The sequence below is a fragment of the Myotis daubentonii genome, chromosome 1, assembly GCF_963259705.1.
Source record: "Myotis daubentonii chromosome 1, mMyoDau2.1, whole genome shotgun sequence".
NCBI classification, from domain to species: Eukaryota; Metazoa; Chordata; class Mammalia; order Chiroptera; family Vespertilionidae; genus Myotis; species Myotis daubentonii.
The window spans coordinates 30,009,629-30,060,316 of NC_081840.1; the positions used below are offsets into that span (position 1 = coordinate 30,009,629).

Sequence of the window (50,688 nt, forward strand, 5' to 3'; positions counted from 1 at the left end):
TGGGTTAGACGGTCGGAGTCCGAGCTTGAGATCTGCCACCAACAGCTTAATGACCAGGGGCTGGGTCACTTAACCTCTCTGGGCCTGTGAGAGCCTCTGTCCAGGCACTGGCATGCCTCCAGCATCCATTTCCCCATTTGATTATAAGGCCTCCCTCAGGGGTCCTTGTGGGAACTAATTGAGACCATGTACTTCAATATGAAGCCTTTAGAGCCATTCAGTTGCCAGAGCAGACAGCCTGGATGGAATCCCAGCTCTGTCACTTGCTGTTTGTGGGACCCTAAGCAATTTATTTAACTTGCTTCACCTCAATCTCTTCTCTGCAGAATGGACCTCTCATAAGGTTCCTGCAAGGTTTAAAGAGTTAATGCCCGAGACAGAGTAAGCAGTACATAATGTTATAATTACTAGTAATAGCATGTAATCTTTACATTCCCATACCTCAGTTGGCTTTTCCTGTTTTCTAGCTGTCTCTCCCATGGTGATGGAATGAATTTCACGCAGGCCTCTGACTTTCTTCAGAAGTTCGCAACAGGACAAGCCATATGGTTGGTGCTATATTTGAAGGTGTTTAAACCCAGTAAGACAGCTAACTCCTGGTCACTGAAGAGAGAACCTCCCAGCTCTTGGTTCATTGCTGTTGAGGTAAGAACATCCAAACCTGCAGAGAATTTTTATAAAATTTTATTTGAGCCAAACAGGATATACCTGGAAGCAAGATCTCAGCAGACTGAGAAAAATACTTCCTAGATGGCAGTTTGCAGCTTCTATATTGCATCTGGAATTAAGGAGGGATCATAGGAATGTTACATGGAGGTGGAAGAAAGCAAGTCAGGGATTGGATTACAGGATAGTTAACAAGATTACACGCTCTCTTGAGGGTCATTTTTGAAAAAAATTATATATATATATATTTCAGAGAGGACGGGAGAGGGAAAGACAGAAACATCAATGGTACGATAGAATCATCAATTGGCTGCCTCCTGCATGCCCCACACTGGGCATGTGCCTTGACCAAGAATGGAACCATGACCTCCTGGTTCATAGGTTGATGCTCAACCACTGAGCCACACCATCCAGGTGACTGAGGAGGGGAGATCTTCATAGAGACATTAAAAAGGTGTGTTAACCTAGATGCACAGAAACAATGGACATGGCAAAGATAAACCTCTTACTAAAGAAGTTATATGCCTGGTGCATGACGACCCACCAAGACTTGCCCAGTTAGGAATCCATGATCAAATCACCCTGTGAGGTCACTTTCTGTAGAACCCCTTTGTCATCCACACTGCACAGTGGCTGTATCATGGGCAAGATGTTCTCCCAGAAATGCTCAACACGAGTCTGGAGTCTGGAGTAAAGACACTTGTGTACGTGTCTACTTTGTGATTTGAAACGCAGGCAGAGCCTGGGCAGCAGGGAGAGAGGAGGAGAGGAAGGTGCTCCCACACAGTACACATCTGCTCTTCATTTCGGAGACTGATGAGAGCGCAGTGTGCTTGCTCCTGTATTTCAATAAAGTTGCCCCAGTGGCACGTTGCCTTATAACCTGCAGACAAACCGCACTAATTCAGACCAGCTGGACTTTGTAAAATGTCAGCATTTTAGACTATTTCATTCAATTCAAAATATTTTCTAATTTCCCTTGTGATTTCTACTTTGACCCATAGGCTATTTAGAAATGTGTTGTTTAATTTCCAAACATGAAGGGATTTCCAGATATCTTTGTTTTTCATTCATATGGATTTTCAGTTTAATTCCATTGTATCTAGAAAACACAATTTCATTTCAATTCTTTTAAGTTTGCTAAGGTTTATGTTATGGTCCAGATTATAGTGGGGCATATTTTGTGTGTCTTTGAAAAAAATGGGTATCTACTGGTGAGTCAATTAGGTAAAGTTAGTTAATAGTGCTATTTGGGTCTTCTCTGTTGTTACTATTTTCCTGACAGCTTTGTCTATGTGTTTTATCTTGCTACAGCTGGATGAATGTTGAAATTTCCAACTGTAATAATGAATTTCTCTTTCAGTTCTTATTTCTCCTTACATTTCTATCAGTTTTTATCTTAGATATTTTGAAGCTCTGTTATTAGGTATATATACATTTAGAATTGCTATGTCTTGTTAATAAAAATTTTTCTTTTATTATTATATAATGTATTTCTTTATCCCTAATATTCCTTGGTTTTGAATTCTATTCTGGCGTTATTTTTATTATTATTATTAGCACAATTTATGCTTCTAGTTTTATTTATCTCCATGATTTATCTCCATCCTCTTGTTTTTAATTTGTACTTATTAACTTTTTTTAGAGAGACAGAGCAAGGGAGGCAGGGGGGATGGGGAGAGAGAGATAGAAACATTGACTTGTTGTTCACTTATTTATGCATTCATTTGTTGATTCTTGTATGTGTCCTGACTGGGGATCAAACTCGTAACCTTGACTTAACAAGTCAACACTCTAACCAACTGAGCTACTAGGGCAGGGCTCTATCCTTTTACTCTTAATTTATTTGTGTCTTTATATTTAAAGTGTTCTTTAATAGGCAGTATATAGTTGGGTCTAGCTTTTTTATTAAATCTGATCACCTCTGCCTTTCACTACTAGGAGCAGTTTAGACTATTTAAATTTAACATAATTATTGATATGTTGCATTTAAATCTAGATTCTTGCTAGTTGTTTTCCATTTGTCACATCTTTTCTTTGTTCATTTTTTCTCTTTTCCTGTATTCTATTGAATTAATTTAGTATTTTTTATTATTCCATTTTAACTTTACTTAAATGTTTTAATTGAAAGTATTCTGATACACACTGAAACCTTCTAACATACCGATTCTTTTAATGTATTGTCAACTAGAGATATATATTTTTTAATTTATTTTTTTAGAGAAGAGAGGAAGGGAGAGGGAGAGAGAGAAAGAAGCATCGATGTGAGAGCAAACATCGATCGGCTGTCTCCTGTAGGCCTCCTAGTAGGGATTGGGCCCAAAACCTGGTCATGTGCCCTGACTAGGGTATAGTGCACAATCTTTAAAATACAAAAGACCTCACCCTGGCCAGTGTGGCTCAGTTGGCTGGGTATAGTCCCATGCACCGAAAGGTTGCCGGTTTGATTCCTGATCAGGGCACATGCCCGATCCCCAGTAGGGAGCACGCAGGACGCAGCAAATTGATGTTTCAGTCTCACATCGATGTTTTTCTCTATGCCCTTCTCCCTTCCTCTCTCTCTAAAATGCAATAAAAAATCTTTAAAAAATAAAAAATAAAGAGCATGGACTTTGGAGTCAACCAAACCTGCATTTGAAATTAGGTTCTGCCCCTAACTGTGACCTTTGTTAATTAATCTCTACAGGATTCAATTTCCCCATTTGTAACATTGGGCTGATCATGACTACTTTTGAGAGTGCAATGAGAAGCAAATGAAAAAATTACTACAGTATCTAGAATAGGTCCAGAACATAACTGTTTCTTTAATGTTACGTCTTTTCATTTTGCTTGCTGGCTTTCTACATAGTTCTGTTTCTAAAAGAGCTTTTGGCACTACCAAGGAGGCACATGACTGGCCTACTTACCACCATCTGTACCTACCTTCCTTTCAGAGCCTGGCAGGCTGTTTAAATTAACTTAGAATAAAAACAAAACATTGACTTAGATAAACTCTTTTTTTCCTTCCTTCCTTCCTTCTTTTTTTTATGTATAATCTTTCTCAGTGGAGATGGGCCAAATATAAAATCTAGGGGGCAATAAAATCACCAGGGACTAACACATCAACCCTACTGAAAGTCTTTCTAATGCAGTCATTATTTTAATCGGGTTAAATGACCCCCTTCCTCTAACAACTCCTTGCTTGTTCGTTTATTTATCATATTTCCCTGAAGGTACTGCAGAGGAAACTTCCGTTTGTTCAGCGCTGATGATCCCACACGCTGAATCAACGAGGTGTGGGGTTTTTGGCATCTGTGAAACCAGACACCAGAGAAGAGAAGGGGGGAGAGTAGTTGTTGGCCAGAGGTCAGGGGCAGGGCCGCTGGGCCAGCTCGTCCGGGCTCATTTTAGAGACTGACACAGGCATGTGATGAGGGTGCGGTGTCTCGTGACGGGCACCAACGATTGCTGCTGGGGCCTCGGGTGGCACGGAGCGAGAATGGACAAAGGACGATCTGTTGGCTGCTTTGAAAAAAGCCTTGACCTAGTGCCATAGGGAAGCACTGAACACTCCTCACTCAGCTGCTTCTCCCCAGCGCGGCCCTGAAAGTCGAGACGTCCCATCAGGGGTGCCGAGGCCGTTCGCTATGCCCAGAGTTGGTGCCCAGGAACACACAGGCAGCTCTGTCCCCTCGGGATCCCGAGCCTGCTGGGCAGGGGTGGCTTGGTCAATGGTGCCAGCGCTGCCTTCCCTGTAAACCCGGGGGTGGGGGTGATTTATAACAGAATTCTGCTTCTTATTATTTAGAAAAACAGAGAGAACAGTTCTGCTGCCAAAAGAGAGATTAAAAGAGAGCCCTTAACCGCCGCTGGGCCGGAATCTGCAGGGACACTGCGTCCTCCTCCCGGCCGCCCTTGTTCTCTCCGCTCACCGTTTCTCCTCCTTGTTCCTGTCGTGGAAACCGTCAGGGCAGCATTCAGGGGTGGGATCCCTTGAACTCTCCCACAGCACTTGTGGAGTATTGCACACGTCCAGCACTTTGGAACAGAGACATAAAGTGGGATGGGTGCCCCCTTCTCACATATGTCTGTGATTTGGGCGGTAAGACCAGAATCCCTAGACACAGGATGGGAGGAAAGAGTCCTTTCTATTCCATTGCTCACAGATAGGACATCTTGTTCTGGCATTTACTGTTTTACTATTTAGATGATGTTTAAGAATTATTAAAAATAGATAGATACCCCCCCCACACACACACACACACACACATAGGATTCTTACTGAGTTGTCAGTGGTGCTTTTGAAATCTCTCTGTAAGGCAGAGGTGCAGTTTAAACCCACGGCTTCTGACTTCTTGTTGCCTCCAATATTGCTTCATGTTCGCGTTTGCCTAGCGATGTCACAGCTCCATGCCAACACGCCTAGGCAAAATCATAATGCTAACAATAACATAAACCCCTCAAACATTATTGGAGCCTCTACTCTAAGCTAGCTGCTTTCGTATGCAATCTCTCATTTCATCCTTACCAGGGTCCTCTGAACTGGGCCTATGAAGTCGTTGGCCAGAAAAACTGAGCGCCAGTGAGCAGCCACCCAGAGTAACGTAGCTCGTAAGCGGCAGAGCTGGAATTGGAGCCCAGGCCTAGAACGGGACTCTAAATCCAGTGCCCGTTCAACACTTCCTGCTACATAAGGAGGTGCATTACTTCCCTAAGACAACTATGCAGTGTGGGATTTTTCCTCTTGGGGAAGATGGAGTCCCTATAGCTGACAGGACTCTCTTGCCCACATGGAGCGTGGGAGAGGAGCTGGGAGAGACCACCTCGTTCCTTCCCACAATTGCCTACAATAGACATCGAGCTGGGATAGGGCTCTGGCAGCGCCAGGAAGTCACCCAACACTGTCAGCTCCTGGAATCAACAGCCCCATCCCTCACTGTGCCTCCTCTTCCCTATACCACCATGCTCCTCACTCCGCCACACTGACGCCAGGCCCTGGACCCGGCAGAGTCACTCCCTACTCTCAGCTTCGCCTCAAGGAACGCTCTGCCTTCCCCACTTTCTTCCAGGGTGATGGACGCGTCTGGGCTTCTGTGAGCTCTTGGTGATTCCCAGGCAAAAATCATCAACCAGGCTCTATGCTTCCATGTCAAATTGCACCTGAAATGTGTCATCTGTCACATGATAGTAAAATGAGCTATTTTTGTTTCTTATTTTTCTTGTTACGCCTTGAGGCCACTAAAGGCAGGGGACAAGAGTTATTTGTCTTTCTGAGGGCCTAGCAGGAGTACTCAATAACTGTCAGTTGAATTGAGTGGAATTTATTTGAATCCAATGAAATGAGCACACTGACACAAAATTCAGGAATGAATCTATTCCATGGTGAGTTATGAAAATTGTTTGACAATATCTCTGTAATATCAAATGGCGAAGGAGCAAATATTCTCATCAGCCACATCCAGGCTCACAATCCATGTGATTGCATGTACATACTGTGTGCAGGGCAGCCACAGCTGGGCGCACAAGATTTATAATTTTCCGACATATAAATGTGATAGGATGAGGCAATTTTGAAATTATGACTACAATGTTGTGTGAGATAGTTAGCATACACATCGTGTGTTATTGAAAGAGTTGACTCCAATTAGAACTACAAATTGAACCATAAATTTGAGAGTCTTTTAAATGTCTAGGAATAGACCCAAGATCCCACCCAGGAGCCCATTCCAGAAGTTTTACCATCTTTAGTGATCAGCCAATAACCACACACTTCTTGGGGCTTTGCACACGTCATCACATACTCTCCTCCCCATAACCTTATGAGGCAGACAGCATTGACCTCTCACTTATATGGGGACAGGGGAATCAGTTTGAGGGTAAGTAACCCACACAAGGCCTCACAGGGCGTAAGTGGGGGAGCTGGGATTAACCCGAGGCAATCTGCTCCGGAGTCCACGTTCTGTACTCCAGGCACTGCACACTAAGTGCCCGGGACACGAGCCTGCCCCAAGCAAACACATCTTTAGACCTAGCTTAATCTGAATTATTACCTACTTACCTCTTGATTTCCAGTTGTGTCCTCTACAGAAGAGAAAAAAAAAGATATTCAGCGCTGTCATCACACCATGAATCTTTGAAGACAGTTGTTTCTGAGGTGTGTTTTTTTCTCTGCAGTTTAAGTAATCCCAATTAGGGCCCTGACCAGGTAGCTCAGTTTGTTAGAGCATCGTCCCAATACACCAAGGCTGAGGGTTTGGTCCCCAGTCAGAATCAATTAGTACACAAATAAGTGGAGCAAGAAATCTCTCTCTCTCTCTCTCTCTCTCTCTCTCTCTCTCTCTCTCTCTCTCTCTCTCTCTCTCCTCCCCCCTCCTCCCTTCGTCTCTCTCTCTCTCTCAAGTCAATTAAAAAATAATAATTCCAATTAGTTAAAATTTCCCCCCCAGATATTCCTCCCATCTCATAAGCCACCCGCATTTTTCAGGGCACAGTTTATTTTTCCAGATAGAGTTCGCAAATGATGACGGCCCATTCTGGACAGGCATGTTCTCCAGTGAAGGCCTGCCCAACACCATATGTGGGAAAAGTATTCAGGAGTTTTATTTATCTTTCCCTCATTAACGTTCCAGCATCGTGTTCTTGTGTTTTCCCAATCATTTCTCTATTGCTGACTAATTGTGTACTGTCACACAGTTGCTCTTATGAGTCATTTCTCATCTTGTATTTGTGGTATAAATCATCTTTTAAAAATTTGTCAAGGCCAATCTGAAAGGGTCACATTGAGTTTAGTTCTCACAGAGGGGGCTGTTAGCAGCTCCACCTAATCTGGTACCATCCATCAAACACAAGATGCTTATTTTCAACTCTAGCATGTGGGCCACTGAGGAGAGCATTAATATAAACCTCCTTACCTGTAAATACAGTTTTCTGGCTTCCAGATAGCCCGGGAGTGGGGAGCTGAGTTCACATTTTAATCCTCCCCAAGAACTGCAGTTGACTATCTGAGCTCTATGGCGACTTATGAAGAAACAATCAAGATTCGTTCCCAAATCTGAAGAAATACTGATGTTTGGCCACTGCCCAGTTCCTGGAGAACAACCAAAATGGAATTGATTCTAAATATAGGAGGGACAGCAATGTTCTTTGGAAGCAAAAGCTTGGCCTGGATATCTGGAATCTACTGAGAGGGCTCTGCCCCCCATCTTGCTTCTAGACTGGCGTGCCTTTTAGTTATTGCTAAACAGAAAATTTGCAATCTGGTAGCAAGCCAGGGCAACTATAAACTGAAGTATTGGAAGTCCTTAAGCACAGGTTTTTATATCGTTTATTTTATATCTGGTGTCCTAGAAAGGAGAAGATGGGCCTTTTTAAAAAACAGGAGTTTTGTGGCTTTTTGTTTGCTTTTATATTTCTAGGGTGAACCAATGCATTGCTTACACCAATAAATTCCAGACCTGGCCAATGATCAGAACCACCTGGAGGGTTTGGAAAATCCATACGGTCAAACTCTCCCTAAACTCCTGCATCTTCATCTTGTAGGTGGTATTGACACATGGGGGCAAGGCATCTCTATTTTTTAAAACCTCTCTAAATTGGTTACATCATTTATGGTTAAATCCATGGAATGGGACACCAAGCAGCCGCTTGTCAGGGGAAGTAAATCTACATGTGCTAACATGGGAGGATCTCACACTAGCCATACAGAATGTGTAGTAAGTTCCCATTTGTGAAGAAGTTGTCATAAATACAGTGGAACCTTGATTCTTGGACTTAATTCATTCCAGAAGGCTGTTTGAGAAGTGATTTGTTTGAAAACCAAAACACTTTCTCCCGTTAGAAATAATGTAAATTGAATTAATCCATTCCAGACCCCAAAATGATTCCTTGTTTTAACCTTTCTTATATACAGTACATGTCTAATGCACTATTTAATCTATAAATAAACACTTTAAAACATATATTTTTTAAAATTAATTTCATGAACATAGGGGTGCATATATCCTTTCTGATTGATGTTTCTAGTTTCTTGGGAAATATTCCTAGAAGTGGATCATTGGGTCAAATGGGAGTTCCAGTTTTGGTTTTTTGAGGAAACTCCATACTGTTCTCCACAGTGGCTGCATCAGTCTGCATGAGGGTTCCTTTTTCTCTGCATCCTCGCCAGCACTTGTCGTTTGTTGATAATAGTCATTCTGACAGATGTGAGATGGTACCGCATTGTCATTTTGATTGCACCTCTGAGATGATTAGTGACTTTGAACATGTTTTCATATGTCTCTTGGCCTTCCTTTTGTCCTTTTTCAAAAAGTATCTTTTTAGGTCTGTTGACCATTTTTTGATTGGGTTGTTTCTCTTCCTTTTGTTAAGTTGTATGAGTTCCCTGTAAATGTTGGAGATTAAACCCTTTTCAGTGATAACATTGGCAAATATGTTCTCCCATGCAATGGGCTTTCTTGTTGTTTTATTGATGGTTTCTTTTGCTGTGCAGAAGCTTTTTAAAAATATATATATTTTATTGATTTTTTATAGAGAGGAAAGGAGAGGGATAGAGAGTTAGAAACATCGACTAGCTGCCTCCTGCACACCCCCCACTGGGGATGTGCCCACAACCAAGGTGCATGCCCTTGACTGGAATCGAACCCAGGACCTTTCAGTCCACAGGCTGATGCTCTATCCACTGAGCCAAACCAATCAGGGCTGTGCAGAAGCTTTTTATTTTGGTGTAGTACCATTTGTTTATTTTCTCTTTAGTTTCCAATGCCCCAGGAGCTGTATTGGTGAAGAAATTGCTTCAGCATATGTCTGGGATTTTGCTGCCTATGGATTCCTCTAATATTTTTATGGTTTCCCATCTTACATTCAAGTCCTTTATCCATTTTGAGTTTATTTTTGTGTATGGTGTAAGTTGGTGGACTAGTTTTCATTTTTTGTATCTGTCCAATTTTCCCAACACCATTTATTGAAGAGACTGTCTTCTCTCCATTGTATGCTCTTGCCTCCTTTGTTAAATATTAATTGAGCATAATGGTTTGGGTCAATTTCTGGGTTCTCTATTCTATTTCATTGGCCTATATGTCTGTTCTTGTGCCAGTACCAGGCAGTTTTGAGAACAGTGGCTTTGTACTACAGTTTGATATCTGGTATTGAGATCCCTCTTACTTTGTTCTTCTTTCTCAGGATTGCTGTGGCTATTTGTTTTGTTTTTTTATTCCAGATGAATTTTTAGAGAGTTTGTTCTAGGTCTGTGAAATATGCCATTGATATTTTAATGGTAAGTGCACTGAATTATAGATTGCTTTGGGTAATATGGACATTTTAATGATGTTGGTTCTACCAATCATGAACATGGTATGTTCTTCCATCTGTTTGTGTCTTCCTCTATCTCTTTTTTCAGTGTCCTGTAGTTTTCCGAGTACAGATCTTTTATGTCCTTAGTTAAGTTTATTCCTAGGTATTTTATTTTTTTGGTGCAATGGTAAATGGGATTGTTTTCTTTTTTAAATCTCCCTTTCTCTTACCTCCACTTATATATGTATACTGTATACATTTAGATGCATCATGAAAGGCACCCGATAATCAGAAAGAATGTCACCTTTAGTACCAGAGCACCTGTGCCTAATCCCTCAAGATGACAGATTATAGGGGAGAGGGTCTGAGGGGAGGGACTAGAAAGAATGAGCAGTGTCTAATTGCCAACTGACATGAAGTATTTCAACATTTTTACAACTGAGTGAGGCTTAGTCCCACATTCTCATGCATCAAACTATTCTGGAATGTTTCCTAAGAACCTGACACTAGTGGCCTATCAATAAACATTCAATGATTTAAGCAGAAAGAGAGTTTACTGAGAGTATATGGGGTAGAAACGCCAGGAAGGCTTAGGAAATAGATAAGAATAAAGGGAGAACTGGACAACCAGCCATAACCAAAGACTAGGCCACACCACTGACCCCATCCTGTGAGGCCCCTGCTGCCACCACCTCTGGTCACTGGAGGTTGGTGCTGGCACCACTGACATGAGCGGATTTGGAATGGCATTTAGTGCATTGTCTCATGACTATTTAGACATTCATATGCCTCTCCCACTGGACTGTGAGCCACGTGGGCACAGGAACAGCATCTTATTAATGTAGTGGTTTTCGTAAGAGCCACATAAAAGCAAGGAATTGAAAACATATATCAGAATCCAGGCTCCTCTGGACCCACAAACAATTGGTGTTCATCTGCATTTCCCCTAGGATCCCTTGATCACGCCGTGGATCATCAAGCATTAAAATTAATAGCACCTGATCTCCGAGCCCACTTCCCCTCTGTAGAACTTTTGTGCCCAGTTCATCTGCTTTCCCCCATCCGCCCAGGCCACAAGAGGCATTAGAGACTGGGAAGCTGTGAAGATGAAGGATAATAGCATGCTAACAATAATCACAATACAAAGAAAGTAGATTGTCTTTGTTTATTTAGGGATTATATACTATCCACTCACAGAAAAAGATCTAATATAATCTATACTAATAATAGAGAAATACACAAATTATCCCTTACAGCGTTACAGCGTCACGTCATGACCAGATCAGCAGGCTGCGTCCCCGCCCTCTGCTCAGGCAGCTGCAAGGCCTGGGTAGGATAGGATATGATAGGAGGGGATAAGAAAGGAGAGGGAGAGGAAGGCAGGCCTGCATGCAGACAGGCCAAGAGGAGAAACAGAAATACAGAAAGGGAACAAGAAAAAGACACAGGAATGGAAAAGGGAAGGAAATGTGGGGCTGCACATGGGAGGGGGTGGTGACCGCGGGTGGTTGGGGGGGGAGCAGGTGCGCCCAGCGAGGAAAGAAAAGTTTATAAATGATGAGTCAGTAGGAAAAAGTGTTACATAAAGGAGAGAGAAAAATTGTGCGTGAGAGAGAAGCCAATAAGGAAGTCAAATGCAATTGTGTGTGAAGGGGATAAGATTAAAAAAAAAAAAATAGGCGCAACCAGGCTGGCAGGGGAGGGCAGTTAGGGGGATCAGGCAGGCAGGCAGAGTGGTTAGAGCAGGCAGGCAGGTGAGCAGTTAGGAGCCAGAGGTCCCAGATTGTGAGAGGGATGTCCAACTGCCAGTTGGACATCCCCTGAAGGCTCCAGGATTGGAGAAGGTGCAGGTTGGGCTTAGAGACCTCCCCCCTGCACAAATTTTGTGCACCAGGCTGTGGGAAACCGCCTATTGTCTTCACTAGCAGAGAGGTGTGGACAAGGAACCCGGAAGGCTGGTGACCCTTGAAGCCCTAGCAAAGGTCAGAGCTGTGCACCCAGTTAGTCCAGACAATGGTAGCTGAAGCAACTTCCCCACCAGATAGTCATGTAAATCCTTTTGATGATAAGATAGTCTGTGTGTTACTGGAACTTGCCTGCCTAAGGGCTATCCTATGGGTATATCCCAAACCAATAAAAGGTTGGCGAGGCCTGAGCACCAGTGGAAGTCCTTCACCTTGAGTTGGTCTTACCCGCCTGGCCCCCCAATATTTCCAAATTATCTCTTGTCTCATCTCTTTCATTTGTGTGTGGCTCCTCTTCCAGATCCTGAACCCTGAACCATGCGGGACGTGGAGGGAAACATTTACAACACCAGGCCTCTAGTTCACAATAAAAGGAAAGAGATATATATATATATATATATATATATATATATATATATATATATATATATAGCTAATATGCAAAGTATCCCCTCAGGAGTTCAACTGGAAGACAGGGAGTTTGATCGCTCACTATGACACACGCTGACCATGGCTGCACGGAATGAAGGAAGGCCCTGCTGGCAGCCGGAAAGCTCTGTAGGCCCTGATTGCTGGCCAGGCCTAGGGACCCTACCCGTCCACAAATTTCATGCACTGGACCCCTAATGTGGCTATAAAAGTGCAACATGAGGGATTCTTGTGGGAATGAAATTATTGTGGCTGACTCATCCCTACTTGGATGACTATTGGCATTTCTAACTTAACAGTCTAAAACAGAACTCAGCTAAAGATGTTGACTGGATTAATATAAAATCCTGGTTGTGAAACTGTGCTATAATTTTGCAAGATGTTACCACTGGGAGAAAATGGGTAAAGGGTTTGCAGGATTTCTCTGTGTTCTTTCTTTCCACTGCATGCCAATCTGCCATTGTTTCAAAAAAAAAAAAAAATTTAAAAAAAAGTATTAAAAAAACACAAAGCTGTAAAAATAGAAGATGAAAACCTGAGAGACCAAAGCTCCACGTTCTCATGATAGAGCATTAAATGTACTTCTGTGCTTCCTTGCAGCCAACGAAAAAGAGGACCATGATCGGTCATATATTCGTGTTCTGTGATTAAAGTAATTACAGTAAATTTTAAGAGTCAGTATTTCCCGTGGAAGTCAATTCTAAAAGAGAAAATACCTTCATCTTAAAATGTAACCCATAGGACACAAAACTTCTACAGAGGAAAACGTGAGCTCAAAGATCAGGTGCTATTAATTTTAATGCTTGATGATCCACGACTTGGTTGAGGGATCCTAGGAGGAAAAAACAATACAACTTTCATGGCTGTACTTATAAGTGGAGCAGATGACCACCCCCAAAAATGTGGTTTCCAGAAAACCAAAAAAAACTTCACAACACAGCTATATCTTTCCCATGTGGTGTCTGAGGGCCCACCGTTAGGAATGCACTTATTTGGGCTATGCTTTTTGCTATCTGGAATTCTACTGAAATTTCAGAGACTGAGCCTGGTTCAAATGATGCACACAGAGGGGGCCTCTTGGTATCTAAGAGACGCAGAAGAACATCTAAGAGAACATGGAAAAACTATGACACTCAGGAGAGAAAGAGTGCCATACCCTCTGCTTTCCCTCTGGTATCTGCAGATGCCTTTCCCCATTAAGGGCAATCCCCAACCTGTGCTTCTGGTCCCAGCCCTCAAGCTCTCAGCTCCTACAAGTATCCCTGCTCACCCCACCCACTCACTCCTAGATCCCTGCATACAAGCTCTATTCGAGTAACTCCTGTCTCTAAAAAGCCCAAAACCAAAACAACCCAACCTAGTAGACCCTTGACCCTACATCACCCACTAGCTACTGCCTTGGACTGATCTCCCAGCCTCCATTGTTCAATCCCCCAACCCCACTTTCCACATAGTAGCCAGAGTAATCCTTTCAAACATAAATTAGATCATGTCACACCTAAAACCCTCCATCTGAATCCAGTCACAATTAGATAAAATCTCAACATTTTGCCACCACCTACAAAGCACAAACCATCTGGCCTTCTTTTAAAAAATTTTTATTTTATTTATTTATTTATTTTTCTTTTATTTCAGAGAGAAAGAGAGAGGGAGCAAGAGATAGAAATATCAGTGATAAGAGAGAATCTTTGATTGGCTGCTTCTGCATGCCCCACACTAGGGATCAAGCCTACAACCTAGACAACTGGGAATTGAACTTGCCGGGGTCCAACCCCAGCAGGTCCAGGGGTTCCCAAAGGTGTGGACGGAGTCGGCGAAGAAGGAATGACACGGAGACAGCGTTCAGTTGATCAGCAGCCTAGCCAAGATCTCTAGCCCGGATCTCCAGAGAGGTTCTGCTTCGGATCTCCAGCGAGGTTCTGTAGCCATGTTCCCTCGCTAGGTTCTCCAGCCAGGTTCAGTGTCCAGGTTCCAGTCAGGTTCTCCTGCCAATCTCTGTAGTCAGGTTCAGTCCAGGATCCCTTGCCATGTTCTCCCGCTAGGCTCTGTCTCTAGGCTCCGAGGCCAGTCCCTCTCCAGGATCCTCCGGCATGGTCTCTCCAGCGAAGTTCTTCTGTCTCTAGAGAACGTTCTGTGTAGGTTCTGTGCCTAGGCTCTGTCTCTCTTGGTCCTGTCTTCCAAGCCCTGTGTCCTTAGTTCTGTGTCTGAAGTTCTGTCTTATAAGTTCTGTTCTAAGTTCTGTGTTCTGAGTTCTGTGTCTTGCTGTCTTGTTACATCTGTATTTATACCAGTTCATTTTAATCCTGTCAATCTCTATTACAAAGGTTAGGGCGTTTCTTATCTCCATTCCAGGGAGTAAAGATTATGTAGCTTAAGCATGATTGTTTGTAGTGATTAACTACCCGCCTGCCACTTAGTTAAGGAGTTTCATCCCCTCCCTGACTTCAGGGAAAAATTCCTACCTGGGGAAACAACCTTTCTCAGAGAGGTGACCTTGGCTAAAACACAGCGCCAAGAAGGTGAGCAAACATATTAAGAACCGTATGACATATATGCCAGGTCCCTTGAAACAGCAAGCATGGACCGGCTCCCGGCATGAACTGTGACCTACTGGCTCATAGGTTGACACTTAACCACCAAGCCACGCCAACCAGGCATCTGGCCCCTCTTAATTTCCTCTTATTCCCCCCTCTGCAAGGAGGGGCTCCAGCCATGTGTCTGACTGCATTGTCATGGGGTATTCTCAGGGCCCAGTGCAACAGGTACACAATAAATATTAGTTTGTAAATCAATAAACCAATGATTTAGTAAGATAAACTTACAATTCTGGACTGGTAACCACAGCTCTGTACCTCAGGGTTCTGACTTGAAAAGCCAGCAACTATAACCACCACTCTTCCTGGTTTTCTCTGAGAACTAGTAGAAAAAAGTTTTCCTAGTTCTGAAAACCCACCCAATTGCTCTTTAATGGGTACGTGTTGTAGTGTGAGTCTTGTGATGACATTTAAGGCTCCTCCTCGCTTTATTCTTCGTGAGCAATGACTTAGACTCGTGTCCTCAAGCAAACGCTCGTTTTGGCCTTGTAGGGCTGCATCACTGCGTAATTATCAGCTCAGGATAAAGGGTTTCTGTGCAGGAAGACGGGCATGTGGGGGAAGAGAAGGTAATTATTCCCAAATTAAGCAACAGTGTTTGGGGAGGAACCAGCATATTATTCATAGTCAGTGGGCCCAGAGAAGCCACGCAAAAGCACACACTCTCCTGAAGCAGGAATTGTGCCGTAAACCCTCTGCAGGACCCATCTGAGGCCAGACAGCCCTGCTGCTGGCACAGCCTGACCTTGAGTCCAGCTGTCTCAGCATGCAGTGGATTTACTGCATTTTGTTACTGTTTTCTTTCTCTTGCAGGCATATCCTGTTTGTTTGACATTCTCACGCATGCTCTGGTCTGTGCTTGTTGCAAAGCAAAAGGATTAGAGAAGAGGGTGTGATACTCACCAGTCAACCTGCAGCCATATCCGATAGTTTATGGAGAGTTGATAGCTGCTCATTTTTTCTCACCTTCCTTTCGATTGCCTGCCTTTTATTCCCCCTTTTGTAAATATTTACGTTTGTGCCTCTAAAGGGGTGGGGGTACAAAACAATAACATTATTACATCTAACAAATTTACCAATAATTCTTTATTATCAAATATCCACTTAGTAGTAAATTTTCCTAATATTACCTATGTACATGCAAATATATACATATATATATATATATATATATATATATATATATATATATATATGAATTCTTGAACACAGGATTGAACTGCATGAGTCCACTTATACCTGTATTTTTCTCAATAAATACATAGTCAGCCTTCGATATTCCTGGGTTTCGCATTAGTGGATCCAACAGACCTCAAATCAAAAACAGTATTTTCTATCCATAGTTGGGATTGTGGATGCAGAGTTATATGGGGATTTTTGACTGCAAGGAGGTCAGTGCTGTTCAAGGGTCAAATGTATATATCAGGATCCAAGTAAGGTCCACACATTGCATTTGACTGATACGTCTTTTAAGTTTCTTTCTTAACCTGAAGGTTTCCCTTCCCTGTTCCTACCCCCTTATTTTTTGAAGAGTAGGATAATTTTTTTCTTCAGAGTTCTCCCCATTTTGAAATTTCTGATTGAATCCCTGTAGTATTACGTAACATGTTCCTTCTTCCCTGAATTGCCTACAAATCCAATGTTAGATTTAGAATCTCGATCTGATTTGGGTGTCATTGCTTTTTCCAGGAACACATCGTTGGTGTATATTTCCACTGGGGGCACATTATGACTAGATGTCTCTTGCTGCCACCAATGAGCAATACCTAGACCCATTATTCCATTAAGGTTTTGCTAGATGGTAATATCCTAACTCTATTTTTCCTTCTCCATTTATTTATTTTTTAGTATAAAGATAATAAAAAATATAATTTCCCTGAGGAAATCATGTCTGAATTTGTACACACACACTTGTGACTCAGAATGTATAATGATTAAATGGAAAAAATGACAAATTGATTTGAAAATACATAATTACTATGGGATAATTAAATACATCCTCAGGAAATGACAAAACACCATAACATTTCTTAGCATAAGAGTGGTTGGGACCTTCTACATTTATTACCTGGCATATTTCTACATACAGAAATTTTCCTTCATCAACTATTTGGAAGTGTAAAGTAGAACAAGCATTCGATTCCATTTTTCACTACCATAGAATGGGCAAAGACTCAAAGAAATGATAACGCCCAGGTGAGGAGGCGAGCAGTCTCACACACAGGTGGAGGTGGTGTGCCTTGGGGCCAGCCTTCTGGGAGGAAACTGGGCAATGGTAAGCTCTTGAGAATGAGTGTGCTCTGTGGCCCAGGCATATTATTTGCGGGGCTTTATCCTAAGAAAATGACCAGTGGTATGAGTGACAATATGTGTGTGACAAGAAAGTAGAGATTGGGCAAGGACACTGTGATATATTCATACCCTAAATACCACAGAGCAGTTAAAATCATGTTTCAGATGAAGGAGAATGTTCACAACATATTACTATGTGAAGGAGAGAGGCTGTAAACAAGGATACGCGCATGACCCCATTTTTGTTTGGATGAATATGCACACGAATGACTGAAAGAAGGCTCACAAAACATTAACAATTATAAGTTAGCCTGGTGGTGAGATTGCGCTTTTTTTTCTTCTTCTTCTTTGTACTTTCCTAAGGGTTTTTTACACTTAACAAGGATTACTATATTCAGCTTTTCTGTAACCTGTTTTTCTCATAGAAACCTTTGCAATTTCTTCAAAGAATGACAAAGCAATAAAAGAAAGAGAAATATAGAGTATATTAACAGGAAAATAAGCAAAGGATATGAATACGAAACATAAATTGAGAAACTTCGAAACTGTCTTCTAAGGTGGCTGCATCGTTTTGATTCTCACCAGTTATGAGTTCCTGTTGCTCAGCATCCTCACCAGCATTTCGTATTGTCAGTTGTTGTTGTTTTTTTTTAAATAAGTATGTAATTACTTATCTCATGCTTTTAAAACTTGCATTCCCTGATTACAAAGAATGTTGAGCATTTTTATATGCATATTTGTTATGTGTGTATCTTCTTTGGTAAGGTGTCTGTTCATATCGTTTGCCCATTTTCCATTGGATTGTTTGTTTTTTATTGTTGAATGTTAAGAGTACTTTTTATATTTTTTCATACAAGTTTTCTATCAGCTATGTTTTGCAAATATTTTCTCCAGCCTGTAGCTTATCTTTTCATTCTCTTAATTGCTGAATATTCTAAATAAAAAGAAAACCCCCCTAGTGAGCTTTAATGATGCACCTACTTAAAAACCATCAAAGGGTTCCCATTTAAGGCTGTTGATTTAGGAGTTACAAATAGGGACTCCCTCTGAAGAGAACTAGAATCAGGCCGAGATACGTGTTTGGGCTTCACCCCATCCATGCCCTTCGCTGATGCCTTTGTGCAAGGCACGAATCGAACAATCAAATTGCAGCAAGCCTCATGGATCTATAAATCCTTACTGCATTTATAGAAGCTTCCAGGACAGGGCTCTTGCCTATTCTCCAGCCACATGTCCTCCTCCCATCCTTCCTCTCTGCATCACAAAGGCCTTATCCGCAACCTGAGGGAGCTTTGTTTCCAGCCGCAAGATTGCCATGTTTCCTCTGCCAGTGTGGCAGGCTGGCTTTTAGGGTGGACCCCAAAGACCCTCACTCCTGCTATTCTCAGCCTTGTGTGGTCCCCTCCCCTGGAGGTGTGCTTGTGACTTGCTTCTAATGAATAGGACAGAGCAAAAGTGATGGCGTCAGTTCTAACATTAGGTTGTGACTGTAACTTCTGTCTTGCTTGCACTCTCTCTCTCCCTCTCGTGTTCCTTCACTCTAATGAAACCAGCCGACATGTTATAAGCTCCTTACGGAGAGGCTCCTATGGAAGGAACTGAGGGAGGCCTCAGGCCAACAGCCTGCAAGGAACTTAATCCTGCCAACAGCCACTTCAGTCATGTTGGAAGCAGATCAACCCCAATGGAGCCTTTAGATGACTTCAGACTGAGTTGACACTTTGAAAGCTTTTGAGAGATGATGAGTCAGAGGATTCAGCTAAGCTGTACCCAGATACCTGATCCCTAGAAACTGTGAGATAACAAATAAATGTTACTGTTTTAAACCACTGTGTTTTGGGGTTATTTGTTATGCAGCAATAGATAGCTAATGCAGTCAGGAATACTCCCCTACTCACTTTCCACCTCTTTAATTGCTGTGTGTCTTCAAGTCTCAGATTTCAATGTCACTTCCTCAGGGATGACTTTCCCTTTTTCTGACAACCCCCCACATATGAGCAAGTCTTTGGTTATATACTCTCACAGCATTCTCTTCTCTTCTGCCACACTCATCACCACTACAATTCATTATCTGAATATTTGTTTCCTATTTGTCTTCCCCCAAGACTTGTCCATTCCAAGTCAGAGCTGACTATATTTTTTCCACACTAAGTTCCCAGCACCAGACATGGTATATAGCACAGAGTGGGGATATAGTAATTGTAGAGTGAAATAATGAATAAACAAATGAAGGCATTAATAAATGAGGCACACCAAAGTCTTGCCGTTTAGAAAGGAGTCAGAGACAGCCCAGTGCCCTAGTAAAGACAGCATAAAATCTCACAATTTCCAGGCTCTATTTGTTAAGATAGCAAAAACAAGAAACAAAAATGAAACCATGTCAACATGTTGTAGATAAAAATGTGTCATGACAGAGTGCCTTATGACCAAATTCTCTACATAAATAAAAACTCCAGCAAGGGTTAACTTATAATCCAGGATTTTGATGAAAACTTAGCAGTTTTAACAGGAGTAACAGAAACTAACCTGGATAGTAAAGGATGAGAGAGTGAAGACAGAGTAGGTTTAACAGACGCTGCCCCACATGACCAATAGGCTGGAGCTGGTGTTCCTCTGCTCCAGGCGTTAAATCTGGGAAAGGTATCCAGTTTTTTCTATGAAATGAATGAATTTTTAGCTAAATGCTGAAAGAAGGCTTTTAAAGTTGTGGCACAGAAAGGTAAATTTGGTCCAGTTGTTTTACTTGGCTAAACTCCCACAGGACTTTTAAAAGGATAACATTATATAATCAGCAGCTCTGTATTCCACCTAGTGAACTGGTTTCACTAGAGATGCCTAATCTTCACTGCCTCCCAAACAGCACCCCTCCTCTCCCTCAGCTGAACCTCCCAGCCTGTTCTTCCACCACACCCTTTCACATACATCATGCCCGTGCTGTTCCTCGGCCACAGGGCACACTCGTCCATCTCTGCCTCTGCATGCATTCCTCCTTGGCGTGGAAGCCCCTCGTTAGTGCCACCTGCTCCTTGCAACACCAGATTCCAACCAGAACACTCGTGGTCCCCCCGGAAGTGACTGCTCTTCTGCTCTGTCCTCTCAGGGCACCAGTGTTGACCTCTTTTCTGGCCTCTGTCATCTCCAATATTGTTTTGTGAACAGGTACGGATTTTACTCATCCTTTCTACTACCCAGACCTGGAGGATATGGTCTCCATCTTGATGATCTGCTCTCTCTACATAACCCAACACAAGGCTTTGAATGGCACATGGGCTTAATCCCTATTTGTTGTTAAATGAATAAATAAATTAATGAGACATATATGTTAAAAGGCTTTTAAATGAATCAGATATACCTTTTATTTTAATGCCAGTAATAATATAGCCATACAAAGAGATTTAATGTTTAAAATATTTAATTTGCCTTTTTATAAAATTTTTTACAAACATACCAAAGACACTTTGTCATAAAGCAAAAATGAACTTAGAAATTAACAAAAAGAATATTTCTTCACTAGTCCACTAGAACACTGGCTAAATGTCCTGATATGTTACTCTAGTCACATAGAAGCCAGGGAGGTAAATAAATGACAAAGCAAACTTAATTACAGAAACGGAATGTACCAGATTATTTAGGGAATGTTGTTGTAGAAGACAGTGTTTTCGTGACCAAGTCCAGTGAATCCCGAATCCTTACGTTATTTTTTTCTATCAGGAAAGACTGTCTCCTGGGCGATTTCATGTTTTCTTCTGGTTCAAGGGGGAGAAGAGTATGGGGGTTGAACAGACATCGAGGCTGCCCCAAGATGCCAACTCTGTGAAAAGAATTATTGGTATAGCTGAAGCAGTAAGGCCAAAGACTAAGGTGTATGGCTGTGTGTGTGTGTGTGTGTGTGTACACCAACCGTGGGCAAACTACGGCCCGCGGCCGGATCCGGCCCGTTTGAAATGAATAAAACTAAAAAAAAAAGACCGTACCCTTTTATGTAATGATGTTTACTTTGAATTTATATTAGTTCACACAAACACCCCATCCATGCTTTTGTTCTGCCCTCTGGTCCAGTTTAAGAACCCATTGTGGCCCTCGAGTCAAAAGGTTTGCCCACCCCTGGTGTACACAGAGCTTTTCTTTTTCTTTTCTTTTTTATTCCGTTTCCCTGAACCACTGCGGTCTTAAATATGGGTCAAAAACTCAGCCCCAAACCAGATTTTGTACGGGTCCTTCCCACATTTCCCAAAGATGAGTCTTCTAATGGAAAAACCTCAGCCTTTAAAGTCTGCTACTCATGTGTCCAAACTAGAACTAGCTAATGTTCTAGCAACCTTTTCTAGTCTAGATGGGTGTTCCAAGAGCTACCTGGAGAGGAAACAGGGGGAAAGGAGCAGGGGTGGGCAGGAAGATGGTGCTTTCATCTGTGCTCAGCTTTCTGGCAGAGGCATGGTGTCTGAGGCCCTGTCCCTCCTGGCCCAACCTAGGAAATGATACACGGGCCCTCTCTTCTCTTTCCGTGTGCCCTTACATTGGCATGGACACAGACTCCAGCCTTTCCATGTGCTTTTTCATCTGGGCTGGGGATCTCGCGCCGACTTGATTCTTTCTCTCAAAGACATTCTGAGCTTTTTCTCTGAGAGACGGCAGCAGAGTAGACATGACTGGAGAGCGCATGTGAATGGCTGTTTTAATTGCTGGGCGTTTTGCCATCATTCTCCTATGAGGATAAAGGTGACATTTAGTTCATATCATCCTATTTTCTAGAAATATTCTTGAGCTTAGGAATGTCAGAAGGCCATACCTGAACTCTACAAATGTCATGCGTTTCTTTTCCCCTCCTGATTCTTCATCCTCACGCTTCCTTCGTGGAATATTGAACATATTGGTACGAAAGAGCCTCCCTATTTCTTCCTCAATCTCTTGGAAATGTTGACGTCGGAAAACAATCCAAGCTACATATGCACAGAAAGTAAAAAAGGACTACAACGGAAAACAGGCAAGAATCACAACCCACAGCTATGATACGAAAAACTCCCACCTGTCTATATAAAACTGCTAAGTAGATGTAAAACTAGACGATCCAATTTTTCAACAGTCCTAAAAAGCTGTGGGAAATTATACATGTACTTTGTAGAAGGAAAATCAGGCCAAAAATATATAGTTTGTTAGCATCCTTTTGAAAAAGGGCGTTCACTATAAATAAGCACCTGGAAAATGGCTATTAGTTACTGCTAAACTTCATATTTCACAGCCAAGAGAAAAGCCCCCGAACATAAATGACTCACCTCAAAGAATTTCCAGTCTTTTTGTGTATTTGATATCTTCTCCCTGGAATATAACAGATCACAACTCTAGGTTGAGAGGAAAGTTCAAATATTCAGTGATCTACGCAAACCCTTATCTTCAAAAGGTCCCTTTGCAGGATCAATACCTGTGGCCCCAAGACTATTTAGGCACATAAATGCTAGCAAGATGCATCGGTAACGAGTCCCAATGTGTTTTTCTCCAACTTCTTAGGTTACGTAGATAAAAACCCCTGGAGTGTTCTATCAAAGGTTCATTACTATAAATTCAGGATAAATAAGCCAAGAAATGTATTCTTCCAAATGCTACGGGTGATGAGTGTTGGGGAGGTGAGGGGAGTGAAAAGATGATGAAGAAGCAACATGAGGTGTTAGTAGGAACAGAAATAAAGCAACTAGAGGGTAAGTCTAAAATGAAAAAGGAAAAAATTATAAACAATGGTTATGGTGATGGGGTGCAAAAAGAAGTGGAAATATATCATTATGCCATGCAAATGTAATCTATGCCATGCGATCAATAGCCTGGGGACAGTAGTGTGCTCTTCCTTCTGAATGAGGCACTAGTGACTAATGGGCAGGGAGCACGTACAGTGTGGAGGTGATGGACAAAGGGACGATTGACATCCCAGGATGGAGCAGGATGGTATGAGATTTCATCACAATACTCAGAACAGAGTGCGACTTAACTTATGAATTGTTTATTTCTTGAATTTTCCATTTAATATTTTCAGACCACAGTTGACTATGGGTAATGAAAACCTCAGAAAGTAAAACTACAGGTAAACCAATGTATGAACAAACAAACAAAAAAACAAAGAAAATGAGCCTGACCTGAAAATATATCAATAAAAACAACAATAAACCCAAGTCCTATTTGAGGAAACCCTCACAGCTGGTGGCAGAAGAAGATTTGACTTTGGGTGGTGGGCGGTGCAATATACAGATCTTGTAACATAGAAACCCACACCTGAAACCTATATGTTCATGTCACCCCAATAAATTTAAATAAATAAATGAATGAATAAATAAGCGTAGCTAAAGCAAAAAAAATAATTTAAAACATTTTAATATATTTTTATTGATTTCAGAGAGACGAAGGAAGAGGGAGAGATAGAAACCTCAATGATGAGAGAAAATCATCCATTGGCTGCCTCCTGCACACACCCTACTGGGCATCGAGGCTGAAATCCTGGCATGTGTTCTGACTGGGAATACAACTTTGACCTCCTAGTTCATGGGTGGATACTGAGCGACACCCGCCAGGCAAGACGCTTTTACATTTTAATTACTGTAGTGTATGAACTGTCATCCTTAGGTAAAAATTGCCTTCCCACAAACAGGATCACCTCACTAGCTTGTACCCACAACTGTTGTTGCATCAAAACAAAACAGGGGACACACCCAATACACCCATCAAACACTGGCCCATCACTCGGTCTCCCTCACAAGGCAGCCAAGTGGCCTTTGTGTGGCAGCAGGAAGCCTTCCTGGTTGAGAGCAAGATTCCATTAATCTGATATATGCTGAGAGAAAAGAATTTTTTTTTTTGTTAATCCTCATCTGAGGATATTTTTTCCATTAATTTCTTTTAGAGAAGGGAAAGGGGAAGAAAAGGAGAGGAAGGGGAGCAAGAGAGAAACACTAACATGAGAGAGATACATCGATTGACAAACCTGCAACCAAGGTACATTCCCTTGGCTGGGAATCAAACCCAAGACCCTTTGGTCCGCAGGTTGATGCTCTAACTGGAGCAAACCAGTCAGGACTGAGAGAAAAGATATTTAAACCCAAGAACTTGAGCAGTAGGGAGAAACCAAGATGGCGGCATAGGTAAACACCAGAGTTTGCTGCCTTGAACAACCACTTCAAAAATACAACTAAAAGACGGAACGGACATCATCCAGAACCACAGGAAGGCTGGCTGAGTGGAAATTCTACAACTAGAAGGAAAGAGAAAAGCATACCGAGACTCAGAGGAGGCACAGTGCGGAAGTAAAATACTAAGGTGTGGAGGTGCATGCAGAGCAGGCTGGCGGCTGAGGGTGCAGTTGTCGTTTTCAATCGGGAGGGAGTCTCAGGCTCTGAGCTCCAGTTCTGGGTGAGTCTCTGCGGACCCAGACTCATACGGGAGAAGCGAGACTGTCTGGCATCAGTCGGAACTCGAGGGCAGCTTTCTCTCGGAGGGGCTTGCAGCGATTGCCGAGACACTGAGAAGCAGCAGGGCCTCTGAGAGCAGCCATAACTGCTGGCCCCGCTCTGTTGATCCCGTGGGACCCGCCCTGCCCAAGCCCTGCAGGGAGGCTTTTGCTGGAAAGCCTCAGGCAGAGGCTAGATTAGCACTTCCCTAGAGATCTAGGAGCCAGTGTACCCAGAGGTCAGAGTGGGACCATCCAGTTTGCAGCTCCGTGGAACCATAAAGGACACACTCAAGGGGCAGACTCAGTGAGCACCAAAGCCCCATTGAAGCAAGGGTGTCTCCAGCACAGAAGTTCTCCCTCTGCAGACACAGCTGATTCTCACAGCCAATTGGCCTAGAGGTCAATTCCTCCCAGTGATACCTACAACAATCAATGCTTAACTACAACAAGACTGTGCACAAAGACCACAAGGGGGTGCACCAAGAGTGTCCTCCTCAGGTAATTGGGGAGGCTGAACCACTGGGCCCTAGAGGACACTTAGCACAGAAAACCACTTTATCAACACAGAGAAGCATAAAAAATGCAGAGACAAAGAAACAGGACACAAATGACAGAAATGGAGGAAAGCAAACTACTGGATATAGAGTTCAAAACCACACTTTTAAGGTTTTTCAAGAATTTTCTAGAAACTGCCGATAAATTTAATGAGACCTACAAGAAATCTAATGAGACCCTTGAGGTTGTGATAAAAGACCAACTAGAAATTAAGCATACACTGACTGAAATAAAGAATATTATACAGACTCCCAACAGCAGACTAGAGGATCGCAAGAATCAAGTCAACGATTTGAAATACGAAGAAGCAAAAAACACCCAACCGGAAAAGCAAAATGAAAAAAGAATCCGAAAATATGAAGATAGTGTAAGGAGCCTCTGGGACAGCTTCAAGTTTACCAACATCCAAATTATAGGAGTGCCAGAAGAAGAGAGAGAGCAAGATATTGAAAACCTATTTGAAGAAATAATGACAGAAAACTTCCCCTACCTGGTGAAAGAAATAGATTTACAAGTCCAGGAAGCACAAAGAACCCCAAACAAAAGGAATCCAAAGAGGACCACACAAAGACAGATCATAATTAAAATGCCAAGAGCAAAAGACAAAGAGAGAATCTTAAAAGCAGCAAGAAAAAGAAAGTCAGTTACCTACAAGGGAGTACCCATACGACTGTCAGCTGATTTCTCAACAGAAACTATGCAGGCCAGAAGGGAGTGGCAAGAAATATTCAAAGTGATGAATGCCAAGAACCTACAACCAAGATTACTTTATCCAGCAAAGCTATCATTCAGAATTGAAGGTCAGATAAAGAGCTTCACAGAAAAAGCTAAAGGAGTTCATCACCACCAAACCAGTATTATATGAAATGCTGAAAGGTATCCTTTAAGAAGAGGAAGAAGAAGAAAAAGGTAAAGATACAAATTATGAACAACAAATACACATCTATCAACAAGTGAATCTGAAAATCAATAAATAATCTGATGAACAGAATGAACTGGTGATTATAATAGAATCAGGGGCATAGAAAGGGAGTGGACTGACTATTCTTGGGGGGGTGGGATGCGGGAAGAGACTGGGCAAAAATCGTGCACCTATGGATGAGGACAGTGGGTGGGGAGTGAGGGTGGAGGGCAGGGTGGGAGCTGGGTAGAAGGGAGTTATGGGGGGAAAAAAGAGGAACAGATGTAATAATCTGAACAATAAAGATTTAATAATAATAAAAAAATTTAAAAAAAAACCCAAGCAGTAGATGGTTGTTAAAATATCAGCAAAGATTCTGGGATTCTTCCCATACTTTCTTGGCTTTCTCAAAAGAAATATCACATGTTTTGGGGACAGAGCCTCAGCTGAGCTCAATTATTCTGTACAACAAAAAAAGGAACCTTTCTCCAGGGCACCGAAAGTCAAATTTAAGAGTCTCGAGCATGAGGATATACAAACAAATGAAGATGGAATGAAATCCTAGGTGTGCACTTACTTCCCGCAGCACATGTGATGCTTATCGGGCATTCCCAAGCCCAGGACAAGGACACAGTACTTCTGCGCCAAGTATTTCTGTGCCGCTTCTAACTTACTTGAAACCAGCTCCATCTCTTTTTTCTCCACAAGGCCCCTGAAAAGAAAAACGATAATTTGGATTAATTTTGGAAAATGCCTATATTAATTATTGAAAGCCAGAAGTATAAACTATTTTGAAGGAAATACAAGTGAGTCCACATATCCTTTCATCTGTTTTATTCAAGCTGTGGCAGAGGTCCTCAAAGTCCTTTGATATTTATCATTGTCACCATCATCTCAAGTTTATGGTGAATTTTCACGTTTTTAAAATATATTTTTATTTATTTCAGAGAGGAGAGATAGAGAGAGGGAGAGAGAAAGAGAGAGAAACATCAATAATGAGAGAGAATCATTGATCAGCTCCCTTCTACACACCCCACACTGGGGATCGAGCCTGCAACGCAGGCGTGTGCCCTGACAGGGAGTCAAACCGTGACCTCCTAGTTCATAGGTCAATTTTCAACCATTGAACCATGTCAGCTAGTTTCACTTTTTTATAGATTCTTTATACTTTATGCCGCATAACCTTAATTTTATATACAGGCAGTCCTAATTTATTACCCATCTTGGTTTCTGAGGCAGCTAGCAGCCCACTTCCCTGCTGTTTTGCTAAAACTCCCACCTGAGCTTCCCCTGGGTTCCTGATGTTACTACTAAGGGCTGGGGCTCAATGGGTGCCTATTCGCACCTCTGTGTTTGCTAAGCAGGCATCCATGGACTACTACTCTCGACACTTTGGCATTAATTACAATTACCTTTCTTCCCCTTGAAAACATACCCCAGTTTGAACTGAATTGCAAATGAACTTTAAGACAGCCTGTTCTTAGGTTACACCAGCGGATCTCAACCTGTGGTTCGCAACTCCTTTGGCGGTCGAAGGACCCTTTCACAGAGGTCGCCTAAGACCATCCCGCATATCAGATATTTACATTACAATTCATAACAGTAGCAACATTACAGTTATGAAGTAGCAACGAAAATAATTTTATGGTTGGGTCACAACATGAGGAACTGTATTTAAAGGGCCACAAGGTTGAGAACCACTGGGTTATAGCATGTCTGAAGCCTAATTTTAGAAGTTTTTGCAATGGATGGACCTTCAGAACATTATGCTAAATAAATAAGTCAGTCAGAAACAGCTAAGAACCATATAATTTCACTTATACCTGGGATATAAAATTGAAACTCATGAACATAAACAGCAGTAAGGTGGTTGCCAGAGGGGTGGGGGTGGGGGGAGAAGGGGGACCTAAAATAAGGTGACAGGAGAAGACTTGACTTTGGGTGGTGGACACACAGTGCAATATACAGATCTTGTAACACAGAAACCCACACCTGAAACCTATATGTTCATGTTGTCTACTGTCACCCCAATCAACTTAATAAATAAATAAAATAAAATAAAATAAAATGTTTTTGCAGTATAGAAGGGAACAATATTGCCCACAATACATTCCAATGACTGCTATGGAAAAGGCGTCACTAACTTTTTTCTTTAAAAAAAATGTTTTTAATTGATTTCAGAGAGGAAGGAAGAGGGAAAGAGAGAAACATCAATGATGAGAGAGAATCATCTATTGGCTGCCTCCTGCATGGCCCCTATTAGAGATTGAGCCTGAAACCGGGCATGTGCCCTGACCGGGACCTCTTGGTTCATGGGTGGATGCTCAACCATTGAGCCATACCAGCCGGGCAGCATTTTTCTTGCCTTTTAATTTTCAGAAAGATTTAAACCAAAGAAATGCACTCTAAACAACAGGGAAAAATTATTGCCTCTTCTGACGTTAACCACTAGGCTAACTACATGAGGATATGCTGTGGGGGGGGGGGTTGAGAATAATAAGGATAGTTCCAAGCACAAATCATTATCATATGTGATGAGAAGGCTTGTGAGTGGCTGAAAAAAAATAAGTTTCTGGAATAGAAAAATTGGGTTCCAACTTTAAATGCCCAAATTTCACATAACCCAATACATATCCCCGCAAGCACCCCGATGGCCATCACTGGCCTGCCTCCCTGTGTCCTTTATTCTTTTGTTGTGGTAAACAAAACAAAGCAAAGTTGAGAAAAACCTTGAGACTTTTAGGCCAATGGTTCTCAAGTTTTAATATATGTAAGAATCACCTGAGGTTACTTACTAAAAGTGCAGATTCCCAATGCCACCCCCTCTCAAAGACTCTGGTTCAGTAGGTCGGGGTAGGGTAGAACCTGGCATTTAAAACAAGCCCAGGTATAATTCTCTGGAAAAAAATTGATAATAATTTCAAGTGCCATACAATTGATCATAAACTTTGATCCAATAATCTCTCCCAGAATTTTTTTTAATCTTCCAAAATTAGGAAAAAATCTAATGCATAAAGATATTCAATACAATCATTATTTACCTTTTATCTATCAAAAAACCTAGAAGTTCCAAAAATATATATAGCCAGGTACTTAATATAGCATTTAACTTAATGTATGAATCCTGTGGGATTTAAGCCAAGCACCAAAGTCTATACCCTTAACCGCTTATACTATACTGTCTCTTAATAGGTAAATCAATAAGTCAATAACATACATTGAATTGATGGAATGTTATGCCACCATTAAAAATTGTAATTATGGCCCAGCCAGAGTGGCTCAGTGGTTGAGCATCCACCCATGAACCAGGGGGTCACTGGTTTGCTTCCCAGTCAGGGCACATGCCCAGGTTTCAGGCTCAATCTCCAGTAGGGGGCATGGAGGAGGCAGCCAATTGATGATTCTCTCTCTTCATTGATGTTTATATATCTCCTTCCTTCTCCCTTTCTTGCTGAAATCAATAATAATGTATTTTTTAAATTATAATTATAAAGACTGTAATAACAAAAAAGACTTGTGACATGATGTTTAAGATCGCATACATTAAAATAACTGCATACATAAGTGTGCCTTTGTTCAGAAACTGTATGTCTGACAGAGGAGTAGAGGTACAGTAACCATTGAACCAAAGAGGTATCTTAAGACTAAAAAATGAAGCAGGCAAGTCCATCCACTATAATATAATTTACTATAGGCTAAGTTACTTACAAGGGGCAAAATTGGGGCAGACAGGCAATCCAGTGGTCTAGGTCTGCATAGCAAACCTCTGCCACCAGACAGCTATTACAGCTGAACTCCGAATGACTGACAAGACAACGAATGTAGTATAAGCCAGGAACCATATCTCCTGGTGGATACTTGCTTAGAATTGATGCCAACACCTAGTTTGATATGTATCTGGGTGGCTATGCCATTCTGGCCATTTACTGACAGGAATCTTATAATTACACTAGAGGCCTGGTGCACAAAAATTTGTGCACTCGGGGGGGGGGGGGCGTTCCTCAGCCTGGCCTATGCCCTCTTGCAGTCTGGGACCCCTTGGAGGATGTCCACCTGCTGGCTTAGGCCCACTCCCTGGGGGATCGGGCCCAAGCTGGCAGTCAGACATCCCTCTGGCAGCCCGGCAGCCCTCAGGGGATGTCCACTTACCAGCAGGGAGCAGACCTAAGCTGCAGTCGGACATCCTTAGTGCTGCTGAGGAGGTGAGAGAGGCTCCCACCACCACCGCTGTACTGGCAGCCATCAGCCTGGCTTGTGGCTGAGCAGAGCTCCCCCTGTGGGAGTGCACTGACTACCAGGGGACAGCTCCTGCATTGAGCATCTAACCCCCTGGTGGTCAGTGTGTGTCATAGTGACCAGTCATTCCCAGTCGTTCTGCTGTTAGAGTCAGTTTGCATATTACCCTTTTATTATATAGGATAGAGGCCTGGTGCATGGGTGGGGGTGCCGCTGGGGTGCCTGGCCAGCCTGGGTGAGGGGCTGATGGCTGTTTGCAGGCTGGCCACACCCCCTTTAGGGTGGAGGGGTCCCCACTGGGGTTCCTGGCCAGTCTGGGTGAGGCGCTGAGGGCTGTTTTCAGGCTGGCCAAGACCCCCGGGCGACGGAAGCTCCCAGCCTCTCCTTTTTTTCTTTTTCTTTTTTTATTCTGGGATTTATTTACCTTCTATAATTGAAACTTTGTAGCCTTGACAGGAGCTCAGAGCCGGCCAGGGCAGGTGGGAGGGAAGCTTGGCTTCCTCCATCATTGGGGCAACCAAGCCTCCTGCTTGCTCCAGCTCCGTGGCTGCCATCTTGGTTGGGTTAATTTGCATATAGTCACTCTGATTGGCTGGTGGGCATGGCTTAAGGCATAGTGAAGGTACAGTCAATTTGCATGTTTGTCTTTTATTAGTGTAGACTGTGTAAGTTTACAGGACACAGCTAATCCTTAACTGAGGCTTTGCTGCTGGTGGAGACTAGTTAGGTCAGAGTTTTCAGCATGGAAACTTGAAGAGAAACAAAAGCAGGGATACAGAGATGGAGTCAGTTTTGTTCACATCAACATCTACAGACTGTAATTCCTGATTATAAATCGTTGAACTGTGGGAAAGTGAGCAGAGGTGATTGGTAGCAGGTGGTGGGCACTACGCGCAGTGGTTTGGGCACAGACTTTGGAGTTAGACAGACCTGGGTTCTAATGTCAGGGCCAGCAACTGCAGGGTATGCCATCTCCAGCCCACTGTTTAGCCTCTCTGAGCCTTAGTTTCTTCTTCTGTAAAGTGGGGATAAGGCTTCTTCTGCTGGAAATAGGGGTTTAATCATCTAAAACCAACAAATGTATCTTTGCTATCCTCCCACCTCCCGCTCTGCTCTTCTCACAGTTTGTAGGCCTTCCTCCCGAGTGCCAAGCACTGGGTTAGGTTAATATGCATTATTACTCTGTGAGGCAGGTACTATTATTATCTCTATGTTATACCTCACTAGTTCGATTAAAATCAATTTTTTCCTTAAAGTTATTTATGTTCACATATCTCAATGCAATCTATATTTATTTCTATTATAATAAGTAAACCAACAGACTACTGGAAGCCTGAAAATGAAGTTACCATAATTTTGTTTAGAACCACACCATAGAGTCAATGATTTTAAGTCTTATTTATTTATTTAAGAGTATGTTTATTAAAGCTGGGGACAGTAAAACAGAGGAAAATCTTAAGCTAGAAGAGGCAAGATCATAGCAACAGGAGGAGCCTAGCGGAGCTGCCCTGACCCTTTGGAAACATGAGGAAGGTCGAGCCTAGGCGAGGCTGCCTTGGACTTTTGGAAGGAAAGTCACGGAGGCGAAAGAAGTGAGCCAGCTGGGCTGTATGGACTCGGGAAACAAGTTATAGAGGCAAAAGAAGGGCCCTTGGAGACAGGTTCAGGGGGTCAGTCCTGGTGAGCTGTCACTGCCTGCTGCTCCCCTGCTTATATGTCTCCTGAGAACCCTTGGGCTTAGGAGAAAGAAAGCAAAAATACACGCCTGAGAAAGGAAGGTTGGGGGAGGGCACGGGCGTGCTCAAAAGAGAATGCACTTGTTTTTTTCTTTATCATCTGTAACCGATTCCTTCTAAGAAAGCCTACCTTATACCACTGTGTTCTAATAAGTTTTAAAATAACTATGAAAACTTTCTTCTGTTATCTCCTTCCATAAATTAAGAAATGAAACAAATATCTCTGCTAGATTAACAATATTCCTCAGAATTAGGAGAGAAAACACCTTACAACATATAAGCTAACACGCCACCAAAGTCCAATGAGTTTCTTTTTGGGACTAATAAGACTCCTCAACCATTCTGAGCTCACAGTCGGCTTGAGCCCCTTTGCTTGCTCCCACAGCAGCACTTTATGATCTCTGGATGCCCTGCTCTGAAATGCAGACCTGAAATAACGTGGATGTTGCATATTATGGTGGCTTAAATGGAGCAGCAGTGTGTGAATTATTTATTTGGTTCTTTACAAAACTGCTGTCCAGATATATTTATCTATCCATAAAATCAGACTGCTTGGCTGTATACAAGGATTTTGCATTTTGAAAACATTCTGCAGCAGGAGGTTAATGACTCTACCAGCATTCCTAACAGCTAAATCACTGGGTTGGTTCCACATGTACTGGCAAAGGGCAGGCTGGGCACTTGGAAAGTTCCATGGCTTTTGAAAGGTCACCAAGCCTGAGAGGCATTGTTCTGCTCTGGATTTTGAGTTCCAGATTCTTTCCCTGTGTGTTGCTCTGAGTCACCTTTGTCTAAAGCAGTTAAATTCTTCACAAGCAGCCTAAGAAATTTTGTGGGGTTTCTTTTCCTGTGATATGAAATACTATTTTGGTTAAATCTGTTAAACTTTTTAATGCTTAGTTTTTTACTAGACACTTACAAACCTTTTAGCGAGAACTTTGTAAGCACAAAAAAGCATACAAACAATATCTATGTCTTTACTGTCCAATATGGTATCCATGAAGCTACATGGGGCTAGAGAAAACTTACTGTGGTTAATCTAAATTGAGATATGTTGTAAGTATAAAATAGATAACAAATTTCAAAGACTTACCAAAAAAAAGTAAATTATTTCACCAATAACTACCTAATGTTGACTGTATATTATAATGATACTATTTTTGGGTCATTGGTTTCAAAAAATATATTAAAATTAATTTCACTTGTATGTTTTTACATTTAAAAAATATGGCTATTAGAGCCCTAGCCAGTTTAGCTCAGTGGATAGAGTGTCGGGCCTGGGGACTGAAGGGTCCCGGGTTCAATTCCGGTCAAGGGCACATTCAATTCTGGATTGTGGGCTTGCTCACCAGTGGGGGGCATGCAGGAGGCAGCTGACCAATGATTCTCTCTCATCATTGATGTTTCTATCTCTCTCTCCCTCTCTCTTCCTCTCTAAAATCAATAAAAATTTTTATTTATTTAAAAATATAAAAATATGGCTACTAGAAACTTTTAATTACATATATGGCTCTAACTATATTCCTATTGGGCAGTGCTGGTCTATATTATTTGAATTTTATTTATTTTTTTTACCAGAATACCCATCTGAGTTATTCAGTGAACTTTAAAAACTGGTGAACTCCTCCCATGTAAAATGTTTTTGTTTACTACAAAGATTTAAAATTTTCCATTATCTCTTCACCACAGACAAAAGTTCATTTTAATACTGGTAAAAACTCTAAAGCACATTACAAAATCCCACTTACACCATATAGCTTTTGGGCTTCTTTTCCAGTGAGCTTTTTTCCAAGTAATGAGATAAATAGTACAACAATGCCATGAGGAAATGATCAAGATTCTTATTCCTTTGGGAGAAGAAAATAAAAGATATTAACACTAACATATTTCAAACCTAAGTTTCTCAAAAACATATATGAATGCAGCATAATAAGTAGAAATACATGTCATCATATCTATCATACAATTAATTTCCCATTTAAAATTCTATTAACTGTAAGAAATCTATTGAAGGTGTAAGAAATCTGATTTTTTCAAACAAGACTTTTTGGAAGGTCAGACATGAAATTATAATTCTGCTAATTGATAACTTAAATTGATGTTTTCCTTTTCAATTATTTTTAAATTTTAAAAAGTTTTTATTATACAAATAATATTTTCCCATTATTTAAAAAAGATACACAAATGTAGCAAGTAAAAAGTTCTCTCCTCTCCTCTTACCCCTCTGTCACCATCCTATTCAAGTTTGTTATGAATCCTTCCCTAACTTCCTACAACGAGCATGTCAAACTCAAAGGCTAACATGGGCCAAATAAACAAGGTTTAAGTTTATGTGGGCTGCAAAAAAACCAAAAGCTTCAATTTTCATAGAAACGTAGGTTTATTTCTATAGAGACATGCTCAATACAAAGGGCTGAAATAAATGAGTAATCGTTAACATAAAATAATACAACATTTTAATAAAAATTAATATTTTCCTTGAACAGTAACTTAATAATTGCACAAATTAATAAACGTAACGCAAATAAACCTATTTTTCTTGTTCTCCGAAAGCGAAATATTTCCTGTTGCGCACACCAAACAAGTCAGTCCAAGACTAATGACGTGGCAATCAGCTGCCAAAATACTTGCTGCTAGTATTAGTGGGGAGAAATGGTGAGCCTGCACATACAGCGCATAAGGGAAATGAATGCAACACGATTATAGTAATCAGTCATTAGCGAACATTGTAGTTATTAGTAATTATGTATAACAGGATAGTGTAAAAATTAAGTTACAAAATTTTTATTAAAATGTTTCTTACATACCATTATATTGGCTGGGCTGCAAAAATATTCAATGTGGGCTGCATACGGCCTGTGGGCCATGAGTTTGACATGCTTGTTCTAAAGCATAAACAATCACATATATACCAATACAAATACATATGCCTAAATATGCCTTAATATTTTTATAACAGGATAATGCTATATACACAAATTTTTACAACTTGTTTTTGTCACTCGCATCTGTGTAGCAAGGACCTCTTTCCATAATTCTATGTATAGATTTTCCTCGCTCTTTTACTTTAAATTTAATCTTTATTGTTGAAAGTATTACATATGCCTCCCTTCTCCCCCATTAGCCCCTTCTAGCCCACCCCCATCCTCACTCTTTTAAACAGCTGAATAAAGTATTCTACGTCTCATAATTTATGTAATTAGCTCTCTATTGATAGATATTTAGACATGCCCTGGGTGGGTTGCTCAGTTAGCTGGAATGTCATTTCATACACCAAAATGGTTGTGGGTTCCATTCCCAGTCAGGGCACATAGCTAGGTTGTGGGTTCAATGCCTGGTCAGGGCATGTATGAGAGGCAAGCAATCAATGTTTCTCTCTCACACTGATGTTTCTCTTTCTCTCTCCCTTCCTCTCTCTCTAGAAATCAAAGAGAAAGCACATCCTTTGGGGGGGATTAAAAATATATATATTACAGACATTACTGCAGTGATTTTCCAAGTAACCATATCTCTGGGTAACTAGATAGGTAAAATTGCTAGGGCATACTATATATGCATATTAAAGTTTCACAAGTCTTGCTCTCCAAAAAGATTGCACTGATTTACAATCCTTTCTCATTTTCTTTTATACTAGAAGTCGCTGTTTTCTTTCTAAATAGTCTTACAAGACTTTTACTGCCTCCTTTCTAACCCCAAATGGGCATGTTTTCCTTAACTGTATCTTGAGAGCAGGATGAAGGTGAGCATTGCAAACTTTTCACAGGATATTAATAACTACCTGTCTTGGGTTGGGCCCTCCCGGAAACCAACCCTGAGACAGAAAGATCTGAGAGTAAGTAGTTTACTTGGGCAGAGATCTCAGGAAACATCAGCATATTCATCTACCGATATGCTCTCCGCATCCCTTGCCCTGGGACTTTATTGAGGGCTCCTGTGACTTCTGGCGTCCTCTCTTTGGCCTGGTTCCTGAGAGGATGGCATGCATAGAGCTAGCCCCATGGCCTTTCTCCAAAAATCAGATTTGTCATCATTTATCAGATATAATTACTTTACAATAAAGGATAAAAGGTCTAAAATGTCTCACAAGCATTACATACCTCATAAATGCTGAAAAAGAACAGAGACGTTGCATCTCATTCTCTTGTAACAAAAGCAAAGCAACAACTAAAAAAAAGAAAGAAAGAAAAAAGATGGACAATTGAAAGAAGAACAAAGAGCTGCCTTAGAGGTTCACACCAGATAAGACATAAGGATGAGGAAGCAGTTACTCACATTTAACATCATTCAGTGTAACGTTGCCCTTCTGACCTCGTTTCTCTAAGGCTTGAGGTGACTTAGCCTCTCTTGAAGCAAGTCTTTTATCTGTCAACCTGTTTTAGAATATAACAGTCTCTAGTAGTGCTTTGAAAGGTTTTAGTTGATTTTAATCTATCCTGAGGTACATGAGGCTTTTACTATAAAGTAACAAGAGCTTAAGTCTCATGCTTGGGTTTTGTTTAAGGTAAGATCATTTTCAGATTTTAAAAAAGCTAAAAATTGCCCAGCCGATGTGGCTCAATGGTTGAGGGTCAACCCATGAACCAGGAGGTCACAGTTCGATTCCTGGTCAGGCACATGCCAGGTTGCAGGCTCCATCGCCAGTAGGGAGCATGCAGGAGGCAGCCAATCAATGATTCTCATTATTGCTGTTTCTATCTCTCCCTCCCTTCCTCTCTCTGAAATCAATAAAAATATTTTTTTAAATAAAATAAAAAACTAAAAATTTGCCAATAGGCAAATTATCACAGGGATACATTTATAGGGATTTGTAACTCCCACCATAACTATGAAATAGAGCATGCTCTTTACTTGCTGGGTATTTGCGTTTCAGTGTAGAAGGGGAATCATATTTTCTTCAGGTTTGTAAAGGTCTAACCCATTCTGCTGAGAGGTGCTATCATGGTTGGGAAATTAAGATACCTGTCTGAAGCATCAATTTCAGCAAAGTGAACTGCTTTGCCTCTCCTTCCTTTTTCCTTGGGTTCTAAACTTGCAGGTGTAAAACTGTGATAGAAATGAGAAAATTAGGAACTTACCCTTTTCCCAGGGAAAAAAATAATCATATCATGACCATAGCTTATGTAATCTTAGGACTAGGATATGTTATGAGTGGGCCTAAAGGGAATTTGAGGCACAGCAGTACTCTACTTAAGCATTTACATACGGAATAATCATCTAGAAAAATATTAAAATTTCAATCTTTATATTCAGCCTCTACGTATCTGCAGCTTCAAAATACTGTAATGCACAAAACATTTTCATATGAAAATGTAGTAACTTCACAAGAAACGAAGCTCATGATAAGTCTGGAAGAATGTTTTAATTTATTGAGTACCCTTTTCTTAGTCTCATCCCTACAATTCAAAGTTTCTTGCCTTACTAGTTTGCTTGAGATAATTTGAGGCTAGAGAGCCCTAAAGTCAGAAATTTTGAAAGAGTACATTTGGGACTATCATGTAGATCAAGCCCATGAACTAAGTCAAACAAACTCAGAATTATAAAATCAAAACTTTGGAGTTAGAGGACATTGAAAAGGTCATCTAGTACATGGCTGGCACTGATGGAGCGGTCAGAGAAGCTGACCCAAGTCTTATGGTTTGAAATGTGTGGCAGGAAGCGCCTGCCCTTAGCCAATAGTCAGCATTTACTGCTAAATCTCTAGTCATTCTCTGATCTCTGGACATGCCTTCCCCACTTCTCACTTGTCCCGAGTGGCTTGTCACCTGACCGAAGTCATTCTCTAGCTCTCCGATGAAATAGATTTCTCTGTGAGGGCCCTGCCTAGCTCTAAAGGCAGCCTCTGCTCTCAGTGCCGTTGGAATCACTAAAAAAATCACTAGTAAGAATTCGTTTTCGTCCTTTGAACTGTACCTCTGATTGACTCCTAAACCACAGTCTGAGGTAGTTCTGTACCCTCCTACGGCCTCCGCACACAGCCTCCCCCTCAGCCTGACAACCCATTTAGAATCTGGTCCTTTCACAACTGCATTTTGTTTGTGTGTTTTCCTAATATTACACAATAATCATGTTGTTTCCCTTTGCCCTGAAATAAATGAGAAAAAAAATCATATTTTCCCTGTAGAACCCGCCCCTAAAATGCAGAGGGCTCTTGGCTTCCATAGGAGCTAGAGCTCGTCAGTGATGAGTTAGTAGTCTTCTCTTAGGCCATAATGACAAACAAGAGCAGTTCGAGGCTTCTGGAGGTGTAGTCTCCTCTGTTGAATGTCCTCAGAGGAGTCAATGACTTTGGCAAAGACTTGTACAGGCTGCTGGTTCTCTCCCAGCTGGGAGTAGGGGCACTTGAGACAAGAGGGATAGGAGTGCTGACACTGTGTCAGAGAGAAGCATGCCTCACGGGCCAGCCTAGATGTGGCCTGTGAATGAAGGTATTCCCTCTTTAACAAATAAGAAACGGGCATGCATGCTGACGAATTATGCAACGCCGTCATCTATTCCTCACGAGGCATAATTATTTCATTTTATAGGTGAGAGACTGATATTAGCAGGACTAAGTAATTTGACAAATGATACTACTCACCTAGTAAGCAGGAGAGCTAGGAACTGAACCCAGGTCTCCCTGCAAACCACTCTTTACTGTCTCTTCCTTGACTGCCTGTTAAGAAATAAAGACCACTCTTTCCCTGCCTGTTTCTGTGTGTCCATTTCTTGCATGGAGGCTATGGGTATCCTGTTGTATTCTGATAGGTATCTCCCTCAGGGTACAATCTGAAAAGGTAAGGCAAGATCTGCCTGTGAAGAGGGTGCTAGGTCTTCTCTGAAGGGTAAGATTTCCAGTGTCATTCATCCAGGAAAGAGGCCAGGAAATGCAAAGTGGGGAAGAGGATGGGGACCCTCTTCTGATTTGAACTTGAGAATACCTAGAAGTCTGCAAACTCTTGTTGGCTAGCAGGTGTAAAAGGTGGCCTGCCCATGTGGAAGGAAGCTAACACCAGATAGAATGTGAATGCCCCTTAGATCAAGCTGTTACTTTGCAAAGCAAATTATCTGGATTCACGAAACTCCAAATTTTCCTCCTCGCTTCTGGCTGCTCTTTTTTAAGTCTCCGAAAGCCTCCTTTCCCAGTTATGTCCCCTGAATGAGGGCCTATCTCAGGGTTCCATTTGGTTACTCCCTTCAATTCCTCTGAGTAATTTCATCTACTCAATACCAATAACTCACAAATTTATATTTACAGTTCAGATCTTTCTGCAGACATATAACCTGATACATCTGCCTATTGCACACCTTTGCTTGGGCATCCTACAGACACCTCAAGCTCAGTATGTCCGAACTGAACTCATTCCCCTTTAACTTGTATTCACTATTGCTACTTCCCCCATCTCAGCAAAGTGCCACCCCTGCCCAGGTGTCCAAGGCAGAAAATGTGTCATCCTTAATTCCTCTATCACTCTTAAGCCCTCACAGTCCACTAATCATGCAATTCTTCAATATCTTTTCAATTTCTCTACTTCCCTCTCTTCCCTCTGCTACCATCTTAATTTTAGCCAGCATCATCTATCAACTAAGTTTCTGCAATTGCTTTTTTTTTTTTTTAATCCTCACCTGAGGATTTTTTTAAAAATTGACTTTTAGAGAGAATGAAAGGGAGAGAGACATCTATATGAGAGAGACACATGGATTGGTTGCCTCCCACATGACCCCTAACTGTAGAGCTGAGGATCCTGCAACCCAGGTACGTGCCCTTGACCAGGAATGGAACCCAAGAACCTTTGGTGCTCAAACCGGTGCTCTGACCACTGAGCACACCAGTCAGGGCAATTGCTTCCTTTTCTAATTTTTTTTTTAATTTTTAAAATGTTTCTACTGATTTTATTGAGGAAGGGAGAGGGAGAGAGAAACAGATGTGAAACATCAATTGGTTGCCTCCTGTACAAGCCCTGACTGGAGATGAAACCCGAAACCTGGACATGTGCCCTGACCGGGAATGGAACTAGCAACCTTTCAGTGTATGGGATGATGTTCAACCAGCTGAGCCATGCTTGCTGGGCTGCAATTGCTTCTTAATTGATCTCCCTGCCTCCAGTCTTGTCTCCCTCCAAACTATTTTCCATGCTGCAGGCAGAGTCATTTTCCTAAGACGTGGTTCTAATCACAGGCTACTTCCCTGCTTAAAACCCTTTGATGGCTCCCCTGAATCCTCTGAATAAATTTCAACTTCTTCAGCCTGGTATGCAAGACCTTTCCTGATTTTGCCTTGGTCTCCTTATCTCTTAACACTTGGAAATCTCTACCCAGCCTGCTGAACTACCTGCAGTCTCAAACATGCCCCATGCCCTCTCAAGAATGGGCTTTTGCACGTGTTCCTTCTGCCTAGAATGCACTCTCCTCCTCCCCAACCCAATCTCCCTTTGCCTTGTCAACTCCTGCCCCTTCTCAGACCTTGGCTTGGCTAGCCCTCCCCGCACCCCCCCCCCCCCAAGCCTTCCCTGTGTTCTTGGCTTCAGGAACTGGTCCCAGTCCCCACTTGGGTACTGGGTCAGGGTACTTGGGTGAAGGTGGCTTTCCTCTGCCCTAGCCCAGACCATGGTGGCAGTGGTAGCAGTCACTGGGGAAGGAGCCCCAAAGGGAGCAGCAACCTCAGGGAAGAGTCAGGGTCAGCAGCGGTGCCAACAAAAGATCCTCCTCCTAAGGGCAGCCTGGAAGAGTTTGGTTTTTTTTCAGTAAGGAGAGCAGCACAGGTATCCCTCCTGCACTTTCAAATTCCCAGGCTTTTTTGTATTACCTCCTTCCAACCAGCGGAAAAACTGCTTCTGTCTTTTCCAAGGTAACCTGTGATCTTGATCCTATTCTTACCTTCCTTCTTTTCTCCTCCATTTCTCCTTTCTCCCCCCATACCCCCAAAAAACAACAACAAACAAATGTCCTACCTTGAATACAAAACCAACAAAAATCCCCTACCCTTAGTAGTGGACCCCCTAAAGGGCTTACCATCTCTTTCTTTCCTTTTTCACTAGTAAACATACTGATAAGAGTACTCAGTTTTTGCCTTGTCTAGTGTGGCTCATTGATTAGATGTCGTCCTGCCTCCTGCACTGAGAGACAGAGGTTGTGGACTTGATTCCCAGTCGAGGGCATGTGGGAGCCCTGGAAGGCAGCCTATTGATGTTATACCTCCCATCCATGTTTCTCTCCTCTCCCTTCCTCTCTAAAAATCAATCAACTATTCTTTTAAAAATAAAAGAGTACTCTATTTTTGCTAGTTTCTCATCTTTATCCAGATTCTCCCATTTAATTTCTCTCCATATCTAGTTCCCACCCTATTGCCCTCCTGAAAATGCTGCTCACCTAGATCCCTAGCAATCCCTAACTTGTTAAATCCAAAGAAAGTCCTCTTTTTAGTATTTGCCCCACCCCGAGTTCCCTTTAGCATCTAACATTGCTGACCAGCTCTCCACTCCAATCCCTTAGAAAATTTTCTTTTGCCTTTGAAGGCCTGTGTGACTCAGGGTTTTTCCTTTGATTCATTCATTTAATCATTTTTCCTCTTTGGCCAACTCTAGAGCAGTGGTTCTCAACCTTCTGGCCCTTTAAATACAGTTCCTCATGTTGTGACCCAACCATAAAATTATTTTCGTTGCTACTTTATAACTGTAATGTTGCTACTGTTATGAATCGTAATGTAAATATCTGATATACAGGATGGTCTTAGGTGGCCCCCGTGAAAGGGTCGTTCGACTGCCAAGGGGGTCGCGACCCACAGGTTGAGAACCCCTGCTCTAGAGGGAGTCTTTGACTCCCCATTCTCCTGCAAGTCATCCCCCTATCCCCCTCCTTGGTTTGCTGCATAACTGTCTGGTCTCCCTAGTTCTAATCTCACCCCTCCATGCTACCTGGGAGAGGGCGAGAGCATAGATGCAGTGCCGTCCGTATGCTCAGTAGAGACTTGTGGAGCAATGCCAAACAGAACCAGGTCTGGGAGCAGTGCCCTTCTGCCTCTGCAGCACCCGCCCTTGCCACTGCCCCTCTCAGCCTCCTCTGCCTCTGCCCTGTCTCATCACCATGCGCTGGGGTGGCCTCTCCCTGCAGCATTGTCTCTGGAAAAAAGAGTCCTCTCATGAGTCCTCTCTAACTTCAAACCTACACTTTAACTTGTGACGGGATATGCATAGACTTTGAAAGAGAATCAGTGTCTATATTACCATCAAATCCAAGCACTAGCCCTGACCTAGAAGACAATGTGCTGCTTTCCTCCTCCCTCGTATTGTCCCTCGCAGCTGGACTCCCAAGGTGATCCTGACACTCTGAGGTCTGCCACCCAGAGTCGCTTTAACACAAAGCAGCCCCACTACAAAGAGCTGCCCTCCCATCCATCCTTCATGGTGTTCCTTTCCCCTCTCTCCTGACTGGCCCCAATTTGTATATTCCACCGAGTCCACAGTTTGGGGTGTTTTTTTTTAACTTTTCAAATTGAGGTATAACTTACATGTAGTAAAGTACATCACTCTTAAGTGGACAGATTGACGAATTTTTTACTATGTATATATACCCATGTAACCATCACCCAGATCACTATATCGTCCATTTCCAGCCCCTCAGAAGATTCTCTTGTACCTTCTCTCAGGCCCTTGCTAGTTGATAACTCCCCAAAGCTGACGATTATTCTGACCTCTATCATTACAGTTATTTTATTTTTTTATTAATTTCAGAGAGGAAAGGAAAGAGAGAGAGCGATAGAAACATCAATGATGAGAGAGAATCATTGTTTAGCTGCCTCTGGCACACCCCCAACTGGGGATCCAGCCCAAAACCCTGGCATGTGCCCTGACTGGGAATCAAACCGTGACCTCCTGGTTCATTGAGCAACGCTCAACCATTGAGCCACGCCAGCTGGGCCATTACAGGTTTTTTTTGATCTACTTTAAACTCATATATAAGTACAAGCATATTTACATTTTTGTGTCTAGCCTTTTTTGTTCAACATTGTGCATGTAATCCCCCTTTCAAAGCAACCATCTCATGTATATTCTTCAAAATTAGTGGAAATCGATCAAGCTATTTTCAAATAATTATTTGGTAATAAATAAAAAGGAACTTTCATTTATGAATATGAATATTTTATGAATAAGGAAGTCGATGTAAAATTGATATCTGTAATTTATCAGTAGGCTTGTATGGAAAATAAGATAAATTAGTTTTTAAAAATAATACTAATTCTGCCCTAGCCAGTTTGGCTCAGTGGATAGAGTCAGCCTGTGGACTGAAGGATCCTGGGTTTGACTCTAGTCAAGGGCATGCAACTCGATTGCAGGCTCCATCTCTGGTGCCAGTCAGGGCGCATGTGGAAGACAACAAATCAATGTGTCTCTCTCACAACAATGCTTCTCTCTCTCTCTCTCTCTCTCTCTCTCTCTCTCTCTCTCACTCTCACCCCCCTCCCTCCCTCCCTCCCTCCCTTCCACTCTCTCTAAAATTCAATGGAAAAATTGAATCCTCAAGTGAGGATTAATTTTAAAAAATGTTAAAAACTAATCTTATATGAGAGTTAGTTTTAAAATACTACAAATTTATTTCATTTATAAAGAAGGTAAGTAAGTAAAAAGTATGGCCCACATTTTCATCATAGAAGAGAGGATTGAGATGGCCTTTTAATATATATGAAGTTTGCCCAGCCAGGGTGGCTCAGAGGTTGAGTGTCAACCTATGAACCAGGAGGTCCCTGGTTTCTGGTCAGGGAACATGCCCTAGTTGTGAGCTGATTCCCAGTAGGGGGTGTGCAGGAGGCAGCCAATCAATGCTTCTCTCTCATCATTGATGTTTCCTCCCTCTCCCTTCTTCTCTGAAATCAGTAAAAATATACATTAAAATAAATATATATATAAAGTTTGAAACAAAATGTTGGCACTTAAATATTTATATCTACATGCACTTGTGCTTTAAAAATGTATTTTGTCTGTTTAATCCCAAAGCTATCTTGCTGTTTTTCTCATTGTCTATCTCACACTCACTGAGTATGATGTTTCAGGAGCTACCCAACAAAATTTTCTGAGATATGTGAGAACAAAAACTGAAATCACTGCTTTGGAAATGACTGATTACTCAAATCCTGAAATAAATACTCAATGAAATATAAACTTTTGATTATGATTCTAATGTACTGTTTAGCCTTTAAATTATTTAACATTAAATAGAATGTAACTATAAATTACATCTGCTTAGCCAACTCCTTTCCTGGCCTCCAGCCTCATTTGTCCAACAGTTTAAAACACGTATCCATGTGAACATGTCACAGCACCCTCAAACACATCACAATTTTACCTTTCAGTCTGTGTGTGGGTATTGGGCAATCCCAGCCCCCAATTACTCAAACCAGATATCTGGGGGTCAGTCTAAACACCTAATTCTCCCTCTCCCTGCACACCCAGGTACCACATTCTATCAATTCTATCCAAATACATTTGAAATATCTTAGTCCTGTACCTTCTCTTTATTGCTACCAACATGGACTTAGTCCTGACTCTGTTTCTACCTGTGTAACTATTTGTAATCCTCCTACACCTAACCTTCTAATTGATCCCCTGCCTCTTGTTTTCCTGTGCTTGAATCTAGTTGATTTATTGAAAAATAAGTATTTGGTGAATGTCTATTTTATGAAGTTCTGTAAATGGCTCCACGGTCAGGAAGATGAGTTCCTATCACTGAACGGGTTTACATTGGTGGGGTTTCAGCAGGTATTTATTTTACTCTCTATACCCTTTTGTATTGTTTGAATTTTTTTTTTTTTTTTACTCCAAGCACATGTAATTTTTATAAAGGCTATAATAAAATTTTATTAAAATTTACCTTCTGAATTCAAGACTTTTGGTTTCATCTCTCCAGTACCACATGCCTAATCGTAATCCCATCTGTTGTAAAATGAAATGATGGCAGCAAAAATAATTAAAAGTTCAGTTTACAATCCACATGTCCCAATCAGCATTTCACAGTAATTCCCATTAGCTGCTCTTCGGAGAATCTTACAGTGGGGCGTGTGTGTGTGTGTGTGTGTGTGTGTGTGTGTGTGTGTGTGTGTGTGTGTGTTTTACTTGAAGTCTGGACTTTCTCCCTCCTGCGTGGTTTAATGTGGTTTCAATAGGAAGGATGGGGAGTTACTATCTGCACTATCTCAAGGCCCCTCATGCCAATTAACCGATTAACGGGGATGCGGACCCCGATGCACTGATGCCCGGGCCAACCGCGAACGCGCGGAGGAGTCAGACACCCGCCGGGAGGGGCGCCTCCGGCCCGACCGCCCCTCGGAGGCCGGCACAGCCCGGGGACCCCCTCCTCCCGGACCCCCCCGCAGGGCTGCGGCCCCGCGGGAGGCGCCTCATTCTGGAGGCGGGAGGTGGGGCTTTCAGAACACCCCACATCTGCGCGGGAGCAAGACTCCCTGCTGGCCGTCGGCCGGAACTCTCAGTTTTGTGTTCGTGGGCGCCGTGCCCAGCTATGGAGGCCGCCCGCCCGGGCCGAGGGGCGGGCCGCTGGGGGAGGGCGCCGGGGAGGAGGGCGCGGCCGCCGCGGGCCGGGACGGGCGACCCGGCCGCACTTACTTCGTGCCGCAGGGCTCCCGGCGCGTCCAAACGCTTCTTCTTGGGCAAATCCTCCCGCATCTGAGACATGGCCGCGTTCTGTCCGCCGCAGGCGTCGCCCGGGCAACCGGCGGGAAGGCGGGCGCGGGGCCGGGCCCTGCTTCCGCCGCGGGCGGGGGCGGCCGCCGGGGTCCCGGGCGCCTCGGCACCGCGCTGCCCGGCCCCTAACGTCAGCCTTTCCGGTGGAGGCTTTACCGGCGCGTCCACAGCAAAGCTGCGATGCCGGGGGGCGGGGAATCCATAAAGAATTGGCTCCTCCACTTTACTGCATTATGTTTAATTGGAATAACTAGACTCACTTCCACTTCTCTTTGTTCCAAACTCTAAGTTCAAACCCGGGGGGGGGGGGGGCGGGGAGACGAGGCGGATCGGGGCGGCGGGAGGGAGGGGGTGCGGGAGAAGGGGAGGGAGCTTGGAAATAGTGTGTTCACTCTTGGTTCTGCTGCCTAACCAGATGCGAAGCCCAGGGCGGGACAAACGGCGACGCTTCTGCAGACACCCCAGCAGGGGCTAAGGGTTGTAAGGCGCGGTGTGTGAAGAAAGCACCGCCATTAGTAAGTACTCAAAATCCGCGTTGCTCAAAGCAACTGGCTTTGCGTCAATGGGTAGTCAACTGGTACGTTTACATCGCCACTTGGCACTTTTCAAATCATGCTTTTCATTTCTTCTTGCAACTGAGCGGATATGCAGACTGGAGCTCTCTCCTCCCAACACTGCTGTGAGCAATGCTAAAGACACAACGTGACTGGGAATGCCTCGTATATTTTGTTTTATCCCCACAGCTTGCTTGGATGGGATGCTCCGTTAATAGTCGGTGACTGTATGCGCCATAAATATTTAAAATACGGCAATAGACATTCCCACTACTTTCACTCCTCACTACTTGGTAAGATAACCACTGGTGACAGTAACATAAAATCGTAGTCACTTAGAGTTATGTTCCATTCACTTGCGTCCACTGCTGATAGCTGTCCTGGTTGGCTCGGGATATAGAAAAACCCACCTCGCTAGACACGGGCAGGGTTGCTTTGAGGCTGTGGCCTCAAGGCTGGCTTACTGCAGGATGACTCATTTGAAAAGGAGTAGACTATCCCAGTGACCAAGAGTTTCTCACCAAGCTGCCATACAACTCTGGGGGAGGGGAGGAGGAGAGGAAGAAAAACCTGGAATCTATTCACAACCATTCTCGGGAAGACAGCCCAAACTTCTGTCAACCTCCAGTTTATCCCAATAAGGGAAGAAAAACAAAGATATTGGACACTTAACCAGAGTTTAACTTCATGCTAATATACAAAACTAAGGTAAAAATAAGAGAACCCAAAACAATGACCTACATGAAAGATACAAGTTATTTCACATGTGCTGAGGGACATAGTATTTAAAGGAAACCTTCTAGAACTCTGAAGGACCACCTTATACTTCTGTATGAACAAACCCTCACAAAAGAGGGAAGAAAATATTGTCTTCATTGCTAAATCATTTAAAAAGTGACCCACTCATTTTCTTAGGTTAGATTTTTCACCAAATAGGTTTTTTTAATGCCATTAGAAATTCACAACCTAAAATGGAAATATAATTTTCTCTTTAGGAAAAAAAATTCATGATATTATAGGTAGGGATAAAGGTACTATCTAAATATTAATAATTCCAAGTGTCCTGTGAGGGAAAGGTTTTGTTTTGTATGTATGCGTAGGTTTTTTTCCTAATTAAAAGAACTTCTCAAAGTCATATAACTAAGAGAACATAACAGAACTAAGTTGCTAGTCTCAGATTTTAGGCGCAAGACATTAAATGAATTACAATGCATGTTTATACTATGAAAAAAGTAATAATGGACAGGTTTATAGTGTTATAAATCTACCTTTAAAAATTAACATGTAAGGACATGACAATGACAGTATTTTAATTAGCAACTCCATTGTTAGTTGCTTATTTCCCCAATCTTGAATTCATAAACAACCTAATTACTTTGGAAAGTGGTGGAAGAGCCCAAACCGGTTTGGCTCAGTGGATAGAGCATCGGCCTGCGGACTCAGGGGTCCCAGGTTCGATTCCGGTCAAGGGCATGTACCTTGGTTGCAGGCACATCCCCAGTGGGGAGTGTGCAGGAGGCAGCTGATTGATGTTTCTAACTCTCTATCCCTCTTCCTTCCTCTCTGTAAAAAATCAATACAATATATTAAAAAATAAAAATAAAAGACAAGTAAAAACTGGGATTAAAAAAGAAAAAAAGAAAGTGGTGGAAGAAAGAGCCTATGGCTTCTTGATTTGTTCTAAAAGACATTTCTCCATTAAATATCACCCTATTAAGTTTCAGAAATGCATATACCCATTCCAAGAGCTATATCAAAATATACAAGAGCTGTATCAAAATATACACTGGGCTCTTTTTCCAAAGACTCATACTTTTTCTTCAAGGAATGAAATTCTGTATCCAATTTTAATGCTTAAGGATAGCCTTTCAAAAATAGTTTTCACATACCTATTAATTTACAGAAGCAAGTGAATATCCTTGTTGTTCCTTCATATATATATATTCCTTTAGCAATTGTCTAATGTATGGGTTTGAAATTCTTTAAAACTTCAATTGCAGTGTTCAAGCAAGAAGAAGATGCCTCACAACACAATTTTTATAAACTGCATTCAATTTAAAGTAGGTGAAGGCCTTATTATGGGCCTACTATTTAAGCTTCATAAAAAGAAATCTTCTTATCTAGATAGCAAGGTTATATTCTCATTTAAGATTATATATAAAGAAATTCTCATTAAGTCTCTCTTGATTATATGATTCATCAAATATCCTATTATGCATGTTAAGTTTAAATATATAGTATTACTATCTCCTAATGTACAATTTTTAATGAATTTCCATTATACATATCAAATTAATACTACTATAAAAATTTAAGAGTGAGCTTGTTTTGAAATTTCACACATCTCAAATATTGTAAACAACCTATTAAGTCTTAACAGGTGTCTAGTTTTGTTGCCTCAAAACAGGGACAACTATGTTAGACATTCTGATAAGAATTTAAGTGCCTATTCTGAGAAATGTATTTTTTAAAATATATTTTTATTGATTTCAGAGAGGAAGGGAAGGGAGAGAGAGGTAGAAACATCAATGATGAGAGCTGCCTCCTGCATGCCCCCCACTGGGGATGAGCCTGCAACCCAGGCATATGCCTTTGACCCTAGTGGAACCTGGGACTCTTCAGTCCATAGGCCAACACTCTACCCACTGAGCCAAACTGGCTAGGGCTGAGAAATGTATTTTTTAATCCCTTAGTATTCTATATGTATTGCATTTGCTTTAGTCATGACCACTAGTCTCTACCATAATACACTACTTTAAAGTTCAAGTGATGCTTAATTAATTCTTAAACTGTAATTTAGCCTTATCCTAAAATCAAGTGCTTTTTCCATTGTCATTTGACTATGGCTGATCTAACAGTTGCTAAGGAGTTCCCAGGAGTTACTGGGTTACTAGTTTCAACTGACCCTGGAAACACTAAATGGCTGCTTTGGTGGCTTTATCTTAATAATATTGAGATCTAGATACATTTGAGAAGACAGGATTAAATTTTAAAAAAACACTCAAGAAGGCTAGGAGCTTTACACATTACTTTTCAAAATTATTTTTCAAAATAATAAAAAATTAAGTATCTGCATAGATTGAAATTAGTGCTATAGGCAGTTACCAGAGGTCAGGCCACCGGATCAAAGAGACTACTAGTCATTTTTCTGATACTTTAGAAACTAATGTCTTCTAAAGTGAGGTCTAAAATGAGTCATACTAATACCAAATTGCACTCACAGAAAGACTCCATTATATTTTGACGTTAGAGCAAGGGATAAACAATTATAACAAATCAAGAACTACTAGAAGTTTAACAGCATGGGTATTACCTAGCATTAAAAAATTAATGCTAAAAGTCACTCTAAGGCTATTAATGACCTGTTCTCCTAGTAACAAGGTAGTTTGTCAAATATTTATGTGATATTATCTCTAGTCATTGAAATACCCTTACTGCCTCCTTGCTAAAAACTTTCCACCAGCTTGACACCAGCATTGAAAAACCCCAAATTATCTTCAGCTTTTCAGTGTAATTTTTTTAAGTTTAATTTGAAGCAATTTCACAATTGCTTTTTTATCTTCCCCCCACCCAAATGAGACTTGCTTTGGAGGAGGAGGGGCGGGAGGTGGAGGGAGGAAAAGCAGATGTACATAGGAGTCAGCTCTTGTGTGAGGGTCATTATCAAAGCCCAATATTTTTAGGCTAATTGCTCCCTAGTTTTTATATTCAAAAATTAATCTCTCTGCATGAAAAAGAAGGGTCCACTACTATATTAAAAATATAGCTTCTATAATTCACTGTTATGAACAACATGAAGCAAATCTACATCACTTGGAAAGAGATATCAAAATGTCTATGTGTGGTGAAAACATTAGGTTAACTATGCATTTTCCAATCAGCTTTACAGAATTTCTCCCAAGTTCCCCTTGAAGAGAATAAATCAGAACAAAGCAGAAGTATAATTTCAATGAAAAATAAACATGAACCCCCTTCTCCCAAGGATGTGAATTTTAAGGCCCAGGATAGTAGATCCCAAAGGGTTGCAATTTTCCTATCTGTAACAACAACCTCAAATCAGACAAGATATATAGGAAAATGGACAAGTTGTATATTAACAAAATACAAGACTATCTTGCAGTTTGCCTTAAAAAAATCTATTCTAGTGATTTAAGGCAGATATTGAGAAAGCATTATGATTCTTAAAGCAGGAAAAAATACATATCTCCTCCTATCCCCCTAGAAATTATACCTGCTCAAAACATATCCTTATGGAATTTGCCTTAAGCTCAGAGGTTGAGCTGTTTCACTAGACAAAACACAGAAAAGCAACTTGTTCCATACTAATTACCAGAACTCCTGCCCCAGCTTTTTTCAGTTTAAAGAATCATTACACTTAACCCCAGAATATAGCTTGTA

General features: G+C 41.8%; 1 protein-coding gene across 1 annotated transcript; it reads right to left on the reverse strand.

Moving 5' to 3' along the window:
- Nucleotides 1-20,606: 20,606 nt before the first annotated feature.
- PPP1R36 (protein phosphatase 1 regulatory subunit 36) lies at nucleotides 20,607-46,020 on the reverse strand. Its single transcript, XM_059693882.1, has 11 exons — nucleotides 45,659-46,020; nucleotides 44,910-44,971; nucleotides 37,029-37,112; nucleotides 36,342-36,439; nucleotides 36,167-36,233; nucleotides 33,818-33,916; nucleotides 26,675-26,809; nucleotides 22,486-22,528; nucleotides 22,002-22,180; nucleotides 21,729-21,917; nucleotides 20,607-21,023 (listed from the first exon to the last, which is right to left on the reverse strand). Exons 1-11 carry the CDS (start codon nucleotides 45,725-45,727, stop codon nucleotides 20,837-20,839), a joined length of 1,212 nt encoding a protein of 403 aa, XP_059549865.1. The 5' UTR covers nucleotides 45,728-46,020; the 3' UTR covers nucleotides 20,607-20,836.
- Nucleotides 46,021-50,688: the final 4,668 nt, after the last annotated feature.

Coding starts and splice junctions, on each gene's coding strand:
- PPP1R36 (XM_059693882.1), bottom strand. CDS start 45,727: ATGTCTCAGATGCGGGAGGATTTGCCCAAGAAGAAGCGTTTGGACGCG. Junction 37,113..44,909: donor AAAAGTCTTGAATTCAGAAG/GTAAATTTTAAT, acceptor TTTCTATCACAG/TTTTACACCTGCAAGTTTAG. Junction 36,234..36,341: donor TACACTGAATGATGTTAAAT/GTGAGTAACTGC, acceptor TCTTTTTTTTAG/TTGTTGCTTTGCTTTTGTTA.